Source organism: Diachasma alloeum, unplaced genomic scaffold (genome assembly GCF_001412515.2).
Source record: "Diachasma alloeum isolate Michigan unplaced genomic scaffold, Dall2.0 Dall_scaffold_01728, whole genome shotgun sequence".
Taxonomy (NCBI): Eukaryota; Metazoa; Arthropoda; class Insecta; order Hymenoptera; family Braconidae; genus Diachasma; species Diachasma alloeum.
The window spans coordinates 1-60798 of NW_021681816.1; the positions used below are offsets into that span (position 1 = coordinate 1).

A 60798-nucleotide genomic window follows, 5' to 3' on the forward strand; every position below is an offset into this window, starting at 1 on the left:
GCGGACAGGAATATTGCAGATACTCCTCACCGACAACTCCCTGTTGCGTGGGGCACACTTTCCGTTCGACCGACAGAAATATCCGAAAGAAATTTGGTTTATTGGAACTTAATAGTGTAACTAACCCCTTTTTTCTGTATACTTTAGTATATTTTCTTTATTTTTCGTATATACCTGTATAAATCGATGTTTTGACGCTGAATAAAAAAGTTAAAAAAAAAAAACGAGGTCCTGCGACGTGATTAACTCTCTCTTGATTCTTATTTCAAGAACATGCATCAATACCTACTATTTCATCGTTGAAAATAATTAATCTAAAATGATTATAAATACACAGAATTCCATAATTATGATCTAATTGAAATCGTACTTCCCTATAGTATCCCTTTTTGCTCATATCACGCAGGACACGTAATGCAGAGAATATGTCTGTGGTGATATTAGTCAGTGCCGGCATAGGACGTGTGAGAAACATGTAACTCCATCAGGTTGTGCCATTACTGAATAAAAAACCACAAACTTTACGTTGATCTGTAAAATCGTGACGAAAAAACAGGTATTATTTTTTTAAATAAAAGAACGGAAAAAATTGTCAAAATGGTGTGTGATAGTACCTGAAGGATAGTTTGAATACATTTCTCATCCGACATTTTATCGTTGATTTTTCACTTCCTTCAGTGTGTGTGATTCTTGTGAATAAGCCATCTGCAATTCCAAGATTGAAGAAAATGAAAAGTGTAATTCTGAACTTGATTTTGTGTTTTTGACAATGGTTTCATTGTCTCTCTACTCCATCGCGGAGCCGTTTAACGATGAGCTGATTCCACAGCGAAGTACTAAAGTATGAACCCGAACTAAATGTTTAAAAATGTGTAATTGACACAGGACACGGCGTATTTCTATAAAATATTCAATGAACAGAATTCTTCATTTTTCAATCGCTTATATTTCATCGGTGGTGCACTTTTCTATCTCGAATGTCAAACAAAAATTAGGATAGTTGTTCAAATGGTGATTGAATGTCAAAGTTTATTCTTGTAATCAATTGTCCAATGCGCCAGAGAGGGCCAAGGTATTTCTAACCCTCGAATTACTCCATTTAATTGATAATTTTCCACATTTTATCACTTTTCCGGGTATTAACAAAATGATGTTCATTAATTTTAATCACAGACACTTTAATCACCGAGGTAAAAATTATACACAGGATTTCACAGATGCTTTCAGGCTGGAATACACAATAATCTGAGATGGCCGCCGTACCTCAAGTGACAAAGGAGTAAAACGCGGGAAAGCAGGGGGTACAGTCGAGGACTAAAGTTCGTACATTGAATGCAAGTTCAGGCTGTTCACCAACTTAGCGCTCGACTGTACATTGCGCATTTTTTCGCGCATTTGGCGACTACAAAACGCCATTGTCTCTAAGATGATAAAAAAAACCCTAAACAACTGACGATCGCTATACACACTTACAGACCTCATAATTGGAAATTTCATGAAATAATGGAAACCAAAAATCTTGGATAAATAAAAAAAAATTGTAGAAAAAAATGTGAAAATTTACCGGTCGGCATAACGTGATGAATAAAAATGTTTAAAAATCCTCAAAAAAGACCTCAGAGACTAAAAAATAATTATTTTTCGATGACACCAATCTTTCAGGGAATCGAGACGATCGAAATGCCATTTTGATAAGTATTGGATTTTAGAATTTACACTGATGAATCACGATGCCTAAAATTTCCCTGTGAAATACGTCCGAGCACTATGGAGGACTGACAGACAATGATGGGTCGGGCGAAAAATGGGGGGAAATGGAGGGAAACTGTGGGTGCCTGTGATTGGCGGATTTTCATCGCCATGTTCAGACAATAAACGACCGTTGGGAATTCAAAAAATGGTTAAAATAATCTCAATTCTACAAATGTCACAAAAAAATTACTGACACTAAGAATTTTACCATGAATAACAAGTGGGTAATTGCAGGTGGGAAGTCATCATTTATCAAATTTATAATTTTTTTTTAGTTATTGTGGGACAACCGATTTTTGAAAAAATTCAGGGAGAATGAACGTTTGGGTGAAAAACGAAAGGAAAAGGGACAATTGTGCGTTATGGGTAGCCCTTTTTTTGGGACCCACTAGAATTTTTCGGAAATATTTTGAAAGACAAAGGTTCCACAAAAAATTTTTTATTGCGAAATTTGTGTCCTACGAAAAACGCCTTCTGCTATTTTTCTATTAGGACAGTTGTTTTAGATATATTCATGACAATAGTATCCACAAAACGATTCACATGAAAACGGCGATGATTTTTTAGATATAAATAATTATGCAATGATGTCGATAATTAATGAATTCAGAAGAAAATGTCTGGAAACTTTTTTGCTGAGGATTTCTTGGACTACCATAAATTTCTGCTGCTATTGTTTCCTTTGGGGTTCATGTTTGAAACATTCTGTTAAGTTAATTATACAATTACCTATGCAATTATTGAATTGAAAAACAAATTCCATAATTCTACATAATTGTAATATTTAGAGATGGACTTGGACCACCTGGGAATGACTGGCCTGGAGAAATACGCTCCAACAAAAATTAAATTCTTCTTCCAGAAAATAATTCCTTGGCAAAAGTAATTTTTTTTCTGAGTGTATTGTGGAGACTTCTATAGGCCGAAGGAAAGGACTTGTGACATTCTTCGACTGGGACAAAAGGTGATTTTTTTTTTGATTCAATTATGCAATTATTTTAATAATTACTAATTTTGTGCTCTATAGAAATGGTATCGCTATTGTTCCCCCAACCGATCAGACTTTCGTGGAAATTTCATTTGAAAAAGAATTATGGCAATATTCATGAATTATTTGTCTTACCTGATATTTGGTGCGACGTTAGTAGATGCAATCTCGAGTAGATTAGCCAGCCTATGACTCTCGATAGTTACAGCAGCATTAACATATTTTTTTCCTCGACGATGAGATAATCATCTCTCTCCACTTATCGAAATTACTGCAGCAATCAGCTGATTAATCGCCAGCGTATGAACCATCTGCAAATTAAATGCCTCAACGTTAAGATTCACACTTGAACTTCATTAGCTCCCTGTGCATATTTAATAATCACGATTCTCAATTTTTCTTTTTCAATATTCCCCACTTGAAATGGTGCACACTGTTTTCTCCAATGTGAAAAATAATTTTATTATTCAAATAGTTTATTGTAAATGTTGATACTCACTCGAGTGACGAGTTCAACGATTAATTAGCATCGTCGATGGATTCCTCCGTCAAGAAAACGTAGAACAATGAAAAAAGTCGTCCCCGGCCTTCTTTCCCTCCAAAACCAACCATCCAAATCTTGCATTCTATTCCCTTTCCCTCAAACAAAAAACAAAAATATAACAAAAATTCCCAAATGAGAACAAACAACTCCACATACTCGTACAGATACAACGATTAGTAAGTTTGGTTCATCAATGTACACATTCAGGCATCAAATCACTCCGGTATGCTGTGAACTGAGTAAATGCAGTGGAATACATGTTCCCCCTCCCTCGCCTCACTTGGCACGTTTATTCGTTGGTGGAAAACAGTCATCTGACGTGCTCATGTCAATCTCATTGGTCAGAAAAACCGTTGGATGTTTAAAAAGTGAATTCTCAGTCCCACTTTTCACTCTATTTGTAATAAATTTCATTAAAAAACCCAGTATTGGCTCATTTTGTTTTATTGAACATTGAAAAAAAAATTGGAACAAAGTGATAGACTCACAAAATTGCTCCATTTCATCCATAATGGAGTGAAGTGCCATTTTTTCCGCACAGTAGCAGTGGAGTGTGTAATTCTAAACATCCGCCATTGTTCGCTAGCTGGCCGGTTGACCCGGTCGAACGATCTTCTCTCAACGAAGCTGAAAATTGCTGTCAACGTTTGGAGTGGATATAAGTGTATATCAGTTGCACAATGCCAGTCCAGACAAGGAGTGCAAAGAGAAGGGACAACAGTGAGTTTATTCTTTCTCTTAATGATTTTTGGACAATAGGCTGGGGTAGTTGGGATTTTTTCTAGTGAAGGTTACAGTCAAATTTGTGTATGACTCCTTTGTCTCACTTGTTTTCATTCAATTTATTTGCATTTCACCTGTCGGAATTCAGTTTTTTTAATTATTATTTATAGTACGGAGAAAAGAGAGGCTAGATGAGCAGGGTGTTCTCGCCATTGACCTTGACATTACGACAGGTATGTCTTGAAAAAAATTGTAAAATAAATAAAATCTATACTCTTAAAAATAAATTCCCATAGAATAACTCAGGATTGCAACTTATTATTCATAGAAAATGCAGACCTTTTTTATGAATAATTAAGCATATGATCAGAAATCTATTTCTTTTTATCTTTATCATTGCTGAATCTGTGGAGTGTTGTCAGTACAGAAATTCGTTATTCAATTGATCTTTGAAAATTGTGGTAAGTAATTGTTAATGTCATTTGTTTATAGATATGGAGCAGGGAGTACCTTCTGCTGAGCCGGTAAAATTACAACAGAGCCAGAGTCGAAAGAGGCATATCGAAGGTGAATAATCCAAGATATAACACTGTTAGAAAATTTATTGAAAATTTAAAAAATTCAGGCAACCTTTTTTCGGAATCTCCAAGCAGTTAAAAATTCAATTCAATGTGATATCTGAAAAACTGAAGTAAAAATTCAAAAACAAATATAAAAGAGCTTATATTCTAATGACTCTCACCTACTGATTTATCCACAAAGCTAAAACATTCGATTGGACAATCACCCTTTTTCTTTCAATTTTCTTTCTCTTTTCTGCGTACACAGATGAAAAGAATAACAACACTGAGAAGGAAAAGAGAAGCAAACTTCAGGAGGATACTGTGCAACCTATTGAAACGACTGAGGGTGAGTAGTAAGAAGAAATCAAAAGCAAATATAATCATGAAATAAATTTTTTTGATTTCCTAAAAATTTTAAGTTGAAAAATTCAGTAGCGAAGCGGTAAACCGGGTCAAGTCAATTTTGACTATTGGCCAGTTTTTAACGAATATCTCTGAATCTAAAAGAGATGGAAAAATTTTTCTTATCAACTTTTTTATAACCCTCAATTGACCAAACAAGAAAGTCAGGAGAAAAATTTTGCTATCTCTTTTAGATTCTACGATATTCATCAAAAACTGACCAAAAGTCAAAAACGACTTGACCCGGTTTACCGCTTCGCTACTGAATTGTGAGAAATCAAAAACGTTCTTGGCGCCACGGGCAATTTTAAAAATTTATTGGAAATTTTAAAAATTCAGGCAACCTTTTTTCGGAATCTCCAAGCTGTTAAAAGTTCAATTCAATGTGATATCTGAAAAATTGAAGTCAAAATTCAAAAACAAATATAAAAGTATGAAACACTCCAATTAATAAATCTCTTATATGATAAGGAAAATAGTATTTCACGTCAGATTAATGGAACAAAAGGGGAAGTTGCACATGTAATCAATTTCGTTATATTGGTATTTCCTCTGAATTTTATATTCTAACGACTCTCACCTACTGATGTATCCACAAAGTTTAAACATTCGATTGGACAATCACCCTTTTTATTTCAATTTTTTTTCTCCTTTCTGCGTACACAGATAAAAATAATGACAACACTAGGAAGCAAAAGAGAAGCAAACTTCAGGAGGATAGCGTGCAACCTACTGAAACGACTGGGGGTGAGTAGTAAGAAGAAATGAAAAGCAAATATAATCATGAAGTACATTTTTTTGAATACATCTCCTAAAATTTTTAAGTTGAAAAATTGTGAGAAATCAAAAACGTTCTTGGCTTCTAACGATTAAGCTGCAAAATTTTTCAATAGACACCCCTAAAGAATACATGCATATAACTACATTTTGACGTATCAGTACGTCTAGTCTCGCTCTTGTAAACCTTTTCGAACATTATATCAATTGGATATAATGATTGTTAAATGTAATGATTCATTATATCAGATGAATTTTGATTCATCTGCAGGATGCTCCCTTTCGCCCTTGCCCCGTTGGCGATGCTTTCCGCCGCTTTCGCCAAAATCCCAGAAAGTCAAGAAAAAGAGTAAGAAGTCGAAGCGTCGCGCACAGGCACCAAATTCAGATATTATATGGCCAAGGCGCCGAAAAAGTGCGTGGGATAGGCGGGAAGAGAAAAAAGAGAAGATCAAGCAGAGGATGTGTCGAGCACTTCGAAGAAACAGAGATAAAGGATACCCTCCCAATCCCTTTCTCCCCCGTTCTCCACCTACACCTCCTCCACCTGCAACTGCTTCTGCTAAAGTTCGTTCAGCTTCAACTGCGGACGGGTATGAGTCAGATTTCAGCTCTGACAACTCAGTCGTCGAGGATTCGTTCAAGATCTTCGACAGCCCGCCCCCTGTTCCTCCAAACACCCCAGTCGAGACTCCCCAAGCTGAGAAAAAGATCTCAACATCGAGAATTAAGAGGCCCCCTGTTCGCAATCTGTGTGAGGGCTTTCTGGAAGAGAATCTTTCCTCTGAAATCCTCCAAAATCCTCCAAATCTCCTTCTTGAAGTGATCCCTCTTGAAGATCCTCTTCTCCACAATCTCAGTCACGAAAATTCCGACGAAATTCCTTCCCACCAGAATCAACTCTCTGGGAATCTCGATATGGAAGCTCACCTTCTTGAAGTCTCCGAACATCAGAATCCAGCCTCTGGAAACCCTCCCATCCAAGATGTTCGTCCTGGAAAGCTCCCAGCTGACGCGAATGCTCCCATTGACGAAAATGAACAGGATGCATCTTATCAAGCTCAAAATGTTCCGGGTACGAGCGAACAGAATTCAGGTACTGAGAACCTGACCCATCAAGAGTCTCCCCCACTGAACCCAATCCCTGGAAACTTTCCACTTCAGAATCCTCCCCCACTGAATCTAGTCCCTGGAAACCCTCCCATCCAAGATGTGCGCCTTGGAGACCTCCCAGCTGACGCCAATGCTCCCATTGACGTAAATGAACAGGATGAACCCCACCAAGCTCAGAATGTTCCCGGTAAGAGCGCACAGAATTCGGGTGCTGAAAACCTGACCCTTCAAGAGTCTTCCCCAGCGAACCCAGTCTCTGGAAACCCTCAAATCCAAGATGTTCGCCCTGGAGACCTCCCAGCTGACCCCAATGCTCCCATTGACGTAAATGAACAGGATGAACCCCACCAAGCTCAGAATGTTCCCGGTAAGAGCGCACAGAATTCGGGTGCTGAAAACCTGACCCTTCAAGAGTCTTCCCCAGCGAACCCAGTCTCTGGAAACCCTCAAATCCAAGATGTTCGCCCTGGAGACCTCCCAGCTGACCCCAATGCTCCCATTGACGTAAATGAACAGGATGAACCCCACCAAGCTCAGAATGTTCCCGGTAAGAGCGCACAGAATTCGGGTGCTGAAAACCTGACCCTTCAAGAGTCTTCCCCAGCGAACCCAGTCTCTGGAAACCCTCAAATCCAAGATGTTCGCCCTGGAGACCTCCCAGCTGACCCCAATGCTCCCATTGACGTAAATGAACAGGATGAACCCCACCAAGCTCAGAATGTTCCCGGTAAGAGCGCACAGGATACAGGTGCTGAAAACCTGACCCTTCAAGAGTCTTCCCNGACCCCAATGCTCCCATTGACGTAAATGAACAGGATGAAACCCACCAAGCTCAGAATGTTCCCGGTAAGAGCGCACAGGATACAGGTGCTGAAAACCTGACCCTTCAAGAGTCTTCCCCAGCGAACCCAGTCTCTGGAAACCCTCTAATCCAAGATGCTCGCCCTGGAGACCTCCCAGCTGACACCAATGCTCCCATTGACGGAAATGAACTGGATATAATTCATGAAGCTCAGAATGTTCCCGGTAAGAGCGCACAGAATTCGGGTGCTGAAAACCTGACCCTTCAAGAGTCTTCCCCACCGAACCCAGTCTCTGGAAACCCTCAAATCCAAGATGTTCGCCCTGGAGACCTCCCAGCTGACACCAATGCTCCCACTGACGGAAATCGACAGGATACTCCTCATCAAGCTCAGAATTTTCCCCGTAAGTGAATCGTTTTTTTCTCTTCAACCCCTCATAAATTACCAACTAATTACCCTCTTTTTGCTTCCTGATAGAAGCTTTGTAATCGTTCAAATTTAGGTTTTCCATGGCTGATATTAGATCTGATTAACGAAGAAATGTCAGTCAGTTGAATCTAATAATATAAAACAATACACTATAAAAAAATGATTTGCAAAATGTCCATTCGAAAACATGACTAGTTTATTAGGCAAAAAAGTTATACTACGATAAAGACAAGAGTAATTACTCACTTGCTTCATTTGCTTCAGAGAGAGTCTCCACCAGGGCCGAGCGACGTCGTGAACGATTGAAAGCCTTTCGACGAAATAGACCCCGAATTAGTGCCGAAGCCAAACGCCGTATGATCTCCAACGTTGAAGTTTGTATAATTGAAGACATTCCTGCAGAGGCTCCACCAGCTGGAAATCTCCTTCTCCAAGAGAGGCGCCATGCTAACAATCCTCCCCCTCCAATGCTTCTCCCTGGAAGACGCCCAGATGAGAATCATCCCCCTCCAAATCGACAACCTGGAAATGTTCGTCGCTTCCCAATGCCCCAACCCCGAAGAGCCCCCGGTGGTAATCTTCTCCCTCAGAGGAGATCACCACTAACGGCTGCAGAGGCTCTACCGGTTGGAAATCCCCTTCTCCAAGGGAGGCGCCATGCCGACAATCCTCCCCCTCCAATGCATCTCCCTAGAAGACGCCCAGTTGAGAATCATCCCCCTCCGAATCGCCTACCTGGAAATGTTCGTCGCTTCCCAATTCCCCAACCCCGAAGACCCCCCGGTGGTAATTTTCTCCCTCCAAATCCCCCTCCCCAGAGAATCCCCATGAGGAATCAGCAACCTCCAAATCCTTCACTGAATATCCCTCATAACGGTTATTTTGGCCAGCCCCAACCCCATTTTGTCATACACGGTCCTTTCACTTATTATAATTGTTGTCATGACAGAACATGAGATGCAATCCACTTGTCTGTTCTCATCTCTACTCTCTCAACGCAGTTTTTCAAATCAATTTTATGTCTGTTCATATGTACACATCTAGTGTATTCGTTTCATTTATACATTTTTATATATGTTGCATTTAAATTTTGTCAATTAATTCATACATGGAATGCATTCATTTTCTGCATACTCTTTTCACGGATTCCATTGATATTGATGTGCATAGTTTTATTGCACAGAGCTTCTTGTGATGTCAAGATTATTGTGTATATTGCAAGAATTCAAAAATACCCTTCATTAAAAAACAAGAAGTTTTGTGAACATGTTACTATATGAACATCGTTTCTGTCAGTATTATATTTAGGCACGAATAGGATATTGTAAATGTTTTATTTATATTTTATTTATAGTTTACTCAGCCATATACACATGAATCATCATTGATTGATGAAAATTTGAAGATAATTAGAATGAAAAAGAGAAAGGAAGAATTGAAGCAGTTGATTCCGCAATTATTTTTGTAATAATATTTTGAATTTTACATTTTTGCGGCTTGAAGAACCTCTAATGGTAAATGTTAATTACTTTCATTAACTTGGTTATGAATTTCAATCATTGTAATAATAAATGTACCGAAGAATCATAGCTTTATTATATTTAAGTTGAACAAATATGTCTATAAGATAGATCACTAAGTAGTAATTCGTAATCACATAAGACAGATATAATAGATCATAAAGTACAAATTGGGTATGTCTAACGCACCTGTGATGCTCATGCGGTGATAATTTGAGCAAAGTATTCGATGTACTGTAAAGACTGGGAAATGTTCATTACTTGTAGAAACTGAAGGTTTTATTTAGTTCTTTTCAATAAAAAAAATCAAATATACAATACGTTTTTCTTTGCTTCCACCTAGTTCCTAAGAACTCCATGTCATTGGAATAATAAAAATTGAAGCAGAACTAGAGATTGTTTTATAAAAAAAAAATCAATAATATTCGAAATAATTGAAACTATTACAGTAAAAATTATATTCAATTTTTTTTTAAATCAAAAGTTAAATGTAATAGACAATACCAGAAAATATCATATAACAATGTTTTCGAATGTTTCGAAACAATTAAATATCGTAAAGTTGAACCATTTTTATTTTCATTCCAAAAAGCCAGCAGAAATAGAAATAAAATAATATAGTGGAACATCACCCAGTCGTCCTTTTATTGGTAATATTACCTTATTTTCAATATTCACGTGAGGAAAATTCCATAGTAATCGTATCGAATAATTCAAACATGCCCGCTAATCTAATAGAATATGGCGGCACCACTCAGAAATCCGCACCTATTCCGCCAAAATCTCTCTGGAGTATCTCGGGTAACTGTTCGTAAATGCAACCGCTCTCAATTGTGTGTTCAGGCTTTAGAGTATAACTCATCGGACAAGATGGAGGTCACAATCAAGAAAGAAGGTATTTTTTATGATTGAGAGTATTCTTATTGTTCACAAAACGCATGTCTAGTTTTGTTTTTCGAGATGTGTTTCCACAACTGCTCTTTGTTCTTCCCATTGTCCTTCCATTTCCTCATATTTGTGCTTATTGATGTATCTGCATCTGTTCTAGACACCTTGACGATTTATGAAATCGAGCAATTACGAGCACTTTCTATGAATAACTTATAAACATTCAATATTCTACCATAAAAATCTTTGTTCGGAATCCTAACAAATTCATTCATATTCAGAATTTTATCAGAAATGAATTTTACGCCTAGAAAATTTTTTCCGAAAGTTTAAACAATTTCAATTATTTATTTATAAACAGCGAAGGTTTAAAAAATAATAATTCTGTACCAAACGTAATTTCAATGACGTTAAATATTCATTTTTTTTTTCAAATTCTTCTCACGCAATTTAGTAGACAAATTTGATGATTGAAAATACCTAACTGTAAAAGATACTTGGATATCCCTAACTTCGCAGAACAATGTAGATGATACAGTTGACCATTTAACAGGGAATATGAAAACTGAAAAACTGGAAGTCGAGGAACCCTTAATTAAGAAGGAAGAAGATGAGCACGTTCTTGTCGAACTCTCAGATAAGGATGTACCTATACCTCGTTTTGCTTCAGAGAGAGTCTCCATCAGGGCCCAGCGCCGTATTCCCCCCAACGACAGAAATTTTGCTCCTTATCAAGCTGAGAATTTTCCCCGTAAGTGAATCTTTTTTTTCTCTTCAACCTCACGTAAATTACCAAGTAATTACCCTCTTTTTGCTTCCTGATAGAAGCTTTGTAATCGTTCAAATTTAAGTTTTCCATGGCTGATGTTAGATCTGATTAACGAAGAAATGTAAATCAATTGAATATAATAATATAAAACAATATACCATAAGTAAAAGTTGTTTCTTTTGTTTCAGAGAAACTCCACTGGAGAGAACGACATCGTATGCGATCGATCGAGTATTGGCGAAAAAAAAATCAAAATCGTGGCAATCGTCGTATTCCCCCCAACGCTGGGAATGTTATAAATAAAAACATCTCTGCACAGACTCCACCAGCTGGAAATCTCCGTCCCCAAAAGAGGCGCCATGCCAACAATCCTCCCCAACATCATGATAATTCTTCCACGGGTAATGCTGATCACCTTCAGACTATCCTTTCTGAGAATCCGATGGAAGATCATCCTCTCCAGAATGTCGGCTCTGAGGCCGCCATTGAAAATCCTCTGCTCCCAAATCCAGCCCCTGGAAACATCCACACACATCATGATAATTCTCCCATGGCGAATGGTGATCACGTTCAGAATGTCTGCCCTGAAATTCTCATCGAGGATCGTCCTCTCCAGAATATCGTCCCTGAAGGCGCCATTGAGAATCCTCTTACCCAAAATCCAGGTCCCGGAAACCCTCACCCTGATGCTCCCATTGACGGAAATCAACAAGATGCACTTCGTCAAACCCAGAATGTTCCCGGTAAGTAAATCTTTTTTTTCTCTTCAACACCTCATAACTTGCCAACTAATTACCCCCTTTTTGCTTCCTGACGGAAGCTTTGTAATCGTTCAAATTTAAGTTTGCGATGGTTCATGTTATATCAACGCATTTTGATTCGAAAAGTCCAAAAAGTATATTTGACAAAGTTTTTCTTGAATTTTTCATTTTCTACTGAATCGATCGCATTTCATCCTTTTTTTTCTAATCTAGGTTTTATTTCATTACCATTTTCAGTAGCAGCTGCAAATCAATTGAAATTCTAACAAGTGTGATTAACGAAGAAATGTAAATCGATTGAATATAATATAAAACAATATACCATAAGTAAAAGTTTTTTCTTTTATTTCAGAGAAACTCCACTGGAGAGAGCGACATCGTATGCGATCGATCGAGTATTGGCGAAAAAAAAATCAAAATCGTGGCAATCGTCGTATTCCCCCCAACGCTAGGAATTTTATAAATAAAAACTTCTCTGCACAGACTCTACCAGCTGGAAATCCCCGTCCCCAAAAGAGGCGCCATGCCAACAATCCTCCCCAACATCATGATAATTCTTCCACGGGTAATGCTGATCACCTTCAGACTATCCTTTCTGAGAATCCGATGGAAGATCATCCTCTCCAGAATGTCGGCTCTGAGGCCGCCATTGAAAATCCTCTGCTCCCAAATCCAGCCCCTGGAAACATCCACACACATCATGATAATTCTCCCATGGCGAATGGTGATCACGTTCAGAATGTCTGCCCTGAAATTCTCATCGAGGATCGTCCTCTCCAGAATATCGTCCCTGAAGGCGCCATTGAGAATCCTCTTACCCAAAATCCAGGTCCCGGAAACCCTCACCCTGATGCTCCCATTGACGGAAATCAACAAGATGCACTTCGTCAAACCCAGAATGTTCCCGGTAAGTAAATCTTTTTTTTCTCTTCAACACCTCATAACTTGCCAACTAATTACCCCCTTTTTGCTTCCTGACGGAAGCTTTGTAATCGTTCAAATTTAAGTTTGCGATGGTTCATGTTATATCAACGCATTTTGATTCGAAAAGTCCAAAAAGTATATTTGACAAAGTTTTTCTTGAATTTTTCATTTTCTACTGAATCGATCGCATTTCATCCTTTTTTCTCTAATCTAGGTTTTATTTCATTACCATTTTCAGTAGCAGCTGCAAATCAATTGAAATTCTAACAAGTGTGATTAACGAAGAAATGTAAATCGATTGAATATAATATAAAACAATATACCATAAGTAAAAGTTTTTTCTTTTATTTCAGAGAAACTCCACTGGAGAGAGCGACATCGTATGCGATCGATCGAGTATTGGCGAAAAAAAAATCAAAATCGTGGCAATCGTCGTATTCCCCCCAACGCTGGGAATGTTATAAATAAAAACATCTCTGCACAGACTCCACCAGCTGGAAATCCCCGTCCCCAAAAGAGGCGCCATGCCAACAATCCTCCCCAACATCATGATAATTCTTCCACGGGTAATGCTGATCACCTTCAGACTATCCTTTCTGAGAATCCGATGGAAGATCATCCTCTCCAGAATGTCGGCTCTGAGGCCGCCATTGAAAATCCTCTGCCCCCAAATCCAGCCCCTGGAAACATCCACACACATCATGATAATTCTCCCATGGCGAATGGTGATCACGTTCAGAATGTCTGCCCTGAAATTCTCATCGAGGATCGTCCTCTCCAGAATATCGTCCCTGAAGGCGCCATTGAGAATCCTCTTACCCAAAATCCAGGTCCCGGAAACCCTCACCCTGATGCTCCCATTGACGGAAATCAACAAGATGCACTTCGTCAAACCCAGAATGTTCCCGGTAAGTAAATCTTTTTTTTCTCTTCAACACCTCATAACTTGCCAACTAATTACCCCCTTTTTGCTTCCTGACGGAAGCTTTGTAATCGTTCAAATTTAAGTTTGCGATGGTTCATGTTATATCAACGCATTTTGATTCGAAAAGTCCAAAAAGTATATTTGACAAAGTTTTTCTTGAATTTTTCATTTTCTACTGAATCGATCGCATTTCATCCTTTTTTTTCTAATCTAGGTTTTATTTCATTACCATTTTCAGTAGCAGCTGCAAATCAATTGAAATTCTAACAAGTGTGATTAACGAAGAAATGTAAATCGATTGAATATAATATAAAACAATATACCATAAGTAAAAGTTTTTTCTTTTATTTCAGAGAAACTCCACTGGAGAGAGCGACATCGTATGCGATCGATCGAGTATTGGCGAAAAAAAAATCAAAATCGTGGCAATCGTCGTATTCCCCCCAACGCTGGGAATGTTATAAATNAATTGAATATAATAATATAAAACCATATACCATAAGTAAAAGTTGTTTCTTGTTTCAGAGAAACTCCACTGGAGAGAACGACATCGTATGCGATCGATCGAGTATTGGCGAAAGAAAAATCAAAATCGTGGCAATCGTCGTATTCTCTCCAATGCTAGGAATGTTAGAAATGAAGACATCCCTGCACAGACTCCACCAGCTGGAAATCCCCGTCCCCAAGAGAGGCGCCATGCCGACAATCCTCCCCCTCCAATGCCTCTCCCTAGAAGACGCCCAGTTGAGGATCATCCCCCTCCGAATCGCCTACCTGGAAATGTTCGTCGCTTCCCAATTCCCCAACCCCGAAGACCCCCCGGTGGTAATGTTCTCCCTCCAAATCCCCCTCCCCAGAGAATCCCCATGAGGAATCAGCAACCTCCAAATCCTTCACTGAATATCCCTCATAACGGCTATATTGACCAGCCCCAACCCCATTTTGTCATACACAGTTATGCCATTTATTATAATTGTTGTCATCACAGAACATGAGATGCAATCCACTTGTCTGTTCTCGTCTCTACTCTCTCAATTAACGCAGTTTTTCAAATCAATTTTATATGTCTGTTCATATGTACACATCTAGTGCATTCGTTTCATTTATACATTTTTATATATGTTGCATTTAAATTTTGTCAATTAATTCATACATGGAATGTATTCATTTTCTGCATACTCTTTTCACGGATTCCATTGATATTGATGTGCATAGTTTTATTGCATAGTTTCTTGTGATGTCAATATTATTGTATATTGCAAGAATTTAAAAAGACCCCTCATTCAAAAACAAGAAGTTTTGTGAACATGTTACTATCTAAACGTCGTTTCTGTCAGTTTTATATTTAGGCACGAATAGGATATTGTAAATGTTTTATTTGTATTTTGTTTATAGTTTACTCAGCGATATACACATGAATCATCATTGATTGGTGATAATTTGAAGATAATTAGAATGAAAAAGAGAAAGAAAGAATTGAAGTCGGCAATTATTTTTGTAATAATATTTTGAATTTTGCATTTTTGCGGCTTGGAGAACCTCTAATGGTAAATGTTAATTACTTCCATTAACTTGGTTGTGAATTTCAATCATTGTAATAATAATTGTACCGAAGAATCATAGCTTTATTATATTTCATTTGAACAAATGTGTCTATAAAATAGATCACTAAGTAGTAATTCGTAATCACATAAGACAGANGGGAATGTTATAAATAAAAACATCTCTGCACAGACTCCACCAGCTGGAAATCTCCGTCCCCAAAAGAGGCGCCATGCCAACAATCCTCCCCAACATCATGATAATTCTTCCACGGGTAATGCTGATCACCTTCAGACTATCCTTTCTGAGAATCCGATGGAAGATCATCCTCTCCAGAATGTCGGCTCTGAGGCCGCCATTGAAAATCCTCTGCTCCCAAATCCAGCCCCTGGAAACATCCACACACATCATGATAATTCTCCCATGGCGAATGGTGATCACGTTCAGAATGTCTGCCCTGAAATTCTCATCGAGGATCGTCCTCTCCAGAATATCGTCCCTGAAGGCGCCATTGAGAATCCTCTTACCCAAAATCCAGGTCCCGGAAACCCTCACCCTGATGCTCCCATTGACGGAAATCAACAAGATGCACTTCGTCAAACCCAGAATGTTCCCGGTAAGTAAATCTTTTTTTTCTCTTCAACACCTCATAACTTGCCAACTAATTACCCCCTTTTTGCTTCCTGACGGAAGCTTTGTAATCGTTCAAATTTAAGTTTGCGATGGTTCATGTTATATCAACGCATTTTGATTCGAAAAGTCCAAAAAGTATATTTGACAAAGTTTTTCTTGAATTTTTCATTTTCTACTGAATCGATCGCATTTCATCCTTTTTTTTCTAATCTAGGTTTTATTTCATTACCATTTTCAGTAGCAGCTGCAAATCAATTGAAATTCTAACAAGTGTGATTAACGAAGAAATGTAAATCGATTGAATATTATAATATAAAACAATATACCATAAGTAAAAGTTTTTTCTTTTATTTCAGAGAAACTCCACTGGAGAGAGCGACATCGTATGCGATCGATCGAGTATTGGCGAAAAAAAAATCAAAATCGTGGCAATCGTCGTATTCCCCCCAACGCTAGGAATTTTATAAATAAAAACTTCTCTGCACAGACTCTACCAGCTGGAAATCCCCGTCCCCAAAAGAGGCGCCATGCCAACAATCCTCCCCAACATCATGATAATTCTTCCACGGGTAATGCTGATCACCTTCAGACTATCCTTTCTGAGAATCCGATGGAAGATCATCCTCTCCAGAATGTCGGCTCTGAGGCCGCCATTGAAAATCCTCTGCCCCCAAATCCAGCCCCTGGAAACATCCACACACATCATGATAATTCTCCCATGGCGAATGGTGATCACGTTCAGAATGTCTGCCCTGAAATTCTCATCGAGGATCGTCCTCTCCAGAATATCGTCCCTGAAGGCGCCATTGAGAATCCTCTTACCCACAATCCAGGCCCCGGAAACCCTCACCCTGATGCTCCCATTGACGGAAATCAACAAGATGCNTAGGCATGAATCGGATATTGTAAATGTTTCATTTATATTTTGTTTATAGTTTACTCAGCCATATACACATGAATCATCAATGATTGATGAAAATTTGGAGATAATTAGAATGAAAAAGAGAAAGAAATACTTGAAGCAGCTGATTCCGCAATTATTTTTGTAAAAATATTTTGAATTTTACACTTTTGCGGCTTGGAGAACCTCTAATCATAAATGGTAATTACTTTCATAATCTTGGTTGTGGATTTCAATCATTGTAATACTAAAGTTACCGAAAAATCATAACTTTATTATATTTAAGTTGGACAAATATGTCTATAAAATAGATCACTAAGTAGTAATTCGTAATCACATAAGACAGATGTAATAGATCATAAAGTACAAATGGGTATGTCTATAACGCACCTGTGATGCTCATGCGGTGATAATTTGAGCAAAGTATTCAATGCACTGTAAAGACAGTAGTTTTGTGAACATGTTACTATATGAACATCGTTTCTGTCAGTTTTATATTGAGGCACGAATTTACTCAGCCATATACACATGAATCATCATTGATTGATGAAAATTTGGAGATAATTAGAATGAAAAAGAGAAAGAAATACTTGAAGCAGCTGATTCCGCAATTATTTTTGTAAAAATATTTTGAATTTTACACTTTTGCGGCTTGGAGAACCTCTAATCATAAATGGTAATTACTTTCATAATCTTGGTTGTGGATTTCAATCATTGTAATACTAAAGTTACCGAAAAATCATAACTTTATTATATTTAAGTTGGACAAATATGTCTATAAAATAGATCACTAAGTAGTAATTCGTAATCACATAAGACAGATATAATAGATCATAAAGTACAAATGGGTATGTCTATAACGCACCTGTGATGCTCATGCGGTGATAATTGGAGCAAAGTATTCGATGTACTGTAAAGACTGGGAAATGTTCATTACTTGCAAAAACTGAAGGTTTTATTAGTTCTTTTCAATAAAAAAAATCAAATATACAATATGTTTTTCTTTGCTTCCACCTAGGTAAACTCCTAAACTCCATGTTATTGGAATAATAAACATTGAAGCAGAACTAGAGATTGTTTTATAAAGAAAAATAATAATAATATTCCAAAAGAGCCGGTCATGTTGTCATCATTAGGGATCATCAAGCTCAAAATCCTGCAATGAATATCCCTCGTAACGACTATTTTGGCCAGTTTCAACCCCATGGAGGTGATCCACGCGAAAATGTCAACGACAGTTGGGGAAGGGTATCTCCATACCAAAGAGCCGATCAGATTATCATAAACAATTTTAATTATTGGCCTGACAGAAAATGAGATGTAATCCACTCGTCCGAATGAGAAAGCTGTTTTGCTCGGTACTTTTCTGTTCTTTACTCTCTCAACTCAATTGTTCAAGTCAATTTTATATGTCGACGCAAATACGAGATGTTACATGTTTTCGGTATATTTTATCTGTGCATATGTACACATCGAGTGCATTTGTTCCACGTATACATTTTATACATGTTGCATTTCAATTGTGTCAATTGATTCATGCATAGAATGTATTCATTTTACGCGCACTCTTTTCATGCATTCTATTGATATTGATGTGCATAGTTTTATTGCACTGATTTTTTTGTGACGTCATAAGATTATTCCGTAGAGTGCAAGAATTTGAAAAGACCCTTCATTAAAAAACATAAGAAGTTTTGTGAATATGCCGTTATCTGAACGTAGTTTCTTTCGGTTTTATATTCAGCCATGAATAGAATATTCTACATGTTTTATTTATATTTTATTCATCCATATACGCATGAATCATCATTGATTGATGAACATTTAAGAATAATTAGAATGAAAAAGAGAAAGAAAGACTTAGAGCAGTTGATTCTGCAATTTTTTTGAAGTATTTTTAATTTAACATGTCTTACGCTTGGAGAGCCTCTAGCGACAAATTTCAGTTACTTTCATTATCTTCGTTGTGGGTTTCAATAGGTTTTCAATAGAATTTTCTCAAAAATTGGCTAGGTTTTTATATCTAACTTATTCGTAAGGGATGAGGATCAAAATGAACACTTTCAAATTTTTTTTCCAAATGGTGAAACCTCGTTCAATTGTTGGTGAAATTTAATTTTTTTTCCTTTGAGATCATACTTCTTTCTCTCTGTAATGAGCCCAACCTGTGCTCAATTAAGCAATTCATTCCTGAGTTACGAATATTTAAAAAAAATTCTGAATTGTCCATTTTGCCCCGCATACCCCTGCGTGTGTTAATCAGGAAATTAACACATTACAAGCCAGGATCTTTATCACCTAACGTCTTTTCTTAGTTTATAATCATCATTGTTGTATTGCTCATGATTTAAAAAACGGGAGAATCTCCTGAGAGTTTGTGAAATTGTTTTTGTAATTGTCGTAAACAATTCAACACTAGAGGCGCTCCAGAGCGCCTCTAGTGTCGAATTATCATGTTCACGGTTGGAATTATCAGTCCCTTCGTCAGAATGAGAATAACTGACTTTTTTTGTTGTTTATAAACATTCAAACCGAGAGAATAATATCATAAATCATTCAACAACGTGAAAAATCACATCTTCCATTCGTACTGTCTATTCTAGAGTAAATGTTGTGAATGTTCAGTACTTGTAAAAAACTCGAGGTTAGAGTGGATTGTACTCCACTCTGTTGAATAAAAAAGTGAAATGTATCATATGTGTTGTGTGTTCGCTTCCATCAAATTGCCTAATGAGAAATGACATATCATTGGATTGATAAAGATTGAAGACTCGTGGTGGAGTCTTGTGATTCCATACTAGTAATTGGTGGAGATTGGTGATAACATTGTGCTGGCACTCGGGTGTTCCCTTTTTTTATCATTCTTCGAAGTAGTGGGCCAGTGTACATAATTTATGTGGAGCTGTTGATCATAGTTTGCGAATCATTATCAATATTTATTCGTAAAATCATGAATATTTGAGTTCCACTGCCGACAAAGAGAGTCGAGGAGATATAAATGTCTACTGGATACTCCGAGGTTCTCTCTGGAGTTTTGAACAGTAAGTGATATTTCAATCCATTTTTTAAAATTCCATTTAGCTCTTCCTTTGTCTCCATAAAATATTAATCCACGTGTTTATGATTTTCTGTCGTAAAATTATACTGTTGATAATACGCAAGGCCATTTCCATCGTTCAGAAATCATTTTTAACACCTTTCGCGTTGTTTTATCGTTGTGAATATTTTCTGATGACTTTTCACGATTCTTCAGATATCTGAGAGACTCACTGGGGTTTATTAAGGCATAATGAAGTTCGCTGAACACTTGTCAGCCCACATAACGCCAGAATGGCGAAAGCAGTACATAAGTTACGAGGTAAACAAAAATAACTCTCGTCACACTCAATTACTGGGAATGCAAACATTTCGTCTCATTCGTTTTATCATTTTCTTTAATATTTGTTATATTCAGATGGAACACTGAGTGTTCATGTCAAATTGTTCAGGATATATGAAATTTCTCTGTAATTTCATGACATGATGCGACTTTTTTTTATGGAATTGAATATTCCATTGAAAAAATAGTCTAGATGGATGATATTTTCTGGTTTTCTAGAAAATTGCAAATCCATGCTTATTTTTCCACGTGGATGAATGAAAAATTACGAAAATTATCAATATTTTTTACAAAAAACTGAGAATTTCGTAATAACGTTACATTTCAAATTGTTTTCGAAGTATAAAATTGTCTCGTAAATAAATTAATACAATTTTAATGTAATATTTCAAAATTGCGAGAAAATTCATATCTTCTCAATGAATTCAAAATGAAAATCCAAATAAAAATAACTCGTCACACTATCCTCGAAATGCAAATATATTTGTCTCATTCGTTTTATTATTTTTTTACTAGGAGATGAAGGCAATGCTCTACACAGCTGTGGAGGAGGCACCCTCTGCAGAGAGTGTCGAGCCAGAAATGATCTCAAGGCACTTTGCATCATTTGATGAAGTGTTCTTCACGTTCTGTGATCGTGAACTCAAAAAGATTAACACATTTTATTCAGGTGAGTGTTGAATCACGTTTACTACCAGCAGATGATTCATCCTAACATCCCTAAATCTTGTGTTTCAACAGAAAAACTAGCTGAAGCAACGAGGAAGTATGCTGCCCTCCAGACTGAACTGAAAACAGCCCTCGATCTCCAGGAAGGGAGTGGAAGGCACAAAGGGACAGCCAAGCCACATCTCTCAGCGAGAAAAATACGTGAACTGAAGCTAGGTTTTTCGGAGTACTACCTCTCCCTGATTTTGCTCCAGAATTATCAAAATTTGAACTACACTGGCTTTCGAAAAATCCTAAAAAAACATGACAAGGTATTTAGTCATCAGAACAGATGATCCTGATCCCTGGGATAAAGGAGAAGCTTCTCCTCTCCCTCAGTCATTCAACTGACAAAATCCTTGATTTTACTTCAGAATTATCAAAATTTGAAATTCATTGGCTTTCAAACAATCCTAAAAAAAACAGGACAAGATATTGGAAGAGACGATCCTGATCCCTCTGACCAAGCAGAAGCCTTTCCACTTTTTAAATTCTTCAACTGAAAAATTCTCTGATTTTTCTTTAGAATTATCAAAATTTGAACTACACTGACTTTCGAAAAATCCTGAAAAAAATGCGAAAAGGTTTTCAGTCATCAGAAGAGATAATCCTGATCCTTGACCCCAAACAGAGGCCTGTCCTCCCCCTCAGACCTTCAACCAAAAGAATCTCAGCAACGTAAAAATCATTCTCTTACTCATCTCCCCAGATCTGAATGCTAGGCCTCAATTTTCCTGTTACTGAGGTATTTTTGTTTGCATTATGTAGCTACTGAACGTCGACAGTGGCTCAAAATGGCGAATGGAGTGTGTGGAAACGTCTCATTTCTGTACTTCAAAAGACATCGACCGACTGATTCAGGAGACAGAAGCAACAGTTACCAACGAATTGGAGAGTGGAGATCGACAGAGAGCGATGAAGAGACTTCGTGTGCCTCCACTGGGGGAACATCAGAGCCCTTGGACTACATTCAAAGTGGGATTATTCTCCGGGAGTTTCATTGTTCTATTTGTTGCTGTTGTGCTTTCTGGTGAATAATGTTTGCATTCTCCCCTTATTTGAACAGTGCAAAGCTGCATAATTGCAGTGTTTGAACATTTACGTCATCGATTATTCTCTTCTTTATGATGTTGTTTTGGAGATAGCACTCGCAGTTGGCTCATGATCTCTACCTGTTTTTTTAGCAATTTTCCACGAAAATGGGGACAATCTCAAAGTGGCATTTCGACTCTACCGGGGACCTCTGCTACTCGTCGAATTTTTATTTCTCATCGGGGTCAATGTTTATGGCTGGAGATCATCCGGAGTTAATCATGTATTGATATTTGAATTGGATCCACGTAATCACTTGTCGGAGCAGCATCTCATGGAGCTCGCAGCTGTCCTTGGAGTTGTTTGGACACTGAGTTTACTCAGTTTCCTGTACAGCGCGAGCCTCGGTGTACCACCTTATACCAATCCACTAGTGCTTGTGTGCATCATGCTGGCATTTCTCTTTAATCCGTTCAAGATATTCCGGCATGAGGCGAGGTTTTGGTTACTGCGAATTTGTGTAAGTCACTTCTGGTTGAAGATGAATTGATTGACACATAAGTTTGGGGGAATTTCGTCTTGGAATGAACGATTCAGGGATTCATTCATTCGATTGGTGGATTATTATTCATAATAATTAATCTAGAAGTGCAAAATTTTTCGAGATTAGCAAGAAGATTGAAATCTAGAAAAAATCTCGAGAAATAAAAAAAAATGCACAATATGAAAATTATTATGTCGCCACAACCTAGTTAAACGAGATACTGTTGTTAAAAAATAATAATTGGAGAAAGAATTGAATGGATCCATTTTTTACACTCATCAATGTTCGAATCAATGGGAAAAATTATCAATGATAATTTTTTCTGGGCTTTTTGATTTTAGTTTTCCTAGCTACACTCAACGACTCAACTGTTGTTTATTCACACTACTTCAAGTTCAAAATAGTTCCTAGTGTTCCCAGTGTAATATCTTCCTTTCATTCCAGTGGAGAATGATAATAGCACCATTTGCCTACGTAAACTTCGCGGACTTTTGGCTGGCAGATCAGCTGAACAGTCTCGTGACCCCTCTGATGGATTTCCACTTTTTAATATGTTTCTACCTGACAACTGGAGACTGGCTGAATGCCGGGGAGACAAGCCAGTGTGGATCTGGCTCACTGATAGTCCGGCCAATAGTCAATTGCATACCCGCATGGATAAGATTTGCACAGTGTGTCAGACGTTATCGTGACTCAAAGGAGGCATTTCCACATCTTGTTAATGCGGGAAAATACGCAACAACTTTTCTTGTTGTCATTACAGCAACCTTGAGGCTCTATCATGACGGTGAGTTCAATAGTCTCGTCTTCATCGTTGCATTCGCTGATTTTTATCCACTTATCCTTTATTAACGAATAAATTCCTTAGCTCGTTTTACGATAATTTATGGCATTGTTAATTGGCGATTGAATATTTTAGATGAGTACAGGAAAAACCACTGGGAGAGCCCCTGGCTGTGGCTGTGGGTCGTGAGCTGTTTGATAAATTCGATATACTCGTACACTTGGGATATAAAAATGGATTGGGGTTTATTGGACAGTAATGCAGGTGAAAATAAATTTCTGCGCGAAGAAGTCGTGTATTCATCCGCTGTAAGTGGTCTCGTGTTTATTGGTAATTAATAAATGCCATAGGGTTCTTTATGGTTTTTTTTTTGCACAGGGATTTTACTACTTTGCCATTATTGAGGATTTCTTGCTGAGATTCATTTGGATAGCAAGTTTTGTTCTCGTGGATTATGGGTATGTCGGTGGGGACCTGATGACCTCAATTGTGGCGCCATTGGAAGTCTTCAGGTGAATTTATGATCAATAATTCGGTCGTTAACGCCCATTTTCTGGGATGATTATGAGTTTTGAATGCATAGGATTATTATTGCTCAAGATGCCATTTGGTTCTTAGTAAAATAGTGATATTTTACAGGGTTTGGCATGTTTTCTTGGAGATTATTGTTAATGGTTGATTGTTTTTAATCATTTTAGGAGATTCGTCTGGAATTTCTTTCGACTTGAGAACGAGCACTTGAATAACTGCGGCAAATTCAGAGCTGTGAGAGACATATCAATAGCCCCAATTGAAAGCTCAGACCAAACACAAATATTGAGGATGATGGATGATGATAATGGAGTGGTCAACAGGGGGAAACGCAAACCTGGTGGGAAGAAAGCATCTAATGCTAAGGAAGATAGGCGTGCACTACTCAAGGAGGAGACAATCGATATGGATGTGTCCAATGCCAGCTGAGATACGCTCATATTTAGGATGAAATTGTATACTTCGAGGGGGTAATATCTAGATCATTTTAATTTTATTTGGGCTCGTCCGCGTTTTTATTAGGTAATTATGTGGAGGAGTTGCACTAAGGAAAATATAAAATTTTAAAAATGTAGATAGCTTGGGAATCATTGAGAAATTAAATTTGTAAATAATTGTGGATGGGCCATGATTATGTCCAATTCCAAATGTCATGTTTGATTTTTTTTTGCTGTCATGATTCTTAAAATGTTGACAACAAACATTTTAACGTTTTGATATTTATTAGAGCAAACGAATATAAGCAACTTTAATTGGAAATTCAATTATTCATGGACTCGAATGTCAACTTGCTTTTCTTACTTATTTTTGATATATTAAATTCGATTAGACTGTTCAAAGTTATGCGCAATTGGAGGAATTTAAGGTACTAGTGCTAAACGTTTGTGAATGCACACTGTGCTTCCATTATAATGGGATATTTGTTGTTAAAATCCTGCTGGCGATTTATCTCTCACTCAATTATCAGTATTTTATACTCAAACGTTCCTTAAAGAATAATTGGTACTTACGATACGTTTTTTTTCTTTTTGTAGAGGTTTATTAAAGTACAATTGTTACTATAAGGCACTCGTACTCATCCAAAAAGCTCAATCCAGTCTTAAATGATTGTATTTCACGTGCATTATTATTTTGTAGACTAGCTGATGCGAGTTTATTTTCATCATGCAATTTCGGATGAAAATAAATTGATCATGTTCGATTTATTTTAGGGGGATCACTGCGAGAAACGAATTGAAACAAATGTGATATTTTTGATTCATATTATATATTTTTGCCAAACGGCAGTTCCAAAGGAATTAGAATTAAAAAATCACGATTATTTAATCAGTAAGAAAATTAATAAATACCGTGATTATTCTCATCCTGATAATAACGAGATTCACCGTGAAACCCATAATTTGTGCTTCTAGAATAAAATGACTAATTGATGATGTATAGAATGTAAATAGTACTTAGACCAACGGTGAAATCATGGAGAAACAACCAATAATAAAACGAGAATATTCAAATGAATCGTTCGTGGAACGCAACGATTTCCATACCAAGCTATATATTTTTGTAAAAATAATGAATTAAAAAAAATATACGTGCTGCTGTGATTATGATATATGCACATGTATAAATTGTTGATGACATAAAGAGCAAAATAATTTCAAAATAATTGTAAGAAGTGTTTTTTCCAGACTTGAGTGCCTTCACCTTTTGAGAAATAAGCTTTCGTAAGTTGATAAAAATAGAATGACAAACAGTGTATGAGGCCAATGTTGCATTCTCAGTGTCTCATTTCTTTCTAGTTGTCTGTCACCTGGTGTCTAATGAGCATCATGTATGCTTGAAGTGTTACGTAAAGAAACATAGAGTAATAAACTTTAAACTAAAGCCATATGATGATGATTATTACGTTTTCCCCTGATTTTCGTCATGTTAACTAACAAAATTCACTGTCCCTCTGAGCTAGGTGAATAACGACCAAAAAATATGTAAAATAAAATGAATAAACAAAGTAATTATCTCAATTGTTTTTCATTTAATAAAATGATAATCGTCTAAAAACTAATTTAAAATATCCTTAAACAATTACAATCACTATATAACATAATGGCATTAAATTTTACACTGTATTAATTAAAGTAATCGAAAGAGGAGCGAGAAAAATAGTATTGTTAATTATTTACGCTTACAAACTACAATGATACTGTACAATAAAATCCAAGAGCTCGATAAATGTCGAGCGTCAACCGGATGAAAATATATTTATAGTGTTCGAATGATAATTATTAACACACGCCAACAATCTCAGCCCTCGGTAGTAAGCCCCAAGGACAATCTAAACAATGAGGAATAACACTGATACCTTTTTTCATCATTCAATCGTGTGAGTATCTTTCATCGACACTCGTACGACTTCAACAATACACGTAAATTCAATCGATTCATTTCACCCTAATTCTCATTTTCATTGTAAACAAATTTAAACAACCCTAGGTCTAGTAGCTAACAATCATTATTGCGAGGAATATATAATTCTTAATCAATTAACAACAGACGTAATGGTCCCGAGAATCGTGTGAATAAAATCCTTAATATTATTGGATGATATCCATTCGAGATATGTAAATGTATTTTATTTCATTAATGTATGGACTTATTACAATCATTCAACTACTTGTCTACTTCCTCCGAGTTATAGGATTTCACTCCGTACTAATTGCTAATTGTGTTTGATAGTTGTTCCACGGCCGTTTTATGTTTCAATCACGCTTATAGTAATTTTTTTAAGGGGAGACCGCACGGAAATTCCGAAATCGGTGCCTCATCTATCGTACTGATGAGTTTGCTAGTGGTTTTCATGGAAAAAATCATAAAACATTGCGTTTTGCTTTATTTATTGATCAGAAAGTGGCTCTAGAGGAGTAAAATTTTCAAGTGTCCTCATCACGCTATTCTCAACCCATTTGATAAATTTTGGATTATCCATGCATAATAATAATATATAATAATATTAATGAGCTGAATGAGATTTTTTGAAAATTTATAATTTTTTAGCTTTTGGAATTTTTTTTCTAAATTGGCTGAGGTGAGAAAATTTGACAATTAGTGGTATTCAACTACACAATAAATCTTCAAAGCAGAAATTTTTTAGATTTTGCGAGTCATTTATTCAGAATACGATGAAAAAAATAATAAGTTCTTCAATACGAACAATTTTTCAAATTTTTCACTTCTAGTAATTTCGAAAAACAACTCCAAACCCCCAAAAAAATATTTTCGAAAAGCCTCATTTAGTTATATTTATGCATGCATGTAAATCTAGATTAACGTCAATCGATTGAGAATTGCGTCACGAGTAAATTCGAAAATTCCATCAAGGAAAAATAATGAAAACCCAGTTGTTTCTCATTTTCCAAGGCCCCCGCGATTTTGAAATTTCAGTGCGGTCTCCCCTTACTCCTAGAATTAATAAGTACGCTTATTCCGTCTTTTTCCTCGGCTCGAATCGAAACGTTTGAGATTCACGTGCTTTGAATCACCATTCACAAAATAATTGCGACACTTCGATGAAGCGCAAGGAATTCACCACGATTATTAATTCTTCACGAAGAAAAAATAATCTCAACCACTGATGATCGAGGACACGTGGTATTATCCACGAGGCCAATGAATTTTCTATCGACATACCGGTCCTGCCAAGGTCACCGGTTCATTATACACTGAAATGTATCTTAAATACTCTTCCGCATTAGCGTTCATATTCTTCGAATAGATTGTTCAATTCAATCAGAAGAAATCTGATTGATTGATCAACACAAAATAAGAAACCGCGTTCATGTGTCAATCACACATGCGAGGTACATTGCAGAAGAATATGTAGTACCTGAGCCGAGGAGAAAAAAAAGACAGATTGATTTCAATAAAAAATATCAATGCGAAATTCAAACTCATAAATCTCCAGTTTAACAACACCTACCACTTTATCTACAACTAATCCTACATTGGAGGATACTCGTTTTGAGCTAATGCACCACGTGGGACGGAAACTGAATTCCCTCAGGCAACTGTATCGCATCAATCGTTCAAAATAAAATAGAACAATTGTTTCGTTATAAAATACTGCTTTGTTGTTTCCGTTGTTGAATTTCATTAGTTAAAAATATAGTTGACGATATTTCACGATCAAATCCATCAATATCCCCTGATTATTCAGATTCAAATTTCCCTTTTCAATCCGGAAATTTCATTAGTTCTTTTTTTTTTTTAATAATGTACAAAACATTTTTATTTCTGCCTCGTTCACCCCTCAATCTCTCCTGTCATCGTGTCTACGATGAAACACAAACGGCTCTCAAGCATAATTCTCTCGTCCTCATAAATAATCGATCGTCGTCCAGCACGTGGCAACGCATGATCGTTAATGTTTTATTGTATTTATTATTTTGTGTGCGGGCCGACGAGCGTTGGCTTGAGAGACGTCGTAGTGAGGTAAACCTAGAGGCCGTTGATAAATAAAATTGAGGACAAACCTCGTTAGACTGTGATAATAGCGTTTTTTTTTCATTAAATCCACTCGATTGAATAATTCAGAGATGTGTTATGATAATGTCGTCGTCTATGTCGTCTTTCTCATCGTCAGTTTCCTCGGGCATATTTGCCTCAGCAGCGGCTGCTGCTGCCTTTGGATCCTCAGCAAGTGCCTTCAATCTCTTCTGCTTTCGCCTGTGGAGTATCTCCACGATTATGTAACCCATTGTACCAACTATTAATACTGTTAACATGACGTAAAGCTTCATTCTTGCGCATAAGTGTGTGCTGTAGGCATATGCTATAACGAAACCAGCGCTTTCCCAGAGACGATAGTTGGAGAAGGCAGCCTCCTTGTTGCGTCTGAAGAGCGTACCGTAGAGACCTGGGGATAATCGGGGGGTTTTGAAAATTGTTTGATGAGTTTTTGGTTTGGAGAATGTGGAGAAATCACTGCGAGAATAACAAAATAATTTATTAAACTAAATTAATGTATTTAAGATGAAAAAATGATAAATTTCTTGTTTGTTTTTTTAAACTAAAGATTTAGAAATAGTTGAAATTGTGTAGAGGGTGATATTACATCTGATTTATGGGGAAAGGGGCATGAAATTTCAAGATTAGGAGATGAGTGAAATGAAATCAAACAGTTTCAGACGGAAATAAGACGGAGAATTCGAAATTTAGGTGAATTTTGAATTGACTGAAAATTCACCGGAGGTTTTATCATTTTCAATCATTTTCAGGGAGATTTTTTCATTTTTTCCATCAAACAGGGATTTTTTAATGACGAAATTTCTTCAGTTTACAGTAGAAGAAATTGCTTGATGGGGTACAGGTCTGAATAACATGAAAAAATCATCGCGGCACTACAAAATAATTTATTGAACCAAATTATTAAATGTATTCAAAATGAGAAGTGTCAGAAATTTCTCATTTTCTTTTTCTGAAACAAGAGTTTTAGAAAAAATTGGAACTCTGCAAAGAATGACATTAAATCCGATTTATGAGGGGAAAGGCTCGTCAAATTTCAAGATTAATTAAAAATTGAAATGACTTTAACCAGCATCAAATGAAAATCGAACTGAAATTTCGTAATTTACCCGATTTTTTCAAATGTCACTTGTCAAAAATTAGAAATTTCCCATTCTTTTTTCGAAATAAGAAGGAAATTTTGCAACTCCTTGAAATAATAATCTTGAATGGTTCAATTCAAATTTACAGTTTCCCCGGATTTTTCATCAAATCGTATTCTTTCAATAAAGACATTTTCATAAATTTCAGTGGAAATGTCACGTGTCAAAAATCCTTGTCTCCGAAGAATCAATCATTCACAACGGGTCGTATAATAACCGGTGTGACCCCGCGGAGCCCCTGAATTTATTATACAATACCCAAATTTATTATTCCGCGTTGATTTTGTCATACGTTACATCGTCATGTAATCGTTCCACGGATTGGTTAATGATCCATTTCCATTTCAAAACGCTATACGAAGGACAATCCTCGGTAAACAATTTTTTACTCCGATTTGTAGGTGGAGAATGAGGAAATGGGAATTGTCAATAGTGACACCTGCGTCTGTCACATCGAGACTGATGGATCGAGATAACTTTGCGACCGGTTATCGAACTTGGGATTTTAATTCCTGTGATGGGTACCGTGATCGTAATTTCATGCAAATTCGTCGCTCTGACGTTTGGGATTTTTTTTCTCCTGAATTTTTATACTCACCGTTGACTTGAGTCTGCCACACGGCGTCACCCACGCCCCAGAGGCCTGACACAGTGTAGAAGACGTAGGAGTTCTCAGGATGAGGCCTCCAGACTAGGAGAACACCGATGAGGGCTGCGTGTACCACTGCCCCGAGGGCCATCAGTGGCTGTCTTCCCACGAACTTCATGACTGATCCGAAGAGAAGTGAACAGCCCGCATTCACAACTCCGAAGCAGATCATGACGTAGCCGACTTTTTGAACACCTAGGGCACACGATATGTAGGCCTGAAAGAGAATGAAAATAATTTTAAATATTTTACGAAATGAAAATGATGAAAAATCGGTGGAAATGGTACAATTTTTTTTCTTAGACTTCACAACGACGGGGTTTAGTTTCTGGACGATTTCAACTTGCATTGAATATTCCATAAGTGAAATGGACACTGTAATGATTATTCTACTGATTATTTCACCTTTTAATAATATTACTCGTATGTAATCAAGTGATCAATTAATTAATTAATTTTTTCGATTGAATCGGCATTTAATAAATGAAAAAAATGGTCCAGTCGTCCAGAAATAAGGGGTTTCGGCTGTATTCAACTAGCCTGTTCACCCTATATTTAGAAATTTTTTTTCTACAGACGAATAACTGCCCCGAAGCGTGCGTATTGCACACGAAATGTTGACAAAATTGAAAAAATGGGAATTTTTTTTTAAGTTGGAATTTTTTGTTTTTTTGCTGATTTCTGACCCGCAAATTGACTGGAAGAATTTATTTCATAATGGAATTGGGACAGTTTATCCGTCTTTCTTGTATTTTTTAACCGACAGCCCATTCATCTACAACAAATTTAATGTTTGATACATCTCTTCCCAAATTTCAAATAAAAAGTCCCAAAATACAATTGCCTAGATTGTACAGTAATTTTGCGTATTTTTTTTCTGTACATAAAATAAACTGTTTAATGAATTTCCGATGAAAAATCTCTAGAATTTAGTAACGAAAACCTATTTATTTCAACTGGGAAATGATTTTGAAATGAGGGCAATTTGAAATTCCGGATTAATTAAACATTAATTGAAAATTAATGGCGTCAAGACGTTAGCTGAATCATTAATTTGAAATATCGTGGAAGATACGAGAAACATGACTACAATAATTTCAGAGAAATATTTTAAATGAAAATATTCTAAAAATAAGTGGAAAGGTTTCTATTCATCAGAGATTTTCCACGGGTTCCGCCTGATTCTTTGAAATATTCATGTCACAAATTAAATGGGCGAGAGTAGACCGAGTAAACATTGACATAGGTGAACATATAGCTCTGTCATCCAGTTTTCACGTCGGCGATCATTGAGTAAATATTTGATCGATGAAATGAAGGGCTCTATTTTCGTTACCTCTGCAAGGGAATTATTTTCGGAATTTTTGGTCAATAACGATCGAGCCTTCATTTGCGAGGAAGTAATTTCGTCATGGCTAAGCAAAGAGAGAACTGAGGGCGATAAAATAACGAAATGGTAATGAGTTTTTTATATTCCTTTTCATTTCGTCGACAGTCGAGAGAGCCAATTGGGAATACATTTGAGAGAACAGCTTACGGGAGTGTACGAGTCAATGGTAGGAATAATCATGCGATAATTTCGCGTTGTTGGTGAAATTCCTGACCGACTTTGGGACAACGTGACATTGGACGACTCGAGGACGAAAAAATACACCAAGTGGTGTTTTTTTTTTACGATTGAATCCTTCGAGTCGACTTTCGCCGATTGGAATCACCTGTTTGGATCATTAGAGCTATTTTTCTTTATTCGGATTGATTTCTGCATTAATTTTGCATTTTCCATTGAAGTTGCACGGATTTTTTCCGCTTTTTCCTCTGCAATTTCAACTTTACTGTCGGGATTATTATTTTTCGGGAATATAAATTCATTGGAGTGGTCTGAAATCATCGAAATAATTAATGAATACCCCGGTCTGAACGCCATCTCGTCATCCTCTTTTTCACCATTCAATTCTATCAATCCTCCGCAACAAGTCATTACTGTTACGTTTGTGTGGCGGATCAGTGTGGGCACGTGACTACTAGACCTTCCCACTGGTAATCACCGCTAGGTCCCCCCCGGAAGCTCTCAGACAAACTCATGAATAAAGTGTCTATTCAAAAAATAAGCGAAATGAAAATTGTCTCGATCAGGATTTCCGGATATTATCGAAAGATCTCATCAGTCAAGTTCAGGGTTAATATTTTCGATTCACTCGTTTCCTCTTGTTTTCAAGAGAACTTGAGGATATTTCGTAATCCTAGCTTTGTGAATACGGATGATTTTTTTTTTTGAATGGATTTCGGGTAATTCTGTCCGGGAATTGCAATAATTCTGTGGAATTTGAATGCATTGATTTTTTTCATAAACTTTTGGTAAAAACATCTGAGCGAAAATTATTCTACTCAATGACTAAAATTCAGGAATAATTTACGGAGTATTTTTGCCGCTGTTGATGCCGTTTTCTGCCTTTTGTCTCCGCATTATCGAAATAATTAAAGAACTAACGACACGTCAAAGACATTTGAGTGCAAAAAAACCCTACAATTCATGAATTTAATAGCAATTACATGATTTAATAATAATTAAATTATTGTAATTCAATCATTTTCTTGTTTACCTGAGTGAAATCTGCACCAATGAACGCCTGCTCCATTCCGATCCATACCGTGATGGGAATCAGGAGCTGTTGGTACGGTTTCTTGAGTTGATAGGCAGTTGCAGATAGCAACTGTATCCCACTGAGCTCCACACTATCGGCACGACGCTGCTTCTCACCGTACCTGAGAGTCGAACATGCAAAAAAAAACATTGAAAATAAAAATTCAAAAAATGAAGACGAGCGAATATGAATATGAATAACAGTCGTCTCGATGGCGTCAGTCCCGTAAACATCCTTTTTTTTGTATATCGTGTAAACCGTCTGGCCGGCATAATCCCCTGAATTTCTTTTTACATCAGTCCAATAAATGCGGTAATAATGTAGGAGGAAGTAAATGGCCAGCGACACGGGAAACCGGGTGAGCATAAATATAAATTTTTTATTGTAGCGACCGGCTTATTATAACAGAAGTTGATTCCCGGAAGATAATTATTGTTTTTTTGCGTTAATTTATGTTGTTTCGCGCTCGTTATTATGCCCCATCGTCTTGTTGCTTTTTTTTTCTTCGGGGAAAACGGGCAATCAAAGGATATCCTCATTTTTTCTTCAGGGAATTCATTATGAGTCATTTGATTAGTAAAACAGATTCTACTAATTACTATTTTTTTATTACGCCTAGACGGAGAGAAAAGTGGGGGAAAAAATACGGAGAACATCGGGGCGAATTTTACTGTACGAAAGGTAATCGTGGAGAGAAATTTAATTCAGTGAAAAAATACCTGTTTGGGGAGGATATTTTAAGATTCGTTCGGTAAAAAAACACATCTATGGATGCAAAAATGATTCTCCGTTACGGAAAAATTATACGCAATATTGAACAATTATTCACGTACACTGGGACAATTTTTGATGAAATGCAGGGTAAATTTCACATTCAGTAAATTTTTCCGGGTCAACGGAGAAAATTGCAATATTCGTCTCGCACTGTCAAAAAAATTCGGCTGAATTTTCCGGAAAAAAACCTTGAATTCGATTAATCTATGAAAAATCTTGCGCATTTTCCAAGTTCTGTTTCACTGATTTTCTCAGAAAAAATATTTTATGAATCAAATGAGGCCGAAACGTCATTCGACTGATATAAACTTTCTTTTAATTTCTTCAGGGCTTTGCATAACTCTCGAAGGGCTGTCATAAACCGCAAATGCATTTGTGAAGTAAAAATTTGAATCCCAAATCCCCACGACGTAGACTCCCATGGTGCGACCATAAAAAATGATCGTATTCGTCTGCCTGGGTGAAAAAGACTATCCCGCGAACGGTCAAAAACGAGTTCTATGACCCCTCTTCGTGGGAATACAATGTGTCAGGATAAATCAGAGATTTGCAGAACCTCAAGCATTTTTTTTCACCCACTCCTTCGCCAGTTTTTGATTTTTTTTTTCGTTTCCATCTTAATTTGTCTCTGTGACTAATTTGTAGAATAAATTCTGCCACCGTGTACGGTTGAGCGCATTAGGGTTATCGGTCCACGGGAGGGGACTAAAACATTAATATATGGGATGCAGGAGAGTTTAACGATGGTAAAGCGACATAATATAGTACAGGGACCGCATTCCACCGTACGGCGAACACGTTTAAGATTTTTTCAGTCTCTGGATTATCCGATGGGGAATACTAATGTTATCTGGAGTATTTTATAAATCTTATTATCATGATTTTAATTATTTTAATGGATTGTATTTTTAACGACTCTATTTATTAATTGATTGTCAACTTTTTATTCCAAATAATTATAATGATGATGAAGATATGTGATGATAGCGACTGGAAAGTTAGATATATGAAAAGAAAATTGAATGTAACTAATAATGTAAATAATTCATAAGATTCGTTTGTAATAATTATGTTATATTTCAATTTTCCTTTAGGCGATTTTCGCATCTCAAGGAAATAATAAATTGCTCCTATATTATTAAAAAATCGCCAGATTTTTCTATTAAATTCTGCCAAACGTGCACGAAATACTCTAATGCATTACACTTCCCATAACTCCATTTATCAATCCAAATTATTAACAAAGAGTATTTTTATAAATTTTTCATTTCGCCTCGTTTTTCGTGGTAATTTATGAACTGAATTGCACAGAGTTAAAAGGAATAGTGATTCATCATTATCAGTGCATTGTTCAGTTCAATAACACAAAAGCCACGTGAATTTCCATACGCCATTAGAACCAAGAAATTCTTCTCCTATCCACCTGATAAACCCCACCTCCGAGAAAGCGAAAAAATTCATACGTGCACATACCTACCTGCACACTCTCATCGACAATCTCAATGCATAATTCAACTCATAATGCAATCGTAAAGTATTCTCTGAATCACCGTTTATGCCCAGGAGTAATAACGTCATGAATGGAGAAAAACCGACAAGAAAATGCCGAGAACATGAAAAACTCTCTCTCTCTCCCTCTGAGCAACGTGGATAGGGGAAAAAAAATCAACAGTGGAGACAGCCTTGCAAGGTTATCCTCTCCATCTCATGGTCGCTCACACGTTAGCAAGTGGTGGGGGGTTTGGAGCAGAGGATAATTACCCGATTGACGCCGATGATACATACAGAAACCATAAAGTGATTTCCAAGAATATTGAATGATTTTATCGCGAATTGATTTATGAATTTTCGCATCCGCCGCGAGCGCAAACATTTTTAACAATCATCACCATAAGACTTTTTCATTTTTATCACTCATTATTTATTATTACTAACCAACTTTTCCATTTTACATTTTATTCTTCATTGAATTGAATAGTAAAGATTAGAAATCGAGTTTCTTGGAGATTTGAGAATTAAACAAGTGGGAAATTACTTTCATCACAATGTAGTTAATATATTTTTGCTAATAAATTAGCTATTTGCGTGCGAATGGAATTATTATGACGATGTGATTTAAATTGAATACAATAATTCATTGATATCAACATTGCAAAATGATTTTTTTCAACAACAGATGATGCAATCAATCTCGTGATCGAACTCGGTCTAAACGGCGTTAGAAAGAATATTTTAATAAAATTAATGAATAAATAATAAGTAAATAAATGAATAAATGTTGTTGAACTCGTTTTCATTTAAACAATTATTTTTTCATCCTCGAAAAACAATCGGTGTCATACACAAATACGCTGCGGCCAAAATTATTCATTTTGACACAAAAAATGTGAAATTTCGGTTATGAAGAATACAATGCTTTCATTAGGAAGTAAAAATGGTAAAAAATGTTGATAAATTCTGTTTTTCTTCCTTATTATTTTAGGAACATAGTGAATTCAAAAACCAATACAAACAGCATCATAAACCGTTACGCCAGTAGCTTAACCTTGTGCCCCAAGTTAAAATGGCGGACATGGTGAGCAAGTATATACAATTTAAATGCACACACCTGTCATTGCGTAACTCTCAGGGATTGAGATATCACGGACGATAGTCATTGAAAAATGAGAGAAAAAATACATCCCCCTCTCTAGTCCCCCGTTGACTCGCCAGAGCCATCATGCCGCGCTTTATCAATCTCAGATCGTGATTATTAAAATGAAAATGAGACTAGCAGTTGACATTAAATGTTGATGGATTATTTAGATCTGTTGTGGGACCGGAGGTGAAAGGACTCGCGTGTGTGCATAACAGAGGTGTTGTGTGTCGCCTCTGACGCATTCCATCCACTAGACAGGTTCGACGAACGCACTAGGAAGACATCATCGATTTTTCTATTTCAATCGTGGATAATGTACAGTGAATTTTGAAAATTTTTCGCGGAGATCACTGATGATGTTTTCATAGCGCGTTAAGTTATTCGGAGAAATCCTCAAGAATATTCTTCAATTGATTGGGAAGGTGTGCTGCCGGAAGACGTGATGAGATTTTAATCGCGCCGCGTCTGACTTCAGCCAATGATTCTCTACTCGTGGATATGTAACTGGTGTTTACTTGAGGATAAACTCTTTGTTTTAGGAGTTAATAATATTGAATGATCGAGAGAAATTGCATTTCTTGCGCGGGAAATTCCATAAGAGAATGGGGAACAGCGATATTTCAACGGTTTTATTAAAGAGAAATTTCACGCAAAAATATTGTCTCAATATTTTCACTCAAAATTCTTCTTTCCATTTCAACTAAAAGACTGAAGGTGTTCATCAAAGTCAATGAGGCGTCATAAAAACAAGAAATAATTCTCTAGAATGAAACAAACATGCATTTGAGCTGATAAACCTACTATTATGCAACTGAATGAATTATTTCAGCTACTGCAACTGACAAACACCTCCACAAAAATATTCTAATTACATTCATTGCCTAAAGGCCCTAATTTTCTGAGATTAACCGAACGGATCCGTCAATTCAAGAAAAAATCAGTTGATGGTGATGTTAATGATGCTAAAAAAATTACAGTAATTCTCAGACGAGCGGAAAATTCCACACGAAAGTGATAAATATTGACAATTCCACTATTTTCAGCTGCAGAAATTTCCCACAAAAATATTGTCTCAACATTTTCCCTTCAAAATTCTCTTTCCTATTTTAATTAAAAAACTGAAGTTGTTGATCAAAGTCATTGAGGCGTCATGAAAATGAGAATTAATTTTCTAGAATGATCCACAAAAATATTCAAGCCCCATTAATCACCTGAACGCCCAAATCTCCCGAGATTGACCCAAAGGATCCGTCAATTCAAGAAATAATCAGTTGATGTTGATGTTAATGATGCTAAAAAAAATCACAGCAATTTCAGACGAGTGGAAATCGAAATTATCATACAAAAGTGATAAATAGTGACAATTCTACTATTTTAAGCTGCAGAAATTTCCCATAAAAAGAATGAGCGAAAATATCTCAACATTTTCGCTCAAATTTCTCTTTCCCATTGCAATTAAAAGACTGAAGTTGTTGATCAAAGTCAATGAGGCGTCATAAAAGCAAGAATTAATTCTCTAGAATGAGGGGAGCATGCATTTGAGCAAATACACCCACTATTACGCAACTGAATAAATTATTTTAGCTACTGCAACTGAGAGCCACCTCCACAAAAATATTCAAGCCCCATTAATCACCTAAACGCGCTAATCTCCCGAGATTGACCCAAAGGATCCGTCGATTCAAGAAATAATCAGTCGATGTCAATCCCAATGATCGCAAGTAATTCTCCGGCCATTATTCGAGAAGCTTGCCTCACAAAAGCTCCTAATCACCATCAGCTCTCGAATGACTCGATATAAAAAATCTTGCAAGTCACGAATTACTTACAGAGAGGACTCTGACATCAACAGGATCACCTCCATTCATAAAAGAACAGGTATACCAATCTATTATCAACGGAAACACAGCCACTGCCATTGGGCCCAGCGTATTTTTCATAAACCGCAAATCGTCGAAGACCGAAGAAGAAGAAAAAATTACGTAAACCTCGTACATACGGTTTTTACCTGTGCAACGATGCGCATCCCAAGTCGGATGTATGCCATTTTGCAATCACCAGCAGAGCAATGTTTATGGCGGATATACAATGGTAGGGATATTCCGAGGATCCCGTGATACTCGCTTATTAGCCTTCTGTTTCGTAACTTCAATGTTGAACGAATAAAAAAAAAAAATTCCCAGAGAGGTGGAAAAAAATCCTATCAAAGTTGCGGGAGAATGAGCCCTACAATTTTTACACAACCGAGTGCAACAACAAGAGCTGAAACATTACGATAAACGAATCGTTTTGTTTAGGATCTAGACTCGAGGAATGAATTATCAGCCTGACACGAAACGACGCACGTTAATCATTTTCTATTACGGATTAACGAGGTGTTTCCGGTGTCCATGGCTCGACTGAGTGAATATACCTTTTTTTCGTTGTTTCTGAAGAACTCACCTTGACAGAGGATCCACGAAGAGGGCAACGATTATCACAGCAACAATGACACACGTCAGGTAGATGGAGGAAATCTCGAAGATCTCGGACTCGGGGGGACGTTCCACTTCGTGATGACCACCCATTGTGCAGAATGCTGCACCACAGGTGCTCAGTTTCTCTAGATTGAAGTTTGTGGAATTCTCATCGCCACCACCACCGAATTCTCCTTCACTTAACACTGAAAGAACAGGATAAAATGATTTTAATACTTTTGTAGATTGTGAGATGTTATTTGCACGGAGAGAAATTGCTTGGAAAAATTACATCTCTTGGATATTCTAGTACTGAAAATTCCATAGAAATAGACTAGGAGGAAAATTCAGGTGGTTCCAGTGGAATTTCCAGTGCCAGCACTGGAATTTTTACCGAATAAATGTTTTTTGTTCATTCATTCATTTCTGAAATTTAACACATGGTATGATTTATGCAGGGGAGTTCCCCTAATCAATAAAATATCAATAGTAATAGTAAAAGTAAGGTAAATATAAAGTTAAAAACATAACGCATAGCGCAACAGGAAGTTCAAATATAAAAAAAAACAGTAAAAGAAAGAAGAAAAAAATGATAAATAATAGAATAATAAACGTATTTAATGTTCTCCCTGGCGATTTATTATTTATTTTCAAATAAATAACTTGAGAAAGTACGTTTGAATAATTTGAAGAAATGTGAGAACTGTTGTTTACAAAATTAGGGACACGAGTAACAGTTACAAATATTTATTTCTCAAATAATTAAACGATGATTTCATAGCACATCCTGATTTTGTTTTCTTCACATTATTCGTCAATTCAATACATATCTGACATCTCGAACTATTCATTTACTACGATCCATTCTTTAAACCATCCTATAAATCATTTTCAGGGGTAATTAAGATTTTTTATCGGGAAGGAGAATGACTAATGAATATTGAATGATTTTTTGTTCTCAAACTTCTTCTCCTACGCATTTAATCAATTAGAATTTTGTAATTTCTCAATCCATTCGTAAACATTTTTTCTGATGAAACATTTTGTCTGGTAATCGACAAAACGAAATGCGGAACGCGACGAAACATGTCCATGATTCCATATCATTTCTCTCTTCGAATTGACACAGGTGATTCGAAAAATTTTCTGTTTTTTTCCGCGTGAGGAAACACCGAACACGATCCGGCGACTTTGAGACTTAGATGATGAGTGATTCTACCATGGTGATGAAATAATTCCCTCGTGTCACGTTCATTGATTGACGCCTAAAACTAACAAGACGTCACGATAACGATTGAATTTGCCTAACCGATCAAGAAAACACCTGTTCAGGTAGGAGTTCTACTACCTAAAAATGGTTGAGACATAGGGGGAACGGAAGACATTGGCGCTACCGTATCTTTATTATTGAAATCGGTCTATTAAGGCGAATGAAGAAGGTGAAGAGTGACATCAATCTGGGATTTACATAGGATGTTTATAATTTCAGGGAGTTTATGTATGAATTTTTTTTATTTTTTCTTCAATTAATTGCTGTATTACATTTTTGGCTCTCCATACGATTTATTTGATTGCCATTTCATTTATCAAGTTCCCTCGATGTAAATCTTTAAAGCTTTCTGCACTGTATTTATTTTACTTTATTTACATTGAATGAAATTTACAGAACTATCAAAATCTATTGATTTTTTTCTGTACAATATTTGCTATCAAACATTTCTATTTTCAAGGAAATTCCAACAGAACTTCAATGGTTAAAAAATTAGTTTAGGAGTTCCATGAAAAAAATCTTGAAGTTTTCAATAACGACAAATTTGTATGAAATGTGAATATTTTCTAGCTGACTAATCAGTTAAAATCGATCAGGACAGTTACATTTTCTTGGATATTGAATGAAATCGGTAGCGAAGTGGTCAAACGGTTTAAGTCGACTTAGCTCTTAGCTGAGTTTTCGAGGAATATCTCCAAATCTAAGGAAGATAGCGAAATTTTTACCCATATCTTTTTTGAAGATCTTAATGTTCTCTATCGAAAAGGTCATAACAGAAATTTTTCTATCTGCCTCAGATTGCGAGATATTCATTGAAAACTCACGAATAGTCAAAATCGACTTATACCCCTTGACCACTTCGCTACTGAAATTTCATATTGGATATTAAATGAAATTTTATTGAAAAAAATATTGAACAGTGCAACTGTCCAACCGATGAAAATGAAAGAAATTGGCCTCCGCACTGGAGAGGAGAGAATAAAAGCCAAAGGACAGTGACGCAGACTAAGAGTTTGCACAAGTGGAGGATGCGTCACATCTCAGTATTGTCAAAATATTGTGCTCGTTACAGTTGCTCGTATCATTGATTTGTTTACACAGAGGCCATTATCACTCAAAACGTTCCTCTGTTGTGCGATAACGGCTTTCACCTCTGATTCGTAAATATTGAATTGAGAATAGTGAGCGAAGAACAGAGGGATCGCATCCACTATTGTCCATTCGTTTGGCACTCTCGAGGGCAATGTTCATTTGGGTTTGTGTAACGACCTTGGCAAGGACTCGAAACGATCCTGACCTTCTGGGTAATGGTGAAACACAAAGAAATGCTCAGCAGCTATTTTCAGAAGATAATTATAGATATTCAACGTAATTGAATGGTCAAAGCCATAAAACCTGTTGATTTTGAATTTTTCACTTTTTATTCCTGGAGCCTCTAATTTACAATTCCGTAAGCAAAAATAAACCTATAAAAAAACGAGCTATTCGTGTTCATTACTGCTGGAACATGTTTTATTTTGTTTTTCCTGATGATGATTTTTTCCTCTCGTTATCGAGATGAGCAATCAAAATTATTTAATACTCTATGCAAAATAATTTTTTTGATAAATCAACAGTAATTCGTACTAAAAATTGCCAGAAGTCACTACATCAGCACGTGAATGCCACGAGCCGAGGAAAGCCGGGTAATGCGAGTTTATACCGGTTAAATCTCGTTTGTCGTTTCGCCCGAGGCGATCTTTCGCCTCTTATAAACAGGGAACAGACAGTACGGTAGTGCTTGGCGACTCCTGGGCGGCGAGGTTCTCTCGCCTCTCTTTTTTGACGTCATACTCATAATTATTCACGATACACATAGTTGGGATGAGATGAATGTATTGAGAATTCTGTATCCTGATAGTGATTCTAAATTATATTCTCTGATCTAATCGAATGATCAATTATTTTGGGATTTTAATGGATTTCAAAATATTAAATTTCGATGAAAAAAAATTGAAATACTAGATTTTTATTCTAGGCAGGTAAAATAAAGGCGTCGTGTTCACCCCGCACGAAAAAATTCATATTTTGAAAAATATATAAAAAAACATTTTAAAATGGCCCAATATAAATATATAAATAAAAATATATTTTATATATTCTTTATAAATTTTAAAAATATATGGAATTGGCGCATATAATATATTTTTTGATGGGCGCACGTGCGTAAGCACGTGGGTAATCCTTTATTTTACCTCCCGTGGTTAGAACCGTATTTTCCAAAAATAAATCAAAAGTAATGCGACACTAGGAAGAAATGAATCACTAACTTTTCAGGGCAATTAATTGAAATCGAAAGAAAGTACCATTCATCCATTCAATCAGACAATTGTAACGCGGTTCAAACGATTATAATTTACCGGTGCGCCAGATCAAACGCTGAGCCACTCCACTGGCCCCAGTGCCCCCGCAAAAGCAGTTTATCATCACAAAACATAATTCCATTAATCGAAAATCCAAGTTTCTCGAAACTTTCCGATACAAAATGAAGCATGTTGAATAAACTACGGGAATCATCCAGGCGCAGTGCATGTCTCGTGAAAGTATTATACACGTTTTGTATATATATCCTCCGGAACTTTCTTTCACATTCACTCGGTCCGTTTAACACCGATATTTTTATGTAATATAATACTTTTTTTCCTAGCCGATGGAGATAGCCAACTCGCCTACATTGTTGCCTAGAATTTATCCCAAAATTACGGAGAAAAATTCCTCTACACATTTATTTCGCGCGGACCGTTATGTTGATAAATCGGGAATTTGCATATTTTTATTCAAGGCATAATAAGACGGGAAAGAGTTGAAGAAAATTGCGTAAAAAAATCTAACGTGACATCGTAATGCGAAGTTTTTCAAAAAAAAATTGCAATTTCAATTTCTCCAATAAAATCGTGCTCAATTCCCCGGTTTTTTCCCCATTGAAAAATCCCTGGAAATTTTTCTCCGTCAATTTCTCCTCGGCAAATTTCTTCCCTTTGAAATCATTTTTTTGATTTTTACTTTTTTCCGTGTGGGATTTTGCTTGGATTTTTTTCTTCAGAAAATGACAATTAAATTTCTTTTTTTTTTCACTTGAAAGGGAAAAAATGAAAAAGTTGACGACACAAATCGTCTTTTTTTAAATTCGTGATTGTTTAATAAATTCTTTGTTTACCGATCAATGATGATATGAAAATTTTAACTTCACTGCGATTTAATTCTTAATCAGATCATTGGAGTTGTGTCACATTGAATAGATGAATTGATGCCGTGTCCAAACACGTGTCAATTTAATATCCACAGAAATTTCAAATGTATTTTTCTTGGGAACATGAAAATTTTTCTTTCAAAAAATTTCCGGGCCATTTTTTAGAGGAAAAAAAAATCCGTTAGCCATTCACAACGACGTCACCCGTGTATTTAAAAAACACAAGACTATTTATTCTGATAATAATTGAATAACAATGACTCACCGAGAGATGAAATGAGATTGCCCCACAGTTCAGCGGTTTGCCAAGCAAGAAAGAAGAATCCAAAGAATCTGACGACAATAGCATCAGCAGGCTGATCAGTCAATTTGGCATAAACACCCCCGACTTGCGTTAAATAAGTGGCTTTGGCGGCCCACATGGGTGCAGCCCCAAGACCCAGTAGCACACCAGCCGGTACAAGTGTATAAAACCTCGGATAAAACTGCGAGCCAATGTACGGTGCATAGCACAGCATCGACAGACAGAGCGTCCACTTGACAGTGAATCTCTTGATCATAAATGTCGGAACAAAGATGCACGACAGCACCAGGGCAGCATAAATAGCTGACAACGATACAGTGCCAAGTCCATCTTTGGCGTTTATCGACGATTGTAGATTGGCTGTGCCCTGGAAGGCTGTGAATTGCACCATGAATGCCACTGACACTGTCCCAATGTTCTTCAGTATTCTCCATTTTTCACTGCGTGACATTTTGAGTTTGCGGGATTGGGTGTCATCCTCGGGGGCTGGTAGTGCCGGGGGCTTCGTCGGCTCTGGGGGTATGCCATCACCACTGTCCTCTTTGTATCCCTCATTTCTGTATCCACCACTCACTGATACTGTGTAAACCGCTGTCTCGTGCTCGTCAGTGGCGGGGTTCGTGTCACCACCGCCACTTCTTCCACCATCGTTCTGCGATGCCACCATTCTACCTTTTGGCTACCTGAAAATTAATGGACGTTTGGAGTTATTGGATGGAATACATTAAATTTTTTTAAGGAATTATTTGTGGTCTAGGGGAGACATCATTGAGCGACGAGAATTTCGGAATTAACTTGAGTTTTCTATCGACATATGAATATTTTGCAACGAATTAGAACACGTCGCGCGCTTCGCGCGCGTAATGTTTTTCGTGGGTGACAGAATAGTAAAACCTGATCGTTTCTCACCTTCGTTAATTTTTATCTCAATAATAATGCAGGAAAAATGAATGGTTTCAATGAAGTTTATCATAATGAAAATTTTATTGTTGAATAATTTATTCGGAATCGTTACAATCCTCTTCATCTTCTTCTCCGTTTCTCTTTTGCTTTTTGCGTTCTTTTTTATTGTGAAGAAAGTATTATGTACTATATACATATATTCTATGGTATATATATTTTTTTATAGAACTATATTTATTTTTTTACATAAAAAAAAAATAAAGTACAAAAAAGTATTCATCAATCAATGATTTAGCTGGGAAGATTGACGATTATTTGGACAATCGAAAATCCTATTTACGAAATTTTGTATTATTTACGCAATAAACAATTGACAATAACATATTACCAATTATTTAATTCATCTTCAATTGGAAATTTAGATTATCAATTATTTTAGTAATCAATGTAAAGTTCAACTTCTCTTAATATTCAAGAATCCAATGATTGATGGCAATATTTTCCCTACAATTACTTGCTTCCGAAGTGAAAAGATAGTAAATAAAAATACGAAACTGACTTTTATCGTTCATCCTTTCACTTAATTTCTAATACATTAATTGTTGTCAACTAAAATGTGAACTTTGCAGCTTGAGAATCATCTCCAATGTTTATTCATGCAAACAGGAACTATTCAACTTCATTCATTGGCTACATCCCGAAGGAGAAAATCACTATAATTGCCGCATAGTGATGAACTCAATTACAGTTAGTTGTCAATTAGAGTATAAAACGAGAAACCTGACGATGATTTCCCCGATTTATTTATGCCAGCAGGAAAGATTGGCTGAGCCATTGGCTTCAGCTCGAAGATGAATAGTTTTTCCTAATTTCCTCAAGCACTTGGGAAAATCATTTCCATTGCAAATTTGAATAATGGAATTACCTCATTCATCAATTATGCATTATCGGCTCTGTCTGCTATTGAAGAAAATCAATTCTGTTGAATTATCCTCTCACGTTTGATCATCAAAACAACCAGAATACTTGTCAGTATTACATTGACACGTGTTCGCGTCACGGGGCAAAAATACTGTGCTGACAATAGATTATTAATGAGAGATATTCCGCGGTTTGGTGACAGTAATGCTAACGAGATGGAAAAATCAAATCGCAGATGATTTTTTAATACTAATGTGCAGAGGCTCGTGGGCTCAAATTACAGAACCGAGTATTTCCTCAATTCTAGTATTTTTCTGGTTAACTATTGACAATAATCATCCTCAGTGGATGAAAATAGACGCGAATTGAAGGAGTGAACGTAACGACGTCGAAGCCAATCACATAGTTAATGGGATTTGCTGAGAAATGGAGAAAAAACCCGATATTTATATTTCCCCGGCGTCTAATTATGATTTGACATTTATAAAATTCTTGTTTAGCGTTCCAGGTACTCGCTGGTAGACATTGCGTTATAATAATCAATTTAACTACAGGCACAAATGCACGGGGGAGTAAGAGAGGGAAACAATGCGATGCTGAATGAGTTCAGGTGCCTAGTTTTATTGGATTGAGGACAATATTACGGGAAAAATTGGAAATTGTGTGATTGGAAAAGCAATAAAAGTTCATCACCTATAAAAGTTGTTAATTTCGTGAAAACTTTGCAGAAAATCATCATTTTTAAGCAACATAATTGTTTAAAAAGAAAGAATTTCAATGAAAAAAAAGCTTTTTTATGAAACATTTTGCAGAAGGTTAACATTGCCCTCTCATAAATAAATGATGAACATCATTTAAATTTTTCTTTTTTTTGTACAAAATCACCAATTTACGATGGAATTAATTAATGATTCATAAGTGAATAATTGAATATAAATAGTAAAATTGCTGGGTTAGAATATTTTATAAATCTTCCTCAACAGAAGAAGCAACGTAATTGTTTAAAAACGAAGGATTTCAGGGGAAAACATGAAATGTTGGATATTCTCAACCAAAGAAAAAAATCACTGCGTGATTAACAAGAAAAAGGTCGAAGAAATCATCAAGAATTTGAGAAAATAATCATGAGTATTATCTTCTGCGTGCTCTATCACCAATTGGGGGAAAATTAAAATTGTTGACGGAAAATTGGCATGGATTGTATTCCTCTACAGGCCGTTGCGTATTGCATAAAGCAGAAATGTGTACTGGTTATCTGTGTACCTGATAAAAGTGCATGGCCAAGGTGAAACGAAGCAATTTGACAGAGAATATAGCTTTGTTCGGTCTTTAACTTTGTTCAAATTGAAAATATTATTCCACTTGTGTTTTTCAATAATCCAGTCCTTTATCTCCGATTGTTTGGCTCTTTTTTTATTGATTTTCACTTAGTCATGGGATTGTTGGACTCGTGACTGAATTCAAAGTACATGTGGCGGATTTTGGTCATAGTTCGTTGTGAATAATTCCGGAAATGTGTTCACTTTTTCATTGGCATAACCAAAAAAATTAAATTTAAGAGGAAATTCTTCATTGGTAAACAGTTATTTCTACCCTAGATGTACGAAAAAAATTGTAGATGAACTCAACGCGTCTTCTAGGAAATTCTATAGAAAAAGTTTCCAGTTTTTTGCTAATTTAATTCAAAGTTTTACTGCAAAAGTATTTTGCAGACAAAATTCAAGGACTGTGATGTTTGTATACAACTCTTTTTGTTGAATCTTTTTTTATAAAAATCCGATATTTAGAGACTTGAGCCGCAAATCTTGGAATAATTAGGTCGAGGGATTTGTACAAGTGAGTGACATTGAATTGGAGTTGGGGGGGAAAATAAAAAAAAAATTTCATAAAATTTTGAATTTCAAAAGAAAAAATCCCTTGGAATTTCAGTGGAACTATAACATAACGAAAATTTTCGCAGTCTATCGAAAATTTCTGTCAAAAAAACTCAAGAGTATACGCAACCAGTTTCAATAGAATAATTTGTGTAGAAAAATTAAAATATGTTGGATTTTCCTATTATTATAACGAAAAACTAATGAAATTTCCTAGCGGATACGCCAGGAGCCCACCTGATTTTTTTTTTCTAAATTCACTACCGTTTATCACTGCAATAGTCGACAATGGGGAAACCTGAGAGTACAAATAAGTGACAATGAGTCACACGCAAAACATTTATCAATTCTCGAGATACTTGAGACAGTTGAATTATTACCCTCGCGTGGCATTCCTTTGTCAGAGTAGGAGAGAAATGTCTCAAATAAAATGGTGACCCTCCTGCCTCCCAATTTGTCAATCGAAAAATACGACCGAAAATGCCCGCTTACCGAGGCAATTCACTGGGACTTGTAAATGGTTTATGCAGTCGCGGGGAATCATACATCGAGAACTGGGAATTTTTACGAGCAGTCGAGGCCTTCGAATCGTTTCGCCTCCGGCAATGAAATGAAAATTGGAATGGAGATGAACGGATTTGGTGGAGAGAGCTCCCTGAATTGAGTGTGACTTAGTGGTAATTACGTTGCCAATGAGGGGATAATTAAGAAGGCTGCGATTGCGAGATTCACTTGAAAAAACTGGTTCAACGATTTCCGGGGGAATGAGAGAGGAAGTGATTGCAATATATTGATTGCTTTAATTTTTTCAAAACGGATTTGCAACATTCGCATTTTTAATTGAATTTGACATGAAATTGTTCACACAGATCCTGATTCGTATTGAAAATTCGGGAAAATAAAGTTCATCAGCAATAAATGTGCGAAAATTTCAATAAGAATGAATTTGATTCACTTATAATTTAAGATTCATTATGAAAATTAGATCGAGCTGAATTTTCCTCATTTTCAAAAAATTTTCATTGATATGACGAATTAAAATTTGAGGTTTATCAAATTCATAAAGAATTAAATGCACTGTTAGAAAATAATCGAAATTCTATGAACAGAAATTTGATTTAATAACAATTAACAATATGATTAGCTGAATTTTTCTGATTTCAATTGATTTTCACGAAATAATTCAACTAGAAAATTAATTTTCATGATTTTTCCATAAAGTTGTCAATTTTCAATGACGAAATTGTTTAGAATTTCAATGGAACTGTCACTCAATAAAAATTTCTCCAATTTCCGTTGAAATCACATGAAAAAAATTATTTTTGAAAACATTTCCTCTTTCCACATAAAAATAATTACAAAATAAAATAAATAACTCAAATAATTCTGAAAAAATACCCTAGTCCCTTGGACAGCCTCAATGCATTCTATCTCGTGAATAATAAAAGATATAAAAACATATTGTATCCAATACTATTCTAATAGCACGAGAATGAATCAGTGTTGGACATTGATTGCGAATAGACTCAGCGAAAAAATAATCAACCAATAACTCACGTGTATCGTTCGGAAAGTGCGCTGATAAAAGTTCAAGGACTGAGAAACAGGTACCCAGCACTAACGCCCGATAGTTCTGCTGCCCACGAAGAGTGCTTGTCGCAGTACCGCTCAGCCTCTCAGTACAGTTAATAAACTAATTACCCATTTATTGACACGAGGTGAACGAGAATCAAAAATGCGTTATCTGAATAGAGTAATTCGTTTCGCCCTGTTGGATATTTTCTCCACTTCCAGATAGATTCTGGAACCCCCTCCCCTTGTCGGATGAAATTTTCAACCCTCCCCTATTATGCATCCTCCCTCCACCCCCTCTCGAAGTACCGAGATTCAAAATTAATCGGGTATTTCCCTCAAGCTCCCCTGCAAACAAACCATCGTGCCAAGTTTTGCAGAAAAATACCTCGCGCAAGCGCTCGAGATTTTTTAACCTGCAAAACTTGACACCCTCATTTGTTTGCAACGAAGGTATCGGGAAATACCCAATAATTCTGAAGCTCTTGGGGTATTACTACTCAATATTTCTCTCTATGCGCGAGTTTCTTCAATCTTCTATTTTACTGCCTGGGATTACCCAATCCGAAAGCAATTAATTCTACAGCGGAATGGCCTCATACCGGGTGAAGGACGATCATTGGTCGCGGTAATTCGAAGAAGGATGGGTGAAGTCCTTGGATCATTAATCTCAGAGCAGATAAAGGTGTAAACAAATGTGCTGGAGCAGCTGATGACCCTTCGGGGAAATTATTTTGGATCTTAGCCCCGGGGGAAGTCGTTAAGGATTCGACGAATAGATAATTCTTCACGGTTTTGGCGAGATGTTACGTATGTCTGAATTATTTGAGAAAACGTTTGATAATTAATCATCATGAAGCAGACCATTTTTCTTGCTGGCGATTATTCTGTTTCGCTCCTGGGGAGATCATTGAGGACTCGGGGAGATTAGGTATTTATTTTTTATGCTGTCAGGCTGATGTCTGAATTATTCAAGAATACGTTTGACAATTAATGATTATCGCGAGTATTTTATCTTCGTGTGGGATTTTTTGTTTTAATTCTGGGGAACTGTTGGCGAGTCCGAATGATTCAGAGAATCGGTTGAAAATGAGATACTAGTATCGATAATTTATGTTTAGAGTGATGGGGATGCTGAGTCTCTTTGTTGAAGGATTATTTTTTGTTTTATTCCTGGAGAGGTCGTTAGAGAGTCAATGAGAACTGATAATTGTTTACAAGCTTGTTGAATACAGGTTTGAATTGTTAATGAAAACGTTCAATGATCAGGGAATATTTTACATTTTATTTCTGTTGGAATCACTCAATATTTGACGGATCGATAATTTTTAATTATTTGTTGAAGTTGAAAATTAACAAATTAACAAATATCATTAAAATTTTCATCCGCAGTAATTGTTTCAAATTTTATCTTTGGGGCTCATTGAGGATAATTTTTCACAATCTTGTTTTATGTGAGTTTGAATTATTAAAGAAAACGTTCAACAATCCTGAGGAATATTTTTATAAATAACAAAATTGGGGTGGGAGCAGTTAGTTTCCCTGATTGAGGGATTATTTCAAATTTTATCTCTGCGAGAGTCACTCAATATTCGACGGATAGATAATTTTTAGGCGATTTGTAAAGTCCAAGTGATTGGGAAAAACGTTGAATAATTAAGAATTGTGACTAATATTGCCATCAATAGTAATGGGACAGCTCATTCCTCTTGTCGAAGAATTATTTCTAATTGAATTTCTGGGAAGATCATTAAAAATTACTCAAATCGATCAATTTAACGATGTTGTTGAGCTGCAATTTTTAAAGCTCTTTTGTAAATTGACAAATATGATAACAATTTTCATCTGCAGTAATTGTCTCAAATTTTATATCTTCGGGGCTCATTGAGGATTCAACGAGAACAGATAATTTTTTACAATCTTGTTGAATGTACGTCAGAATTACGCAAGAAAACGTTCGAGAAAACAATTGTTTGGAATATTTTTATCTTCAACAATATTGGCACAGAAGCAGTTAATTTCTGTGATTGAGGAATCATTTCAAATTTTATTTGTTGTAATTCTTCAATATTTGTCAAATAGATAATTTTTATAATTTTTCTAACGTTTAAAAATGGAAAATTGTGAGTATTAGTCGCATCACCTGTAACGGAACAGCTGATTTTTATTTTTGAAGAATTATTCTCAATTTTATCTCATTAAGAATCAAACGAATAAATAAATTTCAACAATTTCGTTGAGCGCCAATTTTCCAAGAGATAAGGGACATGTTGATGATAAATTAACAATTATCATCTGCATTTTCATTTACAATAATTATTTCAAATTTTATATTTTTGCGAGTCTGAATTATTTAAAGAAACTTTCGTCGATTATCAGATACATTTTTCCAATAATGTTAAAAAAATCATAATTATTAAAAAAATAATTGAAAAAAATGAATAAAATGTTGGAAATAATTGAGAATAACGTTTAAAAATCAATAATAATTCTCAGCCCCACTATCTGCAAGGAAAAATCGCCGAATGTCACTGCAAAATCTCGACAAATTAATCAGCCAGCGAAAATTTTCCCCAATAAATAACCATTAAAACGGACTCTTCGTAAATCAATTGAAATTGATTTTCAGCATTTGACACCGAACAAACGACAGAAGGGAAGGTCCCGAGAATCTCGATCTTCCGAGCACGTGAAAGCAATTTCTGCGTCTAATGTTACATCATGCGCAAGTCATTAACCCGCAGTTGATTTCGAACCACTAGGACTATCCACTTGAACGCACTTTTTCGTCATTTCTATTCAGCGATTAATCCTCGAAGCGTCGTTTTAATTGACTGGTCGAGATAAGTCGGTTGAAAAATTCTGCTTCATCACTTTTTTTTCTCTTATTTTTTCATGTACCGAGAAAGGTGTGCCGGCAATTTGATTAGCGGTAACAGTGTCACTTGCATTCTTATGCAAATACAAATATAAAGGTTGAATAAATATATTAGTATCGGTTTGTGATGGAGAGTTATCAATATTGATGAAGGTTTTGCCTAAAAAAAATTATTATAATCATTCACCTGAAGAATAAAACTAATTTCAATTTTTGCCTCAACAAAATGAATGAAAATCCCTTTAATTAGTTGAATTAATAAATGAAAATTGCATTTCTTCATAAATAAATTGTGTTTCCCGCTAGTTTTCTTTTTTATTCACATTTATCTGTAACAGCGATACGAAAAGAAGAAAAAATTCTTGTAAAATAGAAATAAATATGATAAAAAATTATTATAATCCGGCACCTGAAGAATAAAAACCAATTCCAATATTTTTTCCCAAAAAAAAATGAATGAAAATCGCTGGAATGAGTTGAATCAACGAATGAAAATTATATTCCTTCATGAATAAACTGTTTTTCCCGCTTGTTTTCTCTTCTATTCCCCACTCTATCTGTAGCAGCCGCACGAAACGGCTGAAAAGAGAGAGAAAAAAACTTGTAAATTAGGAAAAAAAATGTATTAACTCTTCCCGACGCGTGTTACACTGATTTTAAAATGCCACTCGTGAATAACAGATACACGTGTACGTGCGTACAACGACATTTGCCGCCTGCCAGGTTGTCTCCGCACACGTCGACTCGAGCTACGTTTTTTTTCCAACACCAATACAACTTGTCTGATATGAAGAGAATAAAAGGAGGAAAAAAAAATGTTTCGCGCTGTGTTTTAACGCACAGTCAGCAGTTATTTGACTGGCTCGACGCATTATTGATTTGCTCATTGTATAATAAATGTTTGGGTTACTGAGGAAATGGAAAATTATCGGTTCTTGGGTAATCGTGTGAGGTTTTTTATCCATTTGTTTCGCGTGAGTCATATCTCCGGACAATTAAGTCAGGTAGAAGAAGTGAAAATGTTGGCCATGGCTTTGAAAGTATTCGATTTTTACAATCTATTCAAAAAAAAAACTTAACATTTTGCACTCATGACATGTGATAAACGCGCAAGAATGTATTCTCTCCATTTTTTTTATCATTACGAAGCGGAGTATGAATAATCTGTTTGAAAATGTTGAAGACTCCGCGAAATAAAATTTCCAAAAATGCCCGAAAATCGCAGGAATGCAACTTCTTTCTACCCAGTGAATTTAAAAATTCCTCAAAACGACCTCAAAATTTTCCGTATGCGTATCCACGTATTTCGTACGATATATATCGCCTTATACATATTGGTTCTAGCTTTAGAAAGTCTCGAAAGGATCGTGATTTATATTACTGTCGCCTCTCAGTATTAGTACACACGTATATTCAACCGAGCGTCTCTCGTCCAATCTGCAACACTTCATTTCACAACACATGCACACACGCGTGAATAAAAAAAGCATTCCAATTTTTATTGACGTTTTTTTATTATTGTAATACGATTGCAAAACGAAGGACTCAAAATGCTAATGGTTATCCTCGCCTGCACTATTTTCCATTGATTAAAAATGAATGCTGTTCCTTGCGTAAATTCACCAGAATGAATTTGCAATAAATTAAAAACTCCGGGGTTATTTTTATCCCCTCGATCGACTGAAAATTGAATGAAAATGTCAGTTGATCGATTTTTAATTGAATTCGTATTCGGTAAAAATCGATAAGGTAATTGAATAATTCCCCTACGATGCCAAGGAAAATGATCGAGAGTACAAGTCTGGAATACCAAGTATAGGCATTAAAATACGTTATAGTCAACCACCCGTGGCAATGATCGTAGCATTCCGTAGTCAAGTGGGAAGTGTGTCAAAGAACGTTTGTGAGCGTTATAGACTCGTGTTTCCAAGCTGCGGCTCTCGTAACACCTTTTTCGAAAATCCCTCTCGATTCTAAAACCTATAAATACCCAACAAAAGGAGATACGAGAGGTGCGCATCCGAGAGACCAATCATTAGAGGATGAGGGAAATAAGAAAAAAAGGATATCCTAACGTTTCTTCACGGCGAGCTGAGTTAATCATCTACTCTCACACGTATTGCCGATCGACACTTCTTGCATGCCTCGTTTTAAATCTAAATATAAACCACCTGAACCTACTTAGACTCAATGAATCTACCCCAGCAGTTTTAAACTCATTAACGCCTCGGGACTGAACGGCAACAAGAGTTTCAATTTGTCTCTTTAATGGATCTTTCATTATTATTTCGTGTTATCGCGTGTCCTCGGGGCACAACCTGCGGGCCCCGATCGATCGCCGATCTGCTGGTCGATCGTATTCCACGGATCGTATTTCAATATCATAACGTAATGTGAGGAGAGGAAGTGATGGGAAATTGCTCGGCGGTAGAATAATCGATGAGTAATTATTTTTCGATTTAAACCGATGGCGTTGGCGTATCGGAGAGTTCACTCGGCGATTTTACTCCGATCCGGAGGTGTTGATGATGATGTTTCGGGCGTGTGTTGTCCGTCAAACATTGAGAATTATTCAGAGTGAATTTTATCGGTTTGTCATCACAGCCACAATTTTTTAAATCATTTAAAAAATTTTTTTGTTACTCACGTTTTTGCGGATGTGAAACGTCCGAATCAATGAATAAAATATATTTCCACCCCTCGGGTTACGGTCGTCCTCGTAAACAATAAAAAAATCACCTTTCGTTTCACAATTAAAGGATCAACGGCTGTTATTCAAACGCAGTGGGAATAATTAATTTGTCTCGGTTTGTCACGACGAATCACGGTACAAATAACGTCCGAACACTTCGGGGGTTCGGAGACAACTGAACAGTCCAACCGTCTTTGGATCGGTACTGTTTGCCCGTAAGTTTGTGCCACCAACGATATTCCTTCGGTTAGGAATAAGCTTTGCCAAGTGTACAACTCAAAGTCTACTATACTCCTCTTGGTTCTCCTATACTGTCAACTTCCCCCCCCCCCCCTGGGATTCTCTCTTTTTTTTCTGAAATTGTCTTTTTTTCCCCGCACGAATGGAGACACCGGAGAGCTTCGAGATTGTTGTATACACAATGACGAGGAGTGGGGGATTAACGACGCGTTTTAATGAGAAATGTAGGTTTTTTTTTCGCTGGAGGAATTGATTTTTGTGTTTGGGTAAACACGATTGACTGTCAAATGTTGGTAATTGAAATGGAGAACATGGAATTAGGAGGAGTATTTTAATTTAAGTCGGTTCGGAGCGATAACTGGGGTTAATGAGTGAGATTAGAGTCTTTGGTAATTGTGTGTTTAGCTCGGAAACTTGGGATTTTAGGAAGAAATGTGGTGTGAGGATTTTTTTTTGTTGTTTATGAAATTTCATATAGAAAAGGTTTAGAGAAATTCAGAAATATAGGTTTTTTTTTTGTTGGAGGAATTGATTTTTGTGTTTGGGTAAACAAGTTGGGCTGTCAAATTTTGGTGACTGAAAAGGAGAAGATGGAACTGGGAGGAGTATTTTAATTCATTACCAATTCGGAGCGAATAGTTAATGTCAGTGAATGAAATTAGATTTTTTGGTAATTGTGTATTTATTTTGGAATTTTGGGATTTTAGGAAGAAATATGAGGGTTTTTTGTAGGATATAAAGATATATAAATATTAACATAGCTTTTTCGGGGAAGGAATTGATTTTATATTTGACTAAACACGACCACTTTTGTGCGTCAGATTTCGGTAACGAAATGGAGAAGATAAAATTAGGAGAATTATTTTAATTCAGGTCAATTAGGAGCGACAGCTATTGTTAATTAATGAGATTAATTTTTTTCGTAATTGCGTATTTATGTCGGAAAATTGTGATTTTAGAGAAAATTGTGAGGATTTTTTTTGTAGTTTATGAAATTTTATACAGAAAGAATTTAAAGTAAGTCAGAAATTTTTTTTTTTCGTTGGACAAATCGATTGTATATTTGGGTTGACAGAATCACTTTCGTATATCAGATTTTGGTAATGAAATGGAGATGAAACTAAAAGAATCATTTTAATTCATGTGAATTAGGAGCGAATAACTAATGTCAATGAACGAGATTAAATTTTTTGGTAATGTGCATTTATCTCGGAAACTTATATTTTTATGTTAAAACGTAAGGTTTCTCTGAAGTCTATGAAATTTCCTACAGAAAAGGTTTAGACACAGTTTTTTTTTCGTTGGACGAATTAATTCTATATTTGGGTAAACACGATCACTTGTGCGTGTCACATTTTCGTAGATGAAATGGAACATGAAACAAGCAGAACTATTTTTATTTCAGGCCAGCTCAGACCGACAATCCAGAATTAATAAATGAAATTCAATTTTTGTGTTTAGCATTACGTAATTAATTGAGTCCGAAAGCAGAAAAATCTTCCACAGATTGTTTCCATATTTCACTCTAAGAAATAAAAAAGATAGATAATCAGAAGAAATACCTGAAGAAAACCGGAAAATCTTCCACGAGGCAATAACGCAACGCGAATAAAGTAAGTTTATCTTTCGATAATTGTGTATATCTCGAAAACGATTGGCATTAGGAGGAAAAGTTACACCTTTTCTTCATAGTCCATGAAATTTCCTACAAAAAACTTTATGACATTTCTTCTTAAAATGACCGTGTTATCCAATTAATCCCGAAGATACAAAAACTTTAAAAATTCAAGTTTTGACATTTCACATTTTCAATTAATTCATTCCGAGAGGCGAAAAATCCTTCGCTGATTGTTCCATCAATTCGTTCGAAGAAACGAGTCGCGAATGAAGAAGATAAATGATGAGAAGAAATACCTGAAGAAAATCGGAAAATCCTTCACAAGAAAAAAACACAACAAATAACTGCTTGAAATTGAAAAAAAATACGAGACGAATTCTGCCGCGCTCCGGAGTTCGTACGAGCCTGGATGCTGGCCAATCGTCAACTGACTTACACATTCGTTATACATGGGAGTTCCCTCCAGTTACCATTTCAACCTGTCGCTCATTTCAGAAACCATATTCATTTTTTTATTTATTTCCTTTCTACTCCTATGGAGGTCGGATCATCGTATCGGCCACGGGGTTCCGGTTTTCCGTGACCAAGGTCAATCCTCCAGCGCCCGGTCGTCCTTCTCGATGTGTTCGAGGTATTTCAATGTTTGTTCAGAAAAATAATAATTTTCAAATCAATAATATTTCTCTCAATCTCAAAACGATGATACGTTTTACCCCAGTAATTTTTCAATTCAATGGAATTAATTTTTCGTTTCATTTTGTTTTTGTGAAATTTTTTCGTGATTGAAAAAAAAGAGACGAGAAGTTCTGATTTTCAGTATTTTTAATTGAATTTCAGATGATTTCTCGCGGGAATATTTTGTTATTGAAATTTATTAACTCTTCTTTCCAGTGATATGTTCAAACTTCACAAAAACGAACGGGAAAACAAGTCGATTCAGAAGCGAATTCCTAATTTATTATCAAGTATTTTTGATACTAAATACGATTATCAAAAATATCAAATATTTTGAAAATTATCAAAAATATTAAATATTAAATATTTCAGGATTTAAAATATTTTTGATAATAGATTGGGAATTCGCTTCTGAATGGAATTTCCATGACGATGTATATTTATTATATATTTTGCATTAACACTTGTTACCCTCCCCTAAAAATTGGTTTCACAATAAATTTTTTCAACAGCAGATGGTGAAATCAACCTCATGATCAAACTCTATTGAGATGGCGTTGGGAAGAATATTTTAAATCCCAATTGAATTCATTTAAACAATTATTTTGTCGAGTTATGGTCACATACATCCGGAGATGGTCTAAAAATAATATATTCAAACTACTGCAACCGAAATTGCACAACATTTCGAATGCACAAGGTACATTTACTAATAATAAAAAGAAGCAACAAAAACGGCAGAATATCCCTCTTTAAAAAAAGAATGTAACGTTTTTTGTCAGCAATCTATTTCGCCACGCTTGACCTAGGATTATTTCCATTCTAAATTTGAATATCTTATATATAGGAAGAAAATATTGTTAAAAATATGCATCTACTTATATAGATTTTTCTAAATATTGCATTAAAAAAAATTATCTCTCTATATTCTAAAAATCCAAATCGAATTCTGGTGACGAAAATTTGGTACTCGAAATTAAATCTTCAAAATTAAGGATCAGAAAGGTTAAAATAAGGGTCATATGGGTCAGACTAATAGCTTCAGGCGCGTGCTGAGCGCGCATCCTTTCCCTAGTTGCAAAAAAAATCGTTCACTCCTAGAACTTCGTTCTTCCTCTCAATAAAAACGTTGAAATACCCGTCTGTTCACGTTTTCCATCGTGCGGAAAATTTGAGGGTCTCCAGAGGCGCCACGTCCGCTTGCGTAACCCGACAAATGAGGTGAGAATAAATAAATATGTGACGAGACTGCTCCAATTTGCCCACGTTTTGTCATCCAACTCGTGTATTCCCTTTGTTTATTAACTCTCCTGATTTTATATCTCCGTTAATTCAGTCTCAATCACTATTGGCCATTTCGAATGGTGAAAGTTATATGCACGCGGAAGAGCAGACGACATGTCAAGTGATGTGTAATTATTGGAATGTCGTCGCTCATACGTGTGTAATCTATTTCGATAAATGAACGCCTGTGAAGAGTAATTCATAACAATGCCCATATTTCTCTCTTTATTTATCTTGTCGTGATAATTATGCGCAAAAAGATATAACTATTTTTCAACTTTTCACTTCGAGTTTTAACTCGTAAGATATGCGTACGACTTAGTGAGGCCGTTCTCTCGTTTTTTATTCTCATCTCATTTGAATTTTCTTTTGTTTACACTTGTCTCTCATTTATTCATGATCATTGGGTGACTCAATCCCCGCATGCAATGTCGTTTTTCATTTTACGCGGGGAATACATTCAGGGTGATTATCGTGAATGTCATTGATCCGGAAATTTCTCGGGGTTTTCAAATGTATTTGCGACATTCATTAGAAAATTTTGCGCCGGTTGTTGTCTCCTTTGACGAGATATTATTAAACACGTGAATGAACTGGGTAAAACTCTATGTAAGGGAACTCTGTACAATTATGACTATAATATTTTTGTTCGCCCTTAGGAGATCTCTGCTTCTCAGGGTATCATGAAACGATATTAAATTAGTTTAGTCATCGTTCTTTCGTTAAAATTTGATTCAATGCATAAATACTGAAATGAAATCAAAACGAAATTTTAATTTCGTCTAGATTTGATTTTCTTTTTCCATCTGTTAGCTAATTTATTGTAAATCTAAAATAGGACCATTCAAAATTGCTATTCTTCAAATGAAATGAAAATTCATGAATTGAAAAAAACCGTGACATTTTTTAAAAAATTTTGTGAGAGAAATGCTGACGCAGTTGGAGCCTCGGAGGGCCTGTGCCTGTTGTTGTCTCATTTGCCCAGATATTTATGGGCCTTGAGAGCTGTCGTTTGTATCTACGACGTCAAGGGATCAGTGAAAAGAGTTTGGGTCCGTAGATATATAATTACAATAGCCATGGTTTTTTCGTTAAAATTCCTGTCCTTCGCTTTTGACCCTAGTTTATCGGAAAATTCAGCGATTATGTCAATATTTAGACATTAAAGGTTTAAATATAAAAAAATCATGAAATAAAAATTCACGAAGTAAAAAAAATTGAAGTGAATATGCATGAAATGAATGGATCCGTAACATTTTGAGAAAATTTTTAAACGATAGGAGAAAATGAGAGAAATTATGACGCAATCGGAGGGCCCGTGCCGGTATTTGCCTCCTTTCTCGGGATATTTACGGGCCCTAACCGCGGTAATTGGGGATGCCTCGTACCTTTGACGTCAGGGGATCGGTGAAGAGAGTTTGGGGGCCTAGGATCAACTACGAATCCATTAGCCGAACCGGTTTTCGCGTTACCAGCGGCAGCTACCGACCTGCGTGTGACGCTTTTCAAATGTCCGTTTAAAAGGAAACATTGTCGTCGGTATCTCTACCATCAGAAGACGAAGAATGTTTTCACGGTTAAATTTGAGAAATGCGGAGATAATTTGCGCATTGGGCAAAAGATTAGGTTTTTTGTAATTCCGTTTTCCTAAATAAATCATGGAAACCGTTCAAACTTTTGAAAATCTCAGTTTTTCTTCCTGAAATGAATTTCTAGAGTAACTTTGAATATGGATTGATTTTTTTACCATTTGGAAAAAATAATATTCGGAGGAGAAAATTATTAATAAATTATTCATCAAAAACGGTTCGATTTCTGAAAAATAGAAATTTTTCGATGACTTTGTGAATCTCTTCCAAACAAACTTTCTAATTTTTTTACGTATTTGAAAAATTCGGAATATTTTTGGATTCAATGGGGCTCCAATGCAAGCCCTGATATTTATCTACAAATATTGGAAAGAATTTTTACGAAAAACAATGGTTGAACTACTTGGATATCCTTGGGATACTCAAGTCCCTTCAAAAATTGAGTTTTTTTCATTCGACAGATACGAAAGTTTAAGGAACAACTCGAATTTCATTGAGTGCTAAATTCCCTTGAATTTTCAAGAATTTTCAAGAAGGAATTCCGGAATTCAAGGGTAGATTTCTCCGAATTTCCCTGATTTTTCATTCATTTTCCTGGAATAATTCAACTGAAATTTACAGTTCTCATGAATTTTCCAATAAAATTATCAATTTTCAATCAGAAAATTCCTTGAAATTCCTTGGACATGTTAGTTATTATGAATTTCCACGAGCCTCACCGGAAAATTCAGTGGAAAATTTTCAGCAGTGCTGTTCCCCTCCTGAACGAAAAAAAACGTCGCAATTCACTAAATTTTTACCGCCTGAAATAAAAACTTCATTTATCTTCATTGCGTAAATTTTAACGTTGGGTCCTTAAAAAATCGATAGCACTGAAAAAAGGAATTCAGGCCTTTTGTTGAGGGGACACTTTGAAAAATAATAAATCCTGTAACGCCTGGGAAATTTCAGGAATCGGACGGTTCCATTGGAGTGGAAATTTTATGGCCTCCGAATCT

General features: G+C 36.1%; 3 protein-coding genes across 3 annotated transcripts; 2 read left to right on the plus strand and 1 right to left on the minus strand.

Moving 5' to 3' along the window:
* The first annotated feature begins 12746 nt into the window (after nucleotides 1–12746).
* On the plus strand, nucleotides 12747–16945 carry LOC107046680. The gene is made up of 6 exons (XM_015269351.1): nucleotides 12747–12939; nucleotides 13310–13864; nucleotides 14235–14338; nucleotides 14407–14706; nucleotides 15616–16039; nucleotides 16413–16945. The coding sequence occupies exons 1-6, from the start codon at nucleotides 12747–12749 to the stop codon at nucleotides 16943–16945; spliced, it is 2109 nt and encodes a 702-aa protein (XP_015124837.1).
* A 2473-nt stretch (nucleotides 16946–19418) lies between these two features.
* LOC107046688 (xenotropic and polytropic retrovirus receptor 1 homolog) lies at nucleotides 19419–26046 on the plus strand. The gene is made up of 10 exons (XM_015269363.2): nucleotides 19419–19998; nucleotides 20211–20315; nucleotides 20853–21006; nucleotides 21078–21316; nucleotides 21813–22074; nucleotides 22229–22596; nucleotides 23065–23407; nucleotides 23540–23712; nucleotides 23783–23916; nucleotides 24103–26046. The coding sequence occupies exons 2-10, from the start codon at nucleotides 20247–20249 to the stop codon at nucleotides 24362–24364; spliced, it is 2004 nt and encodes a 667-aa protein (XP_015124849.1). The 5' UTR covers nucleotides 19419–19998; nucleotides 20211–20246; the 3' UTR covers nucleotides 24365–26046.
* On the minus strand, nucleotides 25945–54614 carry LOC107046689 (UNC93-like protein). The gene is made up of 6 exons (XM_015269364.1): nucleotides 54350–54614; nucleotides 43516–44237; nucleotides 38738–38957; nucleotides 32842–33004; nucleotides 30191–30458; nucleotides 25945–28841 (listed from the first exon to the last, which is right to left on the minus strand). The coding sequence occupies exons 2-6, from the start codon at nucleotides 44219–44221 to the stop codon at nucleotides 28516–28518; spliced, it is 1683 nt and encodes a 560-aa protein (XP_015124850.1). The 5' UTR covers nucleotides 44222–44237; nucleotides 54350–54614; the 3' UTR covers nucleotides 25945–28515.
* Nucleotides 54615–60798: the final 6184 nt, after the last annotated feature.

What these genes read in the sequence shown, in the direction of transcription:
- LOC107046688 (XM_015269363.2), top strand. Translation starts at nt 20,247, where the DNA reads ATGAAGTTCGCTGAACACTTGTCAGCCCACATAACGCCAGAATGGCGA. An exon ending in AGCAGTACATAAGTTACGAG is followed by an intron (nt 20,316 to 20,852) that starts GTAAACAAAAAT and finishes TTTTTTTACTAG; the next exon opens with GAGATGAAGGCAATGCTCTA. An exon ending in TCCTAAAAAAACATGACAAG is followed by an intron (nt 21,317 to 21,812) that starts GTATTTAGTCAT and finishes TGCATTATGTAG; the next exon opens with CTACTGAACGTCGACAGTGG.
- LOC107046689 (XM_015269364.1), bottom strand. Translation starts at nt 44,221, where the DNA reads ATGGTGGCATCGCAGAACGATGGTGGAAGAAGTGGCGGTGGTGACACG. An exon ending in CAATCTCATTTCATCTCTCG is followed by an intron (nt 38,958 to 43,515) that starts GTGAGTCATTGT and finishes CTGTTCTTTCAG; the next exon opens with TGTTAAGTGAAGGAGAATTC. An exon ending in TTCGTGGATCCTCTGTCAAG is followed by an intron (nt 33,005 to 38,737) that starts GTGAGTTCTTCA and finishes TTCGACTCTCAG; the next exon opens with GTACGGTGAGAAGCAGCGTC.